The sequence below is a fragment of the Xenopus laevis genome, chromosome 6L (genome assembly GCF_017654675.1).
Source record: "Xenopus laevis strain J_2021 chromosome 6L, Xenopus_laevis_v10.1, whole genome shotgun sequence".
NCBI classification, from domain to species: domain Eukaryota; kingdom Metazoa; phylum Chordata; class Amphibia; order Anura; family Pipidae; genus Xenopus; species Xenopus laevis.
Genome location: NC_054381.1, coordinates 135,971,505 through 136,043,593, shown reverse-complemented (window position 1 = coordinate 136,043,593; position 72,089 = coordinate 135,971,505). Strand labels below are relative to the sequence as shown.

Sequence of the window (72,089 nt, the reverse complement as noted above, 5' to 3'; positions counted from 1 at the left end):
AAGAGACTGGAACATGGATAGGAGAGGCCTGAATAGAAAGATGAGTAATACAAATTAGCAATAACAATCAGGGTCAGACTGGCCCAGCGGGACACAGAGAAAAAACCCGGTGGGCCCGACCCTCATGGGCCCCCAATGGGCCAGACCCCCCTCTCCCAATCAATTTTAAAATAAAAACTTTCTGACTTGCGGTCCGGTGCGCATGCGCAGTGGTGTGCGGCGCACTGAGTAGCGATGTCAGCGCGTGTGCACACGGCGATGCTGCAATAGGAGAGGTGAGTGAGGAGGGGAGGTAGGGGGGCCAGAGGGGAGGCGCCAGAGGGGGCCCTGGACTGCAGTCCCAGTGGGCCCTGGGCCCCCCAGTCCAACCCTGATAACAATAAATGTGAAGCTTTACAGAGCATTTGTTTCTTAGATGAGGCCAGTGACCCCCATTTGAAAGCTGGAAAGAGGCAGAAAAGAAGGCAAATAACTCAAAAATGATAATAAAAGAAATAATGAAGGCCAATTGCAAAGTTGCTTAGAATTAGAACATATTAAAAGTGAACTTAAAGGTGAACACCCCTTTAACCTCCGTAACATATAAGATGGTTAAAGGATTTACAGTATATATTTACATAAATTTGAGTACAATCAAGGCTTAATTTTATAAGGGTTTCAGTAGCTCCAAAGGGATGAGCTTTCTTTGTAGGAACAATATTTTGGTAGTTACCAAGAGTTGGAGAAGGGCTGAGCTTTAGTAAAATAGAACTGACAGAAAAACTACAGCTACCGGGTAATATCTAAGTCAGGGGTCCATATTTTTACCTGTAAGCCATATTCAAGTGTAAAAAAGTTCTGTAGCAACACAAGCATGAGAACAGTTCCTGGCAATGCAAACAAGGGCTGTGATTGGCTATTTAGTAGTCTCTATGTGAACTGACAGCCTACAAGAGGCTCTGTTTGCTGTAAATCTGGTTTCTATGCAACCAAACCCCCATTTTGTAAGGGTTTCCATTTTTATGGTGGTCCAATCAAACAAGAGCGTATGATTAGAAGGTTTGTATTTTGTGTCAGAGCATAAAATCAAGGCGCCATGCTCTTGTAGTATGTGAACATACCCAGTTGGCCATGAGGGGCAGATTTATCAAAATCTGAGTTCCTGGGGAAAAAAAACATGGACTAGGAAAAAAAAAACACAGACAAAACAGGGCGACTTTTTTTTTTGAATGCTAGCTTACTGTATTTAAGAAAAAAAGTGAAAAAATATTCCCGTTTTTTTTTTTGTGGAAAAAAAAGTTGCATGCCATCCACAATCTTATTGTCCCATTCATTTTCAAAATCCTGAATATTTTAATAAACTGGGCAAATAAATAAATAAACAAAGTTGTCAGAGAATATTTCCATTGACTTCTATAAAAAACCTCGCCAGCATTTACTTGCCAATTTTTTTCTGGCAACTTTTCGTGGTTTTATTCTTTAATAAATGGTGACTATTCCAGTATATGCATACACTGCGTTTTTTGCTTAAATTGTTAAAAAACCCAACTCGATTTTTGATAAATCAGCCCCGTTCAGCATCACAAGGGAGCCTGAGCCGAAAAAGTTAGAATATGACTGTATAATGTGAATATGAGGCACATAAGTGTTGTGGAGATATCATGTAAATCGCTCATCTTTATTATACAATGCAGGTGCAGCTGGGCCTATAAACTTTACTGCATATCTGTTGGAAAGAGATATTTAAGAGAGCAGACTTGGCTGCCAGATATTAGTAAAACATTTTTAAGCATTTCGGAGCTCTTCAATTTTTTATCTTTCCTCTCCAGACCTTAGGCTTTGTTATCCTGTGGTGGAAGCCTGCTGATCAAATGGTTAGAGGAATAATAGCAGCATTTTATCTATAGGACTCCTAGCACAGCATCAACACTCTCATACGGAATCCATTGACTCAGTATATGCAAAGGCCTATCATTGGGGGGTGGATGGGGAATCTGTACAGCCTGTTCTATACTTGACATTCTGGTTCCTTCATTAGGTAAACTGTGATCCTTGGTTTATTCAGTCTATAGTTTCAGTGCATATGAGCTGAGCTGCATTCGTTGGGTTCTACTTATAACTGTACTCAGGTGCCAAAACAGTTGGTTTAAAAACAAAAAAAAAAGAAGAGGAAGAAGAAAAAGTGAACGGATTCAACATACTAGGGGCTGTGCAGTTTTCTGAACGGGAATCAATGAATCATCAGCCTTTATCTGGCACTGTTATCGCTGATACTTTATTGATTGTCGTTTGGGGAAAATATTTCGGCTGAGCGATGTTAATGGACTGGAAAAGTGGAAAAAAGGAAAATGCCGGTAGTAATGTGTTCTGTCAGAAATGAGTGCCAGAGAGATGGTTCCTCGTGATCCTGAACTGCGCACAAATGATTATAGAAAACCCTAAAATTTAAAGAAAACACTGCTTAACTAATTCCTAATTCATGAACCTGACACTCAAAAGTGTAAGAGATCAGATCAGGGCAGAACTTAAATCATTGGCATACTCCACTGAAGATCATGATAAATCACATTAAATTATGATAAATCACACTAAATTATGAGAAATGTTAATGTATCATAATCTGCATACAAAACAGTTGATTTATGCATATATCGAAAATCACATTAAAGTGACGCTGGCGCTAAAAAACGACTTTTTAAAATATGAATGTACATTAAGAGTTACCTATAGATCATGTTGATGTTTTTTTGCTGAGAGGTTTGTTTTTGTAAGTAATTGTTACTTGAAGTTCCTAAACCTGACTGTTTTGCCAACCTGACTGTCCCATCTCAGACTGTCAGTTAAAGTTTCTAATGCTAACGGACTCTTGCTGCACAAATATGGCAGCCCCCTCATAGACAAGCATGGGGAGTCAGTAGGGTTGCCCCCCAGCCGGTATTTAACCGGCCTAGCAGGTAAAACACCTGCCAAGGCCGGGGCCGGTATTACAAATTTACCGGCAATGTAGTTGCCGGTGATTTGTAATACCCTTAAGAAAAGCCCTTGGCCTTTGGCGGAAACTTACCTTTTCTTCATCTTCTGGGTATCGCGTGAATTGGCCCGCCCCTTTTTGCAGCACAATCCCTCGGATCCGCCCCTTTTTGCGTCACGACCCAACCCTTTAGTTCCCGCCCCCACCATTGGCCGGTAAGTTTTTTTTAAAAAAGGTGGCACCCCAAGTAGTCAAATGGGTAATGTAAAAGCTTTGAGAAAATACTTAATATGGCAAAATTATAAGTAGCAAACAAAGCCAATACTATGATAGATGTAAACATGGTTTAATTTTTGGTGTCAGTATCTCTTTAAGAGGGGAATTTATTAAAAGACCAGTAACATCAAAAATAATTTTTTAAAAATTCTTTAGTATACCTTGAAAAAAAACACCAAGACAAATTAAACTTTAAAATCACAAAGCCTTTATTAAGAAATAACTTACCAAAACTCCGCTTCCTCTAATAGGAGATCGAGCGGCACACAATGGATCAACTGATCGCTTTCTTAAGAGGAGCGCAAGTGGAGTTTCGGTAAGTTATTTCTTAAAAAAGACTTTGCGATTTTAAAGTTTAATTTGTCCTGGTGTTTTTTTTTTTAATGTTTACCAACTATTTTTTAAAAAAAAAAAAAATTTGATGCTACTAGTCCTTTAAGGGTTGAATTGTAAATTTGAATTCGAATTCAAGTTGGACCCTGGAAACAACTCAACTCAAATCTGACTATTCGCAACCTAAAACCTGTCGAGTTCATGGAGAAGTCAATGGCAGAGGTCCAGCAATCCATTTGAAGATGTTAATAGCCTTCATGACATTCAAGTTTTTTTTTCGGAAAAAAAACTTGACTAGAGTTTAGTAGAGTTTCGATTCGAGTTTTCGGGTCCGGAATATTCGTTAGAGTTATAGACGTTCAAGTTTTATCTTAAATAACCTCCCATTCGAGTTCTAAGTATATTCTAATTTATTAGAGTAAAAAAAACTCACATAAACTCGAAAATTTGACTTTTGATAAATCTGCTCCTGGTCATAAACAAGGGGCAAGCCCTACAACATTGATTCCATATACATCAACTGGCCAAAAATATTGCAGACACCTTTCTCTCCAACAACTCATTCCAAAACCAAGGGTATTAATATGAGTTGGTCCTTTTTGCTACTATAACAGCCTTTACCTCTAATCTTCTTGGTAACTTTTCCACTAGATGTTAGAATATTATTGGTGGCTCTGGCTTCCATTCAGATGGAGGAGTCTGGGCACTTAAGGGCATTTTTGTGAGTTCACTGTGTATCCCTCGGTTTTATTGTATTATGAACATGTATTGAATAAATTAAATGTAGCTTTTTGCATTTCAAAAATATATTGTAAAGGAAATGGTAATCAAAATTTGTTTTTTATATGGAGTCAGTGACCCCAAGTCACGAGTGCAAATATAATATAGAGAACACAGATTGATGGACAATTGACAAAGCATACATGTGAAAATTATCTGGAACAACAAGACTCCCTTAGGGAAAGACAAAAGCCTGGAAAGAATATCATGTTTGTCAAACATCACTCACATGGGCTCTGCATTATATTTCCAGCTGCTTTTATCTTGATCAATACAAACTTTAACTAAATCAAAGGGATCTTAAGTGATTTTGTATGCAAAGGACACACAATGAAAGCCAGCTTTTAAAGGTGCCAAGAAACACAAATAATTTAGACTGTAAGCTCTCAGGGGCAGAGACTTTCTTCTCCCATCTCTTAATGTTAAGGGAGAAGTAACATTAAAAAAAAAAATGAATGGATGGTAATAAACGTGTCTGTTGCTACAGAAGCTCTCATGTAGTTTATAAAAATGAGGACAATCATTCAGGTTCAGTTAGGGACAATAGGGCTCACAAGTGTATAGCAGGTATTAGTAAAGCCATTTATCATATGTAGGGGTTCTCTGTCGTCACCAATCAACTTTTTATAGGCTAATAAATTGGTGGCAACTGTAGAGGGCAAATGATGCTCAATGGTAACTTGTGTTTTTGTTTAGATTATCACCAAAACACATCACTGTATCGTGTCTAAAGGCATTTTTTTTGCCAGTTATATATTTTAAAACCAGTGGCTGGTGTGCATGGCTTTTGATACTGAGGATTCAGTAATGGACGGATGAGTTGGGTACTGTCACATGTCTGAGTGGTCCATGGGGAGGGAGTTCAGGCAGGGCTATCTTTAGCATTCATTTTTATGTTAAAGTGCTTTTATTGCTGCCATGCACTGATTACAGCTCTCATTCCAAATGTCAGTGATTCTCATTGCATGAGGACAGCACCTGACTAAAAAAAAAAAACAGCAGGAAAATTAGTCATCTAATATTTTATAATGGAGGGATGTCACAATGCTCCGTCTAAAATTAACCATCTCAACCAGAATTGATGTTATCACTTTTTTCCAGGGTTTGAAAGTGCACATCTGATTTCTGCAGTTTCTTCTATCATCTATCTATCTATCTATCTATCTATCTATCTATTTATCGATCCTCTATTATCTATCATATATCTATTTATATCTATTTCTTTCTTTCTATCTAGTCTATCTATAATCTATCTATTTAGCTCTATCTATCAATCATCTTTCTATTAATCTATCTATCTACCTATCATCTTTCTATTTATCTATCATCTACCTACTATTTATCTATCTATCATCTATTTATCTCTTTCTATTAATCTATCTACCTATTATCTATCTATCTGCAGTATTTATCTCTTTCTATCAATCTAGCTATACATCTATCTATTTACCTATCATCTACTTATGTATCTAATCTACTATCTAACTATCATCTATCTATTTAGCTCTATCTATCAATCATCTTTCTATTAATCTATCTATCTATCTATCTATCTATCTCTATATCTTGGGTTCCCTTTTTCCATAATCAGTGGGATAGCAGAGTCTGGGACTGAGAGATATGTTTCCTTCTGTACCTCTCTGTGTGGTGAATCAAAGTAGGTCAACCTGTTGAAAGTTTATTTTTCATCCCAACGCAATAAAATATAAAGGGGAAAAATAAATGAATACAACAGTTAAAATTCTCTGTTGGCTTAATTCCTGATTTTGATCTACAGTCCAAGTTGTGTCCTGCGAATGAGAGACTGAAATGGACAGTTGGGGGCAGATTTATCAAGGGTCGAATTTCGAGGTTGAACATACTTCGAAATTCGACCATCGAATTGAATTACTTCGACTTCGAATATCGAAGTTGAAGTTTTTTTGCATCGAATTTGGCCATTTGCGGTCGAAGGAAAATCATTTGATCGAATGATTAAATCCTTTGTATCGAACGATTCGAAGGATTTCAGCGATCGATCAAATGATTTTTCTTTGACTTCAAAAAACTTGTAGTATTGAATTCAAACTTGTAGTATTGAATTCAAAGAGACAGTACTTCGATTATCGAATGGTCGAATATTCAAACTATTTTAAGTCGAAGTCATAGTATCCTATTCGATGGTCGAAGTATCCAAAAAATAACTTTGAATTTCGAATTTTTTTACTACGAAAATTCCCTCGAGTTCATTTCGACCCTTGATAAATCTGTGTGTGTGTTAGAGCCAAATGGAGAACATATGCTCCCTGCTACGATCCTGAAGGTGAATCCAGTATTATTATTTTGTACTTAAGCTACTCATTGATTAAATGAGTAGGATAATCTCCAAACCCTATAATCAGATTTGATGACTTCCCCTGCCCAGCATAAGGTATGTGAGTACTACTGCCAGTGATAAATAGATAAAACTGAACAGCTATTGTTTAAACAGTTTAAATGGTTACCAATTAGGTATGACCTTCCTAACTTCTTTTCCATTCATGCCAGCACTTATGGTTACTTATTGGTTGAATGAATTGTCCAACATTATATTAGGCTTGTGTCAGAGCCACTATCTTGTGACATTGAGGTTATTGAGGACTGCACCACTGATCTGAAGCAGACAGAATATAATCTTATTAGCTGATCTATACGGGGCATTACATCTGTTATTTTATGTTCAATGTCTATTATTCTAATGGAATTAGTAAAAGAGGCAAATGTATCGATATTTCCCTTTTTGCTTTTTCGTCTGTAGATTCAGTTAAAATTCTAATGTATATATTTGCAGTTTTAGTATGCTGAGGTCCTATTTTAGCCTTCCTTATCATCTCCCACAGCCCTCCTATTTTGCCTTAGGTTTGGGCCATCTAAGGGCACTTATAGATTTGCATGTTGATAAAACAGGTTTTGGGATACATTATCTGGAAATCCATTATCTAGAAAGCCCTTAATTACGGGAAGGTCATCTCCCATAGACTCCATTTTATCCATATAATCCAATTTTTTTTAAATTATTTCTTTTTTCTCTGTAATAATAAAACAGTACCATGTACCAAATATATAATTAATCTTTACTGGAGGCAAAACCAGCCTATTGGGTTTACTACTGTTAACATGACTTAAGAAGATCCAAATTATGTAAAGAGCCATTATTCAGGTCCCAAGCACTCTGGATAATAGGTTCCATACCTATATTTAATGTAATACTTTCCAAAGTTTTTCCATACCCTGTATTAAAATGATTTTATTATAGATATTCCCATGTAGTAAGCCCAGTTTAGCAAGAATATAAGTTGCTATTAAATCTATATTAAATAAAATAAATATAATAATATGTAGTGGGTACAAAGGATCACATTCAATAACTATCCATGTATAAAGGACTTGGGGTCCATCTATTCATGTGCGCACAGAACCAAATATTCTGCATTTCTGCAATACTTGGTATAAATAGGAGCTACTATTTACAGTCACATCATGTCACCACTATAGGCACCTTGCACCAATAGCCTATGACTAAGGGATATATTCCCGAAATGCGTTAGGTGTCTAACAGCAGCAACTCCAATAAACCACATTCCAGAAGTGCCGTCTGCCTGTCTGAGTTATACCTTGCACCAATAGCACTTGCGACCCCTAGGAGTGCTGTTTCACAGACAATACCTAAGCAGAGGCAGTCAAATGGGTCAATCCTGTTGAAGGGTATGGAAGTAAATATGCAGAGAGGGATTAGTGACACAATGAGCAGAGGTGCATGAAATGAATCAGCAGTTTAGCATTTCTCAGCAGTTTACACAGCAAATCATTTTACGGAGGTGCCTCCAACAAACACTGTTTATAGGCAGAACTCTTTGCCACGATCAGAAATTTCAGATGAATGGAAAGTTTTAGGGCCACTGGGTCAGTTATGCATAACTACAAGGTTACACAGCACTTTGCAAAACTGAAAATATAAATGAATACAATTAAATACGTGAAGAGCTTACAATCTGTGAGAGATAGAAAAGTTGCACTTTATTTAGAGAATGTATCAGTGTGGATTTGTCAATGCTTACCATGCAGTGTGGTCCTGTGTTGATTATCTTTCCCTGTGGAATGCACACAGAAATAAATATCTATTTGTTCTTCTTGTCGTATAATCAACTTAAGTCTCCATCTCTGTGGTCACAGACCAGAACTCAAAGAACTCCACAGAAGGACAAACACAACAACCACTGGTGCCATTGCTTTCTATGACTGGGACCCTACAGCAGGTATCAAGTTCTGATAGGTATTATGGATTGCTGCCTTGGACAAATTTCTAGGGCTCATTTACCACTGCCCCCTCTGCACTTGAGACTGATGAACTAACCTGTTGCACTTGGGGTAATGCATTGTGCGGTCTACACAAGGTGAAGAAACGAGCTCAGTTGGGCACAAGCCATGTGGAAAATACAGGGCTCTGGAGCACTTTTAACCTTTGGCCAGGGTCAGACTTACTCTACCTTGGACAATCCCAGTAAGCCCTAGTTAGCCAGCCACCTAATATCCCTGATAAAGTCAGGGGCTGGGCCTGAGAACCCTTGAGGTCAGGTGACCAGGTAGGCCCCAGTTACCCCAGTCCAACACTGCTGTTGACGCTAGCTAGGCTTGTATGTCTGAAAGACAGATGAGCTAGGGAATTCCAAATGGACCCTCATGTGACACCCAGGGGCCGATTTATTAAATCACAATTTTTTCAGGCTGGGCTTTTTGACACAAAATTGTTTCCCAGGATTTATCAAGCAACAATCCTGAGACAATTCCGAATCCAAAACACTCCAGCTGAAACCTGTCAACATCATGTAGAAGTCAATAGCAGATGTCCCTTTTACAACTGGAAGATCTTTCTTTTCTGCAACTTTCCTGTGACTTTTCCCATTTGTGCTTTTTCAGTTCGAGTTTAGTCGTGGTTTCTCAAACCTTTAAAACCACTAAAATTAAACTATAGATAAATAGATGAAGTGGAAAGAGGGGGGATTTGGCCGCTCCAGACTCACCTCCTGTGTGTGTAGTTAGTACGGCTCCATTCTGCTCTGTCGGGTGCTCAGCCACCAGCGTTACTACTGTAATCAGACTTGCAAAAATAATTGGAAAGGCGGCACTCCAATTAAAAAGAAGAAGGTGGTTTATTGCAACAGGTCACAGGCTGGCATCACCTGACGCGTTTCGGGAGCAACTCCCTTAATCATAGGCTAAGTATAGATAAATAGAACTCCACAAGTCCGCAACTTTTGAATACAGAGCACCACTGCATTCATGAAAATTGCACACCATTCTGCCTAAGGGCACTAAGCACAGGGTAGGGTACAAAATGTAAAAAACATGGTGGTTTGTGCCCATTTTTTGCAAATTCTCCCTGCCCAGCATATAGTAAATTAGACATTTTGTGCACTGTACCTTATTGCCTATATATTTTGTATATTTTCCATTTATTCTCTTTATCAAGGTTTGCTGCAAATTCTCTACTACCAATAGACAGAAAACACAGATACCATCCTCATCTACATTGTCATTCTCTAGTGGCTGCCAAACAAGTTCCACTGCAATTGGTGTCATCCGCATTATGTTCCATAGCTTAGGTCATGAACCCTTGTTTTTCAATTTTTTTTGGCATATATTCCTTTTTTCCATCATTACAGTTTATTGTTGCTTCAATCATGTTATTTTGTTGCTTTTCAAATTACATATTATATCCTGAAGGCAGTATAAAGGCCCCGAGAATGAGCTCAGCCAAGCTTTACTACTCCTTAGTTAACAACAGGAACCGGCTGTTAAATTATAATCTTGCCCCATAAACAACCTGAGATGAATATCTTCCCAGACAATAATTAGTGGATGCCTGCTCCCTATTCAATGTGAACTTTCAGACTAGTTATATGTTACCTATGCACAGACATAACTGAATGGAAATTACAGGTTATTAACATTCATTTTTTTTCCGACAGTAACAAATCTGTAATGTGGCAACAGTTGCTTCCGAAAGTGCTTGAATGATATTATCTTTACCCTGCTATAAACGTGGAGAAACATACAAATATAAACACATAAGGCTTAATTTAATACTCTTATGCTGTAATTGAACGATAGATGTTTTCCTTATTTTTGGTTGTTTGCAATGGAATACGACGCAGAATGGCAGCTCCCATTCATACATACAGATGCAAATATACAGTCAAGATCAATTCTATGCACACAATGCATTTTTATTTTTAATTCCCTGTCCAAGCCAAACACCAGCAAAAGATATTTAGGGTATAATTTTCCTGGGTGGGAAACTAGAACCTATTAATAAGCTTATCTGCAGTTTTATTGTAAGTGTAGCACCTAACAAAAGGAATATAACCCCATAAACACACACATATCCTTGACATTGCCGCATAGCATTTATTCCTATCCAGCACTATACAGCAGAACTAATCTGTTTAGCATTGTTGTAAAAGCACAATCAGAGCACAATCCAATCTGTACAATGGACTGAGAATGGAAAGCTGCACAGATCCACATTAAGGGTGACAATTACAAGTTTCTTGAGTGATTCCCAGTCTCCCCAGGGGAACAGATCCTGTGCATTAGGATAATGGCATTTAAAATGCCTAGTGTGCCATAACCCTTTATGCTTAGACAGTGTATTACATTTTTAGAGTAGGGTTTAGAAACAATTTATTATACATCAATCATATTTGTCCCTGCCCCATGGGAGCTTACAATCTAAGGTCCCCTGCACATTCGCACACACTATGTTCAGTGTTATCTAATTAAACCTAACAGTGATCATAGTAATACATTTTTTGTGGGTAGGGTGATGTAAATTAACTGTAAATACTATTTATTGCATCTTCACATCCTCTACCACCTATTCAGTGAATTCAATGTTAGCGGATCCTTCTGCAAGAAGGTTTATTTACAGTCACAAGTGCACTATCATTAAAATGGAAACATCATGCAATCTCAAAGGTAACTGCAGGATACTCCATGTTTGTGGCTACGGCCATTAGGCACTGGTAAATTTGGTGCACCTGCATGTAGAATCCTGCATGGAACCAATTTATGAGACCTGAACCCGCAGCCGACGACCTGAACCACAACCCGCATATTTACCCACTTTGATCCGCTACCTGACCCTGACCCGCAACTGCCTTATCTGCAACCCACCAAACACCATTAAACAGGAAGTTCTGTTGCTGCAAAACAGAAGTGACATCATCCAAAGTGGGCAGGGACAGAAAAAAGTTAGTAAAATTTAAAAGTAAAATATAGACAATAAAACCTAAGATGAGAAATTTAGATGAGACCCGCAACCCAACCCGCAACTCACAGACCCACGACCCAGGCCCAGACTGGCAATCTGTGGGTTCTGGCAAATGCCAGAAGGGCTGCTATAAGATGCCATAGAAAGTCACTATTTAGTGGGCTGGTGGGGGCTAATTGGGCCTCTGTGTACCTGAAATGCCAGGGCCTATTTTAATTCTCAGTCCGGACCTGCGGTGACAACCCGCATCTATACCAGCACCCTGAATTCCTACCCTCATCCCGGCAGGTTCCCTGCTTTTTTTTGCAGGTACCCGACCCACTGCAGGACTCTACCTGCATGCATGGAAGATAGCATAATCATGGAATTAACATACAACATGGCTGTAACAGGTTTCCACTTCAGGGTTGCGTCCAACAGACTTGTGCTCAGTGAATAGGATGGCATTTATAAAGCCGCATGCCAGAAATGACACAATCCCACTGCAACTTGTGTCCTATTCATCAAAAGTTGCACCAAGTGGTGCAAGTGACATCAATCACAACTTAGCAGGTGCATGAAATGGTATTGGAATTCTAAAAAAAAGCTGCATTTTGGGAAAAAAACATGGCAAAGTGCATCCAAAAAGAGCACTTCACACCTTGCGTTGCATTTGTATAAAAGGGCCTATGTTATTATAAACATTCATTATTACATCTGCATGTGAAACACTTTTAGGTGGTCATATACAGCAAGACCTGGTGGCTGAACTGGTCTCATAGAAACAAGCGGAATGAAGACCCTTCATAGTAAGGTGATCAGGAAACATGCAGGGTTGGTGCAGGGTAATCGGGGTTAACCAGACAAGGGTCAGGCTGCTCACTACAGATCAAGGAGGATTAAAAGGCAACGGTCAGGGCAAGCAGTGCAGGATAGGACTAAGTAACAGTCAAGGTCAGGAAACAGACATAGGATCAAGGCAATGTAAAGAAGCAAAGGATGGAGAAAGCTCGAAATTGCTCTGGTAGCATGATACAAACTAAAGGGCAAGTTTTACCAGAGAAATGAAAAGACGCTAAAAGCATTTACATACTGGGCAGATTTAGCGAACATAATAAAATATTAGCGCAAACATTATCTTAGCACAAACAAATTGTTCTTTCCATTCTAAGACCCGTCTGCATTTTACATTTTTCTTGTGTTTTAGTTTTTGAGCTTATTAACCTACAGCACCTACAGCATGGAAGTCAGAATGCACAATGAATAGCAGTGAGCCGGAACAGATAAGCAGCGAGATAAATAAATAAATAAATAAATCACAATAACTGTAAAATTGAAGTCCCAGTCAGCCAGAAAGCTATTTCATGTGCAGGGTGGAAGCCGGCAAAATGGGAGCGTTTATCAAAAACCAGAAAAGAAGAAAAAATGCATTAAGGTGAATAGGCCATCTATAAAATGTATATTTTATTTAAGGGTAAATTTTCCCTGTAATTGATATGACATAAGGGTTCATTTACAAATGCAGAGTGCAGTGCATTTTTCAGATGCATTTTGCTCAATATACAGCATGATTGCAGCATAAACTAGGCTACACTCACTGCAAGTTGCATCGCTTGGAGTTGATACAGCAAGGGGCGTTCAAGCAATGGAAACTGCATTATTTCCAGCATGCTCCATTATTAACATCATTAGTATCGTATTTAATGGGTGTAAATCAGTTGCATCCATGGGCACAACCCAGAAGTGGAACGTTGGAATTTCCACCATGTCTAGGATGCCGATAACTCTAGGGTATGCTATCCATATAAACTACTGTGTGCAATTCCCCAGCATGGGATACCAGGTGAAATGGAACTCACATCAAGTAGCTGCAAGGTACAAGGACCATGTTATGGCTACAAGTACCTTTATTAATGACATCAATAAGTGCTCCATTTCACAGCAATTTGAACATTATGACACTTGCACTTACAATTGCAAAATCAGCTTTATAGGCCAAAAAAAAATGTAGCCAGAATTAAAAGCAGGGTGGGATTAAGTCACTTTGGGGCCTTTAGTGAGAAAAGCTGTAATGCTAATAGCGCTGTAATTAATGAATACAATCTTATATATACCTTCCCATGGCACAGCAGTTATCCTAAGGAAAAAAATGGTGAGTGTTCCTATTACAGATATGTGCGTTCATTCTGTTGTTTGCTAATAAACAAATTGATTACCGAAACCCTTGTACTCATAAAAATCATTAAGCATTTCATTACTTCGATTAGCAGTATAGCACAAGGCCATTATGCAGGGGGATTCATCTGCGCACTGGGAATCTTATAATTTACCTTGATAGGTACAACAATGGAGTAGCTTTAATGACCCTCTTTGACTGTATAGCTCAAGAAATTACAAAACCATAGATTTTTCATGATTAAGACAAAAGGAAAATAGTATGTTTGGGTGAAGCCCTGTTCATTGAACTCATATTAGCAAGGGGTATACTGCCCCTATAGATGAAGTCTACTTGAATCCCTGACCCCTTTCCTCAATGCAGGACTGGCCTGCTGCTCCTGTTCTTTACGTTACATTTGTGAAGTATCACACCCCCACACAACAAGCTAAAAGCACTGGAAGGAACATATTAGGCTCTAATTCAGGCTTCTGATCCAATGAGTACTGGCCCATGTTCCTATATTGACATACTAGCTTCCACAACACACTGCTTGTGAGCCAACATCTGTACACCTGCAGTCAGATTTAAAAAAAATGGAGAAATCATGCAAACTTTCATGGGCTAAAAACAGAATTAACATGATAAGGCAAGCTTGGGCACTTCCGTTTTACCAGGGTTTCGTTACCCTGAATACAAAATCCAGCATACAGTGTTCCTTTAGTTTTAACTCTAGTTGCTGGATAGGATGTTCTGGTATCCATGCAAACCCACTCGGAGCAATTGTTTTCATTGGTCCTTGAAGTAATTGCCCAATCATGGCTTGAGAGCCCTACAAAGGGAAAGGATTTTCAGAAAATGACGTAAGCATGACATTAGTCAAAGCAAATTGAAAAGTTGCTAAGAGTTAGCCCTTCTATAACACACTAAAATTGAAATTAAAAGTGAAACGCCCCTTTAAGTCTAAATGTGGCTACACATCTTCTTGGACAGTTTAGTTGATCTTGAGAATTAAAATTCAGTGGAAAATCTGGTTGGAAAATTATCTTCAGTATTTCCTATAGTCAGCTACATTAAACTTATAGTATGGTGTAGAGACTGATAGGCTGTGACACTTTGCAATTGGTTTTCATTTTTTATTATTTGTGTTTTTTGAGTTATTTAGCTTTTTATTCAGCAGCTCTCCAGTTTGCGGTTTCAGGAATCTGGTTGCTAGGGTCCAAATTACCTTAACAACCAGGCATTGATTTGAAAAAGAGACTGGAATATGAATAGGAGAGGCCTGAATAGAACGATGAGTAATAAAAAGTAGCAATAACAAATGTGTAGCATTACAGAGCAATTGTTTTTTAGATGGGGTCAGTGAACACCATTTGAAAGGTGGAAAGAGTCAGAAGCAGGCGGCAAATAATGAAAAAACTATAAAAAATAAAAAATATGAAGCCCAGTTGAAAAGTTGCTTAGAATTAGCCATTTTATAAAATACTAAAAGTGAACTTAAAGGTGAGCTGCCCCTTTAAGTTTGCCCACATCTAATGACCGATAGCACCCAATATTTTTATTATTAGTAGCTTTTTATGCAGCAGCTCTCCAGTTTCCAATTTCAGCTATCTGGTTGCTAGTGTCCAATGTACCCTAGCAACCATACATTGATTTGAATCAGAGACTGGAATATGAATAGGAGAGGGTCTGAATAGAAGGATGAGTAATAAAAAGTAACAATAACAATTAATTTGTAGCCTTACAGAGCATTTGTTTATAGATGGGGTCAGTGACCCCCATTTGAAAGCTGGAAAGAGTCAGAAGAAGAAGAAGGCAACTTATTGAAAAACTATCAAAAAAATAAATAATGAAGGCCAATTGAAAAGTTGCTAGAATTAGCCTTCTATTGCATATTACAAGTTAACATAAAGGTGAACTACACCTTAAAGGTAGAGGCAGCTGCTCTAATGTAATCATTCAGTCCACAGGGTAAGCATCAGATGCAGTAAATAGTAGTAGTAGTAGAAACAGTCATGTAGATCATTGAACATATAGGTTATTTATCTATATCTCCCAGCATGCTCAAGGGGTTTGTAGTTCAGCATCAGCTGTAAGGCACTCTGTTGCTGGTAAGGTAAGCTTTCCAGTCTGGAGGCAATGGAGGTCATTTATCAACACTGGGCAAATTTGCCCATGGGCAGTAACCCATGGCAACCAATCAAATTTCTGCATTCATTGTTCTGCTTGCAGCTGGCTTCAAAAAGCTAATCACTGATTGGTTGCTATAGGTAACTATCCATGGGCAAATTTGCTCAGTGTTGATAAATGAGCCCCACATCTTTCTTGCCTCGATGTGGGCTATGGAATACTATAAAAGCACAAATACAGAACCATATTTAGTGCTTCTCCTGAGTCTTAGAAATCTGACACTGACCCTACTGATTTGAGACTAAAATTGTTCTAGGATAGGTTTACTGGGTCCCTTGGGCAAGAGAAATCAAACTCTAAACATATTCAGTATATGTCTCAGCTGCAGGCTCTGCTGGAGGCACATCCCCCATTTGTGTAATTCTTCCCTTTCCTCGGGTTGGGGTCTCAGCATTTGTGCCCATCATCTCTAGCTCCAGCCATGCTTTGCTATTGGTAACTGGATACATCATTATAGAAAGTCATGGGTAAGGGATAGGGCATAGATTGCAAGCTCTGTGTGTCAGGAGCATCTTTCCTCGTGTGTTTCCTTACAGTCTGTCTATATATATTTTATAAAGTTGTGTTTTATTATTTTATGGTTGCCTGTTCTGCAGATGTCAGTAGCGCTAAATACATACACAGGGGAGTCAGGAAGGCGCTAAGGTCAAGGTGAGTAAATGCAGGAAAGCACCAAAGGGCAGAGGAGGGGAATGGGCGGGGCCCAGGCGGAGCAGCTCCTGTGTATATATAGCGGTAACGAGTTAGCAGCTCCAAGCGATCAGCACCAGGGACAGCAGCAGCACTAGCACCGGCGGCGCAGACTCTCGCTATGGCACAGACTCACCTGCAGGGAGTGGAGATCTCAGCGGCTCAGTTTCTGGAAATCTGGCGTCATTACGATACAGATGGTGATTATATATATAAATATATATACACCTATTTATTCCTTTCCATGAAACTCTATTCTATTCTAACCCTTTCACTGACAGCTGATGCCTTCCCTCTGACACTAGTTAAAGGGACTCCTCTGTCCCCCCTTCCCTCGCCCCAACTTCTTATTCATTGTGTTCTACAACTTGTGTGGTTAGGATACAAACTCCACTCTTTCTTGTGCTTCCAAAAAACTGCACTTCCCTTGGCTTGTGTTCTGTGCTGCCTGTGCTCTCTGCCCACCAGCGGATCTCCTATAGTGTCTGGCTTTTTGTTTGCAGGCAATGGCTTCATTGAAGGCAAAGAACTGCAGGACTTTATACTGGAGCTCCAGCAAGCCAGGAAGAAGGCAGGGCTGGTAGGTGAACAATTTACTCCTATAAAATCCTTCTGCTGCAGGTGAATGTCCTGTACAGGCAGTGCTGCTGCATGAACTCTTTATCAGAACACTGCCTCTGCTTTGCATTACCTACAAATCATTATTTATGGCTGTCCACAATAATTATAAACTAAGCACAGTAGCAAAATAAATGCCATTAACTTAAAGGGGAACTATTGCAAAAATACAACCTTCATCATGCTGAAATAATAAATTAAAAATGTTGAACTGTTTCCAAAACAATCAAGTTGCTCGTCGTTCTCCCCCTCTCGGCATCCATCCCTCTTCATTCTCCTGCAGGAGTCGGGAGTCTGATTTTGAATGACAGATCCGATATATCTTTCAGGGGGCCTCCTTTTGCCTAGAAGATGCGTTAGAGCTCACTCTTTTAAAATCCTGTCTCTCTACATGCAGAATTTGTGTCAAAGTCAGTTTTTTTGCTAGATTTTGATTGTACTGGAAGCAGTTATTTGAGTGAGCTCTTATACATCTGCAAGGAAAGTGAGCTCCCCTATAACATATATTGGATCTAACTGTCAATGAATATCTGACAGTTGCATGAAGACAGAATGAAGAGAAACAGAAGCTGCGAGAGGAATGGTGAAGATAAGCCTGATTATTTCAGAAACAGTACAGAATGTTTTATTGATTATATTTTGAAAGTTTCTTATTTCAGTATGATGAAGCTAATATTAAATTTTCGTTTTCGTGATAGTTCCCCTTTAAGCACAGATAGATTCGACTGCAGCCTAGTTATCACTAGACATCATTAGCAAACTGTAAGTGCAAAGGTGAACTGATACAGTAACCCTGGTGAACAGTGAGCAATTTGCTTGCTTTCATTGTCATTCTGACTTGTGTTTCTTAACTTGTGCACTTTTTCACCTTTGTTGGAGCAAAGCAGGGACTGCAAACAAAGGTCCCCCGTCTTCTGTTCAATGAGGTTGCTGGGAGTTGTAGTGCAAGCTACAGCCATGCATATTTCTCATTTAAACAAGATGTTCCGATTGGGTGAAATATTCTACAAAGAGTCTCTAGCATGTTAAAGTATTCCCGGTTCTAGAATAGGATCTGTTAACCCAGAAACCCATTATCCAGAAAACTCTGAATTACAGAAAGCCTGTCTCCAATAGACATAATCCAATTTTTTTAAAAAAGAATTTCCCTTTTCTCTGTAATAATAAAACATTACCTTGTATTTGATCCAAACTAAGATATGATTCATCCTTATGGGAAGTAAAACCAGCCTATTGGGTTTATGTAATGTTTACATGATTTTCTTGTAGACTTAAGGTAGGAAGATCCAAAATATGGAAAGATCTGTTATCGGGAAAACCACAGGTCCTGAGCATTCTGGATAACGGATCCAATATATAATCATTAAAAAAGAGTAAAAATCTAACACTGTCCCTCAGTCCGTAGAGACCATTTACATCAAGCAATACTGACTGCACAATTGCCTTACATTTGACCTTTAAAGGCAGATCCCATAGTGTGCCTGACTTCCCACTACTGAAATGTAAGCGGATAACCCTAATCTAATCCCCTAGGGTGCTAGTTGGTCAGCCCAGGTCTATAATCAATGACATTATGTAAAATTATCTGTAGCTAGATGTCCCTGCTTTACCAGTTTAAGAGCAAATAGATGTTAAACTCTTTATTTTGGCAATTTTAATGGATTTTAATGGCCCAAACTGTTTTGCCCTTGGGTGTCTCTGAGCTATTTTTGACAAGCACCAATAGCAGTGTAGCCTGTATTTGCTGTACATAAACAAACTATCAGCAAACTGATACTTATACAGTATACCTATCATATATCTAGCATTCTAATTGAATGCCATAGACAGAATATTTATGGTTGTACCACATTTTCATGCCAGAATCAAAGGTGTTACATAAGAGCTACATTTGCAGATTAATCCTATAATCTGATTTTGTAGTTGGATAGGTAGGGCTTGCTCTTGTGACTTTTAATTACACACAGCAGTTAGGGCTAACCATGTGGTGAATAACTGGTTACAGCATGGGCATTTTTGGGCATATTTTCCTCCCAAAATAAGCTGTAAGAGAATAATCAGACTGTCTGGATTTGAAGTTAACATTATAATAATCAGGAGTTAGTGGCAGACTTCCATTAAGTGCCTGCAGGTAGTAATTACACTCTAGTAATATGTTTGCTTTATTCTGTATCATTTTACAGGGACTGGTTTAGGATAAGGCAGAAAAGATTCGGGCCCCAAAAATCATAAGGTCTCCTTGGGAAAAAGTTTTATCAAAATGTACAAGTAGCATTTTATATTGTGTAAGCATGGTTCTGTTCAGTATTTTTTATAGGATGTGCAACATATACAGTATTTCCTTAGCTGTTGTTGAAGTGCGCATTAACAGCAACTGGAAGGCTGCAGGTTGGACATTCTTGATTTATGTAAATTACCCTTGTCTACTGCATAGGCAATTGGTGCTGGCTATCTATAGCCCTACCTCTCAGTCTATCATCTATAAATAATATATGTATGTATCTGTCTCTATAGTAGTGTTTAGTATTTATTCTACCATGACAAACTGCTCTCTGCACTAAACATTTTGAGCGTCAAAGGATTTTCTGTGCAGTACAGTATGAATAGGAGCTTTAGTTTTTTAACATTTATTAGACTGATCAAAGGTAATTGCCATGGGTAACTGTCAGTGGCATAATTGTGGAGGCTCAGGCCCCCTGCAAACAATTTTTAGCAGCCATCCCCTTGCATGAAATAATGGGTGACATATGCCATGTGCAAAACCATGGTGCACCTTCAACTTTGCTTGAGTCTCAGGTGACTCGGGACCAATAAAGCTCCCATGCTCCCCTGTTCTCACAGCTATAGGGTCTGCCCCCTCTATAGTTATACCACTGGTGCAATTAAGCACTATGATAGTCAATCATAGGTTGTTTTTTCTTCTGTGAAAGGATGACCCCTCTTTTCAACCACTGAAAAATATGCTTCTTCCTATGCGAGTTCCCTTTTGGCCAACACAATATATATATATGTCTTGCAATCAAGACAGATTCAGGGGACAAATAAACTGTGATGGAAAAAGCAGACAAGGAGCTAAAGCTAAGGAGCAGCACTGATTGGACCAGATAGAATTTATTACACATAGATGGATGAAATGATCCAGAAATTTGGAGAGCAGACAACATAACTGGTTCAGGAAGGAAAGTCAGCTCCTGGTACTTCCAGTCAGCTGGTTAAGTCCAACACATGGCATAGTCAGTGTTGGACTGGAGGGTCTAAGACCCACCTGGGCTTCTGCAACAGGGGCCCCCACCGCTTTTCCGGGTCCCCTGCCCCAGCCACAACCCTTCTCTAGGCCCCACGCTCAGCTGGAACCTGACACCCCGCCCAGAGCTTACCTGTTCTCTAGTTTGGGGCAAGGGGGAGATCAGGGGGTATCAGAAGGGATTGGGTTGGTGAGGCACACCATGTCTTTACCCACCAGCCCAGTCCGACCCTGGGAGTAGAAGGTTATTGGTTGACCTTTTTTTTAGATCAATGTGATTGGCTGGCCCACTTTCAGATAGCAAAATGTAATTTTGAATCTCCCGCCCAAGAAGTCAACACATGGCTCATTCATATAGTATGTACAGGTGTATTGTAGAAAGTGCAGGTTGGAAGTTAAGATGAATAGTCCCTGTCTTGGGCTTGAAACAGAAAAATCTTCTGTTTTTTACACAGTGGTCCATCATATAGGTTATTGGCGGTTATTTATGGTGGGTTATATTAGCCAATAGATGCACAGATCTGTTCATTCACCAGTCACAAAGTCACGTAGTCCATTTGGCTGATGGTTATATAAACCATTGTGATGTATTTACTAGTGTTATTGACTGGAGACTGCTTTGTTTCTGACAACTGGATACAAAGGCAGGCATTGCCCATTGTAGTCAGAGTTGGCCAATATTACATCTGCTTGAGCCATTTGAGTTTGGGGTAACAAGTAGTCATCAATCCAGAATGTAATTCCACTTAGACTTTCTGTCACTGCATCATCCATCTTCTATTAGCCAGTCAGTGGGAAAGGAGTCCTGTTAGTTGCGCACCAGATACTTTCCAAAGTCACTGTTTATTAGATGATATAAATTTTAGATAAGGTTACCGAGCCATTTAGGTGTTTGTTTTAAACTAAGGGAATTGAGCCAGTGATGCATACAGAATGTTATAGTACATGAAGCCAGCATTATGTTTGGCTAGACAGACGCCCTTGAGTTTTAAATTACTGGAAAAAAAATCACCCCAACTTAATAACACACTCATCAGTATTGCAGGAAACAGCCCTTGAGTTTTAAACTACAACTCCCAGAATCCTTTATGGTAAGAAAAATGTGTAGATTAGAACTGCGCTGGTAGGCCTCGGTTTTAGTAATACTTATGTCCCTTTATTCCAATGTTATTCACTCTGCCTCTTTTCATGTAATGATCCAGTTAAGAGCAACTGGGGCCTTAAAACATAGTAAAAGAAATATCTTGTCATTGATCTTATATATCAACCCCTCCCCCCCTTTTTTAAATATTTACCTTTGTAATGCCATGGTGGTCTTGGATTGGTCAAGACTGGCACCTAGAGATGAGGATGCAATTGGTGCAATATCTCCGCTGTTGGGTCACATGGGTAAAATGTGCATTGTTCCCTTTAGTGAAGATAAGATCCATCCCATCACTTTCTAGGATCTTAAAGAGAATGACATTGACAGTTACAGAAAAGCCCTGTTGCTTGAATTTAGGGCTGTAACTTGGCAAGTTTCTCAGCGCTATTATAACTCAATATCCCTATTAATGGTGTGAGATCTGGCTGCTATCTGAATAGGAGTTATGTATAAATGTGCAACCAGTTATAGTTTCTATTATTCTAATTGTGGTTTGCCTGCCTGATTGCTGATTAGTCATGATGGGTTCTAGGCTCTGTCCATGTTACTAGATGGTACTACGGTTGCCTAGCTGGTAAAACACCTGCCAAGGCCGGGGCCGGTATTGCAAATTTACAGGCAATGTAGGGGCCATTAAATTTGTAATACCCCTTACAAAAGCCTTTGGCCCAATCCGCTCAAAATGTACCTTTTTGCCTCCTTCTGGCCATTGCACACCGTGGCTTCACCCCTTTTTACATCAAGTCCCACCCCTTATATGTCATGGTCCCCATTTTACAACGCCCTTTTGTTCCCGCCCCCACCACCGGCCGGTGGAAATGTTATTAAAAGTTGGCAACCCTAGATGATGCACAGTTGAGGGATCTCATGACTTATTTTTCAAGGAATGCTTGAGGTACTACTCATCCTACAAATCAGCCCTATGCACCACTGTGATGAAAGAGAACCCTGCAATTATCACAGCTTGGACATGGCAGTAGTCCAATGTTCCACTAGTGAGTTGTGGCAATATTGTTATTGTACCAAGCAAACTGGAGGCAGCTCCAAGCCCCTCTAGTGGAAGGGTGGAGCTTGTTTATATAATTGCTCACCCTGCCCCCTCAGATGATGTCAGAGAAGGGGCTGGGCAGTTATACATCAATGCAGTGAGCATGTTGGGTCACACACTACTAGTTGTCCATAGCTGCAGAACATTTACATTTTAGTCCTGCTGGTGGATCGATGTAATTGCCCTCAGGGAAATCATCTCCAGCTTAAAAGTGTTGGTCTGATGGCAGTTGCATCACAGCTCCACATTTGGCCCAAGGCCATGTCTGGACTGGAAATCTGTGTGTTCTGGCAAATGCCAGAAGAGCTGCTGTAAGATGCCATAGAAGTCACTATTTAGTGGGCTGGTGGGGAGCTTATTGGGCTTCTCTGTACTTGCAATGACAGAGCCTATTGTGACTCCAAGTCCAGACCTGCCCAAGGCCTAGAGAAGTTGTGGCAAAGATAATAAAGCTTTCATGTACTGATGCTACATTAATAAAAATGTCATGTTTTACAGGATTTATCAGAGCAAATGAAAGCCTTTGTGGATCAGTATGGACAAAGCAGCGATGGAAAGATTGGAATAGCAGAGGTAAGGCAACCAAAAATCCCAGATGTATATGCTTTATAGCAGCATTTGTAGCTTAGACCAAGCACTGGTACAGGTATAGGATCCGTTATTCAGAAAGCTCCGAATCACTGGGGGGTCATCTCTCATAGACTCCGTTTTAACCAAATAATTCAAATTTTTAAAATGATTTCCTTTTTTTCTCTGTAATAATAAAACAATAGCTTGTACTTGATCCTACGTAAGATATAATTAATCCTTATTGGAAGCAAAACAATGATATTGAATTCATTAAGTGGGTTATATATCGAGTTTTAGAGGTTTGTGAGGTTTTTTATACCTTGACTGAACTTACAACTCGAATGTTTTCTGATTTAAGAAAAAACTCGAATGGAAAAAAACTAGAATCGGGGAATTTTGGGCAAAACACCCAAATACTCAAATTAATGAAGTTTTTGGCAGAAAAAAACTTAAATCGCTCGAATTAATTGAGTTTTTGACCGAAACCCACTGAAAAAAAAACCCGGCCATCATGAAGGCTACAAACATCTTCCAATGGTTCAAGGGACTTCTACATGACCTCGACAGGTTTTAGCTGGTGTATTTTCACAAAACTATTTCCAGGTTTGGGGTATAATAAATCTCAAGTTCTTTTTTGAGTTATCACTGAAAAATATCCAGGAAATCTCAAATTTTTCAGTTAAAAATCATCTTGACCTTTGATAAATAATCCCTTTAATGTTTAAGCAATTTTTAGCATACTTAAGGTATGACTTCTCCCACTCCGCTGGTCAATTTAAAGGAGAAGAGTGGCGGGGAGGGGGTTTTAATACTATAGGATACCGACCCCATGGTCCAGCCCTCCCAGCGACCATGGGGTCTGCTTCCTCTATAGTTACGCCACTGATGAAGATCCAAATTACGGAAAGATCCCCTGTCTGGAAAACCCCAGGTCCCACGCATTCTGGATGATAGGTCTCATACCTGTATACAGTATATCAGCTGGTCAACACTACAACATTAGATAGACCAAGGGCTGACACACTAAAAACCATAAACCAACAACTTTTGTGACACCAACAGAAACTGTATCAATGTAATGTCATGTAACAGATCACAGTATCATAGTTGCAACAATATACTATGACAATGAGCAGGAAATTGTGGTATTGTGATATATTATTGGGTCAGATTAAATTTGATAAGGAAAAGTCTTAATTTGATTTTCAGATTTCCCAATAGACTTCTGCTGAGTTTGGATGAGGTAAATCAAAGGTTTCCTAACATTCATTTCAATGAAAAAAAAACCCATTAGACAGTCATGTTTAATTATATTACGTAGAATACAGCATTGGTATTACTTCGTTTTTATATTCAACTCTAAAATGCAATAAGGATAAAATAGCGGGATCTGCCCGTCAGTCTTCCATCTGGCTCTGAGCTGCAAACCAACAATAAAAGTTCCAGGGGGTTAAAACTCCTTATGGCAGGAAGACCATGAAACAAAATGAAACTAAAGTCATTTTAGACTAACTTATCTTCCATTGTTTTATTGTTCTCACTGTTATCAAGAGAAAGGGAGATGAGTAGTGATGGGCGAATACATTTGCCTGGCACGAATTCGCTGCGAATTTCTGCATTTCGCCGCCGGCGAATAAATTGGCGAAAATTTGCCAGTGAAAATTCGCCAGCGTCAATTTCCGATTTTCACGATTTTTCTGTGAAAACTTTCGAATTGCTAGATTTTTTTGTGTGAAAGTGTTCGAATTGCGCGATTATATCATGGAAACGTTCGAACTTCACAATTTCTTTCATGATTTTTCTGTGAACTTTCTGATTTCACGATTTTTCTAAAATTATTCGGCTTTTCGCGAAGTTTGCGGGAAATTTGGGACGTTATCGGCGAAGCAAAACAGGAGAAATTCGCCCACCACTAGAGGTGAGGGTTCTGTGATTTTTTGCTTTTTGAATGTGACTTTTTGATGTGTGTATTGTGCTAAACTGGTTAATGGTGACGGCCAGATGGGAATTAGGCACCACAGACGTAAATGTATCCACCATGACTAAATCCCAATGTACCCAAGGTAATATATACCTGGAGGTGTGGCTATTATAACTATTAGGGTGATTATTATTTGCAAGGCAGGGTGTAAAAATGAATACATTGATGATGCGTTTGCCAACTCTGTATTCATGAAGGTTAGTTAGGTACTTAGGAGTCCTCCCTCCTGCCTTTCCCTTCCCTTCCCTTAACTTAAACATTAAGACTGTGCAGACTGCAATGGGACCCAGTGCTTATTGCCTGCCCTTTAGCAGGCCTTAATTATAGGGCTGCCTTATGCCTGTCAATGCTGCACTTTGCACCTATCGCTGAGCCAGTTATTATATATTAGACTGCGAGAATATACTAAGGGGGGGTCACCTTCAAGTTAACGTTAAGTATGTTATAGAATTGCTAATTCTAAGCAACTTTTCAATTGGTCTTCATTATTTATTGTCTATAGTTTTTTTCTTTAACGAATTGGCTTTTTCCAGATTTGGAGTGGGGGGGTCTCTGACCCCATCTAAAAAAACAAATGCGCTGTGAGGCTATAAATGTATTATTATTGCTACTTTTTATTACTCATCATTCTATTCAGACCCTTTCCTATTCATATTCCTTTTATTCAAATCAATGCATTGTTGCTAGGGTAATTGGACCCTAGCAACCAGATTGCTGAACTTGCAAACTGGAGAGCTGCTGAATATAAAGCTAAATAACTCAAAAACCACAAACAATAGAACTGTCTCAGAATATTACTCTCTACAGCAGTGATCCCCAACCAGTAGCTCGTGAGCAACATGTTGCTCTCCAACCCCTTGGATGTTGCTCTCAGTGTCCTCAAAGCAGGGGCTTATTTTTGAATTCCTGACTTGGAAGCAAGTTTTAATTGCATAAAAACTAAGTATAGTGCCAAGTAGAGCCTCTGGTAGGCTGCCAGCCCACATAGGGCCTACCAAATAGCCAATCACAGCCCTTATTTGGCACCCTAAGGGAACTTTTAATGCTTGTGTTGCTCCCCAACTCTTTTTACATTTGAATGTGGCTCACGGTTAAAAAAGGTTGGGGATCCCTGCTCTACAGCATACTAAGGGGCAGATTTATCAAGGGTCGAAGTGTAAATTCAACTAGTGTTGAATTAGAATATTAGAATATTGAAATTTATCATGTACTGTCTCTTTAAAAATTCAACTTCGACCATTTGCCATCTAAAACCTGCCGAGTTGCAGTTTTATTCTATGGGGGACCTCCATTTGGAGTCAATTGGTGGAAAAACGAAAGTTTTATTTTAGAAAAAACTTTGAATCGAATTAAATCGAATATGATGTTACTTCCATTCGTACGATTCGAATTCAACTTCGTTTTTTTTTCGTCATTTCGGTTGGTCTTTTTTTATTCGAATTTCGACTTTTTTTTTTTTTGAAATTCGACCCTTGATAAATCTGCTCCTAAAAGTGGTAAGGGTTTCAATGCACAAATAGAATTAGGTCCCGCAGAGCTTACAATCTATCAAACATATATAACTTTGTTTCAACTTCCAGTGTCTATGAAAAAAATGTACAAAAACATATAGGTAATTGAAACATTTTTTATGCTGTGTCATATAGTGAAGCTGTACATATAATAGGTAGTGCTACTCCTGATATATATTGTTATACATCAGATATCTCATAGGTTATTACAGGTTTGCCTGCAATCTGTTTCTATTGTGTGGAGTTTGTACCAATGCTGTCAGATCTGCGAGTTATAGAATCTTGAACTGCTGGATGGTGTCACCTTTATTTATGATCATTCCAAAGCAGAAATGTATTTATTCAAATTGACTCTCTTCTTATAAATGACATAAATGACAGTTTCTGTACAATTATCCCAAATGCTGACCTCCCCAGCCATACTCCCCGTGCACTCTGGGGATTCTTCAATAATACACAAATATTATAACCAGTTCAATTTGGCCTCCCATAGAATTTAAATATAGCGCACCAAAGTAATGAATATTTTATATCAGTTCAGAACCATCTATAATTCATATAATCAATATAGCAAGAATGGCAGCAGGCAACCATCCTACAAAAAGTATATGATTAAGACTAGACCTGGTTTCTGAAATTACACATATTCATCTGTGGATCAAGAACATATTTAGGCTAATATTAAGGTAGAGTTACATAGTTACATAGTTAAATCTGGTTGAAAAAAGACAAAGTCCATCAAGTCCAACCCCTCCAAATGAAAACCCAGCATCCATACACAGACCCTCTTTACTTTCACACAAATTCTATATACCCATACCTATACTAACTATAGAGCTTAGTATCACAATAGCCTTTGATATTATGTCTGTCCAAAAAAACCATCCAAGCCATTCTTATAGTCATTAACTGAATCAGCATCACAACATCACCCGGCAGTGCATTCCACAACCTCACTGTCCTGACTGTGAAGAACCCCCTACGTTGCTTCAAATGAAAGTTATTTTCTTCTAGTCTAAAGGGGTGGCCTCTGGTATGGTGATCATAGTTACATAGTTAAATCGACCCAGACCTAGACAACCCAGTATTTTAAGGGGCTGTCCATGTCAAACCCTTCTGCCTGGTTTTCAATATTCTGAAAATCGATTCCTCAGAATTGAGTCCTACAAACCCCCTGATGTCATCTGCCCATGACATCATAACGGCATTTGTGATGGACGAATTTCTCCCGTTTCGATTTGCCGAAATATTCTCGAATTTCCTGAGAAATTCGCAAAACTTTTCTGACAATTCCAACGCCAGCGACAAATTGCCACGCATTAAATTTGAGTTTTCGATGCAATTTTGCAAATTTATTTGCCGGCGTCGAAATGCAGACATTTGCAGCGAATTTGCGCCTGCCGAATAAATTCGCCTATCATTAAACAGCATCATGATGATGGGAGTTCTGCAGCAGCCGTCAAGGGTGTTCCTGGGCCCCTGGCCACCCTGAGACTCATTTACGTTTTCTGCACTAGAAGAGCCAAAATTCCAATTTAAAAATCCGAAATTACCAGGATTGGCTTTTTTCCATCCCTCATAACTTGCTCCCCTGACCGGTGTCAGACTGGGACACCAGGGGCCCACCCAAAAACCTTAGACCAGGGGCCACTCTCCATACTATTATTCTTCTTCCTCTCCTCACTCAACCTCTAGTCTCCTAGTCTATTTTCTTTACATATTATAATCTATTATTCCATTTATTTAGCTTTGTTCTCATAGAAATAGGGAATGGCCATGAAATAGGCCAAATGTTTATCAGCATGAGGGACCACTGACGCCTGGGCCCACCGGGAGTTTTCCTGGTATCCCTGTGGGCCAGTCTGACACTGCCCCTGACAGACAAAGTATCAAAGGTTGCCTAGGTCTGATAAAGAATTTTTCGGGTCGTTTACAACCACTTCTCACGTTGTAGTCATGCTAAACGGTAAGGAAACTGTATACAAGAGGACCCTTACTTTGCATTTTTCAGGGGAATAGAAAAAAAAAATCAAATCTGGGAAAAAGCTAAATCAATGAAATACATTGTGCATTAGATATTGGTGGACCACAAATATGTTGTGTAAAAAGTGGAGTGAAGCATTAACAGTGATCAATAGATTTCAGCAGAAAAACAAAACAAGAAAACAAAAGAAAGATCTGATTGCTGGTTGGTTGCTATGAGTAGTGATGGGCGAATGTATTCGCCAGGCGCGAATTTGCGGCAAATTTCTGCGATTCGCTGCCGGCGAATGAATCTGCGAAATTGGAAGTCTAGGCACCCATTGACTTTAATGGGCGCCAGAATTGTCGAAAGCGACGGAATTTTCGTCGGCGTCTGAATTGTCACTGGCTTCAAAAATATTTTGACGACGGCGTCAAAATTTGCATTTCGCTAATTTTTCGCCATTTCGCACATTTCACTGGAAATTTGTGAATTTTTCAACAAAGCGAAAAGAGAGAAATTCAACCATCACTAGCTATGAGCACCACTTTTTCCACAGCATGATAAGTAGACCCCTTACAATCAGGGGATGTAAAATTATAGGGGTGGTTGACCTTGTAACTTTTAGTTTGTTTTAGAATTGACTAATTCTAAGCAACTTTTCAATTAGTCTTCGTTATTAATTTTTTTATAGTTTTTGAATTATTTGCCTTCTTCTTTTGACTCTTTCCAACTCTCAAATAGGGGTCACTGACCCCATCTAAAAAACAAATGCTCTGTAAGGCTACAAATGTAATGTTATTGCTACTTTTTATTGCTCATCTTTCTATTCAGGCCCCCTGTTCATATTCCAGTCTCTTATTCAAATCAGCGCATGGTTGCTAGGGTAATTTGGACCCTAGCCACCAGATTGCTAAAAACTGCAAACCAGAGAGCTGTTGAATAAAAAGCTAAATAACTCAAAAGCCACAAATAATAACAAATGAAAACCAATTGCAAATTGCCTCAGAATATCACTCTCTACATCCTACAAGTTAAGTTAATTTAACGGTGAACAACCCCTTTAAAGGTTTCACTTTACAACTATTATAGTTTGTTATAGATCTTTGCAGGGCAACATCCACAAATAATCTGAATATTATATACTTATAAACAATGCTTCTTGAGGTCAGGAGTTCTAGTAAGTGCATATGGATAGTGATGGGCGAATTAATTCGGCAGGCACGAATTCAAGGCAAGTAAATTTGCGAAACTGTTGTGCATCAACACTATTCGGACCCACTTTAACGCTGGTGTTAAAATTGACGCAGGCGTAGATTTTCAAGTTTTACTAAATTCCAAGGAAAATCCCAAATTCGCCCATCACTACCCATGGAGTATAAAGGCCCTCAACCTGCAACCTCTTGGCTTTATAGAAGCAAAGGTTCTGCTGTATTCCCGCTTTATCCTGGCAAGACTGATAGGACCCATAGTATTTATAGCAGGAATATTCTCGTACTAATAGTGCTGATTCATCAGTTATGGTTTAGATTTTTGTAATGTGCAATTTAACTGAAACTGCAAAAATGATTTGTCACAAAAGTGCAGATAATGTATAAATGGGTGTCGTCCATCTCAAGGTCACCAGTGAGAACACCCCGTCCTGGGTGAGCCAAGGCAGTTTCCAGAATTGACCATTTAGCTGTAAAATGGAACATCTTAAGATATGAAGAATGAATATTTATGTCTGCTGTTGGCTCTGAATTAGCTGACATCTCTGTTTATGTGACCTGGGAAGTATCAGTTGTCTTGATTTAGAGAAGGTTAGAGCCATTGTCATGTCAGGATCATTTTATAAATGTGATAATGAGCAGCTCAGGGCCATTTCATTGGGCTCCTCAGAAGCAAACTCCCACTTTCTCAGCTCAGTGTTAATAGAGTTCGGGAACAAGGCATCCCTCATACATTTTTTTTTGTTTGAAAAAGCCCAACTACCAGCAGATTATTTGATCTGTGCACCTTGGCCAAACAGCCTTTGCTCATATCAGTTACAGATCTAGTTACTTGCTGAAGTGAAAGATATATATGCGTGAGGGTGGACGGACAATGAGAGGTGCTTGAATTCAATTGTGGGGCTGATTTATTAATAGTGGGCAAATACATGGGGCATAACTACAGAGGAAGCAGACCCTGCGGCTGCAGGGGGGTTCAGGAGGTATATGGGCCCCATAAGGCCCTAATTCATATACAATTTCAATAAAAATTGGTAAAACAAGTCAACCTCTAGACAATTTGGGCCTGAAGAATAATTTGCTGTGGGGCCCAGTAATATCTAGTTACGCCACTGGGCAAATATAAACTATTTTATTAACTCTTAAGAATTATTATTCTTATTCCAATTGTAAAAAGCTGATTGATTATTGGTTGCTATGCGTTATTGCTCATGGTGCATATGTTCCCACTGAGTCCAAGGAATATTACAAGTAGTGATGGGAGAATAAATTTGGCAGGTCGAAAAATTACCCAGCGTAAAAATTTTGTGGATGTGCGCCCTGAAACGTCGATTGCGTTAAAACCGTCAAGCGTCAAGATTATTCGGACACCCATTGACTTTAACGCCTGTGTCAAAAGTCGCACTATGCGAATTCCGCTGGAAATTCCCAGCGAAATTCAAGCGAAACTGTACAAATTTGCCCATCACTAATTACAAAGCATGGCAAAAGAGATGGAGCAAATATTGCCAGTAGTTTGTGTGGAAATTGAGTGTTTATAGAAAAAGGAGTCAGGAATTTATTCGTAGAAGACCAACGTGCCAATATGCATGTATGTTAGTTTAACAAATCAACAAAATAAATTCCATTGTGACCAGCTGATCAAAACACAAGAGAAAACTATGGAAATCTATGTTCCCTTTAGCACCCATGTACATATCTTTTGTCCCAGTGGCAATGGTCTGTACAGGTTCTAAAAAGAAATAAGAAACAAGTACTGATACCCCTTCTTAATCTGTTTATAAAAGGCTGAAATAAAACATTCTTATGTTTTGGATTAAAACAGATTTTATTTTATTTCTAATCTTTTATGAACAGTTAAAACACAAACGTTTCAGTTGCTGCTCATTTATATTTTGAATACAAATCTTTGTACAGGTATCTTGTATCTACCAATGTCCAAGTTTTCCCCAGATTTTGGGGCTCAGGTGACCAGTAATAGCTCCAAGAAAGAGTGGGAATGGCCTATAGCAGTGATAGGGGAGGTGCATGTTATCAATAGCTTGTTTCTATCTTGCCATATTTTGGAGGATCCCATTTAGGAGGAGGAAATTCTGGTTCTTACTTCATTTTTTCTTTCCTTTATCTTCTGTTCCATAGGGTTCGGCATTCATTTTAAATCTGAGATTATGCTGGTTATCAAAGGTCGAATTTTAAAGTAATTTTTTTAATAAACTTGATTTTATTAACAATTCGAAAGGTATGTTATTTATTAAAAAATTCAAACGTCTAAAATTGGATCGAAAAGTCCTGACCCGAAAACTCGAATCAAACTGGAATATAATTCGAATCAAGTTTTGCTCCGAAAAAAAAAACTCGACTTTTGCACGTCAACTTCTTTTTGATGTGCTTCAATTTTTTTTTGTCGTGCAATGTTTTTTTTTTCTCCCATTGGGCCGTCATTTTCGAAGCAAAACTTGGCAACAATTTGGCTCATCTACTACTATTAACATCCTCAAGTAGTTCAAGGGAGCTCTGCCATTGGCTTCTACATGAACTCGGCAGGTTTTAGGTGGTGCACAGTGATGGGTGAATTTGCGGCGAATTTGCGTGATTCGGCGCAATTCTTGAAACAGCTGGGAAAATTCTCTGCCGGTGTCAAAAACGAGACGGCAGAGCTGCTTCGCAAATTTTTCGTCAATTTTGCTAATTTTTCGCAGAAGCTAAACGCTGCAAATTCACCCATCACTGTTTCCACGGTCGAAGTGTGATAAATCTCACATTTGAATTCAAATTCGACTTGGTGGTTTTAAATTTGAATTTGAGTTTTGACCAAAAACAATTCAAACCTTAGAAAATCAGCCCCTATCTGATTGGGTTTTATTTTTTAGAAGCAGAGGCAATGGATTTTACATATTCTTTATTGTCTGACATAGACCATGGAATGAGATAAAGTTGTAAGTGGGTCAAGATTTCTTTGAGACTTTCTGAAATCATTAAGCAACATTTCTTTTCTGCACCACTCCAAGCTGCTTCCTACATTGTTGGCTGGTCACTCAGATCGCTGACCAAAGTAGTTTCAATGACAGTCCATGATTGGGTGTTCGACTGTATTTATTACTTATGTCTAGGATATAGTCATAGTTAAATGGCATTTATTGAATTCTATCAATAACCACCAGGCAGAATTTAAAAACAATAACATTAAATCTAAACTTCAGACAGTTTTAGATCTTCAAAAAAAACCTTAGCCTCAGGTCCCCAGGGCATGGTAAATTTAACCTCCATAAACTAATAAGGGGCTATAAAACAGCACATACTGACCAGTAATGGTTGGCCACTGAGGGCTGTAAAGGAAGAACTGTGTGAAATCAGCTCCATAAAGCTGCTGTGCACAGAAGAACGCAGCAGACATTTAATGTACCAGATAAAGATTTTAGTGCTACAATTAAATATGGAATCATCAGTTCAGGTGACAAGCCACCAAATTGCAAACCGCACTGATAAATCACAGTTGGCATTTATGAGATATGAACTGATTTATTCTCCAGGAAATTGCGGCAGCTGTGAAACCAGTGCGCTTTGGAATCAGTCCATGTCCATTTAGTCAGGATGGGGAGATAGGAATGTAGCTTGGAAAGGGGACGGCAGCCTCCCAATAAATGCAAGAAATAATGTAAGAAAATTGTTCACATGATTTGTATATTTCCCATTTTACTGTGCTCATTCAATTGTGCTCAGTGTAGGCTGCCGTTTTGGTCTTGGAAAAAGCCGCCATCGGCATTAGGCCTTATACATATTCACAAGTATTGTTGAATGTCTCTTGCTGTGTCAGGTTGTTATTAAACTTCTGTTTGTGTCTTTCCTCAAGCAACGTATATCCCATTTCATCTGTTCTTCACTATATTACAGATTGTGTCCCCTCTGTGAACATTTCCCCGTTTATGTTGGGTTTTCTGTATTATTGGTTCCATCTTACTGTGATTTGCCTTTATGGACAAACTCCATGATATTACATTTCTTCTCCAGTATTTTTCCAAATCTTGTTGCTAACATGCTGGAAAGGGGATATGGGCAGCCTTTTCAAATTTTAGGGAGGATCCTTCTAAAATCCTTCTAATTTGGGCATGAGGGAGGGGCTAAGTGCTTGCCTAGGAAAAACAGTAACAGTATGTTTGATGTTTTCTCTTGTTTGGATTTGTAGAAGGAAAGTGTTGTGTTTTCATTGAGCTCATTGTCATGATGATTCCATTACAGAGTTATTAAGAGGACCACTACTCACAGAGCCACCAATTGCTTGGAAATATATTGTGCAGCCCTGCAAAATCATATTCATCTGTATATTTTTTTACTTATCAGCTTTAAAGATGGGGATGTTAAGAGAGCATGCACTTATAAGATGTATTTGTATGGTAAATGGTTGGCTGATCCAAATGTTCGTGTCCCAGGCCCACAGTCTCACATGTGTAGTTTGCTTTCCAGAGACTGCATCCATGCGGAGCATCAGGCCAAAATGATTTTAATGAGCCTGGATGAGGCATTGAAATTAGTTTCACCTCCAGTCCAGCATTTCACCAGCCTAGCCACTAAATAACCAACAATGTACTTGCCAGTAAATTTGTAATTTCCCATTTGCACCCCATTCCATGCACAATTATTCTCCCATGACCTGTCCAATTAAGACCTTGTTCCAACCCTCTCTGCTCCTACCAAATCCAACCCCTAATCCACTCAGTTCCTCCCTACACCTGTGACACCAATGCCTAACACCTTGAATACTGACAAGTATCCAATCATGGCAACCCTAACATTGATCAGAAAGGATCATTTTGGTTCCATACATTGGAGTACTAGCTGTTATTTCATCCAACAGAAACCCAATTGGCGGCAATTGTCTACCCATGAACCTTTCCAGTTTGAGATTTCAGAAGTTTGGTTGCTATGGTCCAAATTACCCTTGCAACCATGCATTGATTTCAATAAGAGACTGGAATAAGAATAGGAGAGGCCTAAATAGAACAATGAGTTATAAAAAGTAGCAATAACAATAAATGTGTAGCCTTGCAGATCATTCCTTTTTTTAAAAATGGGGTCAGTGACTTCCATTTGAAAGCTGGAAAGAGTCAGTAGAAGAAGGCAAATAATTCAAAAACTATAAAAAAAATAAAAATTAAAAATGAAGGGCAATTAACTATTCTATAACATACTAAAAGTTATCGTTATGGTGAACCACCGTTTAATTCTTATTGGGGTAGCTTGTCTGTTGGGTTAAATTGCTGCTCAGCAGCTCTGGGTTGGTTGCTGGTCAATGGGTCCTGTTTAGAATCTGCCCACACAGGTCTCTGTTATAAAGTCTATTGGTTTAGTAGGTGACTTATGTCTTAAAGAAATAACAGACTTGCATTTTATTTTGTACAGCCAATATCAGGTTAATGGAATGGATTGAATAAGCAATCCAATGTATTATAGTATTCTGCATATCCTTTTATGCTTACTGACTAATCATGTAGCGTGTGTAAGGGGAAAAAAACAACATTAAGGACACGTTAGCGCTGTTCGTTGGAGCTATTAATCCCCTTTTCCCCAGAGATCCACTGACCTTCGGTTTTATTGTGCCACTATAAAAATAAACTAACCAGTCTGCGTTGTTTACTGTGGTTATATTAACACCATTCCTCAAGCCGCCAAGCAGTCATGTTCAAAGAATACCCCTGATAAAACAGACACGAAGCAGCCGGCTTCTTTTTTTTTATATTTAAATTAACCAGTCATTTCATGTTAAAGGAATAAGGACATTTTTAAAGAGGAAATTCACTCACAGTAATTATGACTAAAGCTTATCTTTATTAATGTGTTATTAATAAGTTTAAGCATTTGTGTGCAACTGAATTATTGCCTGCCTTAGCTGAGTCATTTCCCATATTGCAATTGGATTTAATTTTGTGCAATATTTCAGTTATTTAGCTCTATGTATGGAATTTCAGCAGCTGTTTGGTTGCTAGGGTCTTGGTTACCTTAGCAATTAGGCAGTGGATTGAATGAGAGAGTGAAATATATATAGGAGGCGTTGAATAAAAAGATAGGGTATAAAAAGTAACAATGATAAAATTGCAAGCTCAAAGAGCAATAGATTTTTGGCTGCCAGGGTCAGTTCCCCAGTCTGGAAGCTGGAAAGATGTAGAAGAGGAAGGCAGATAACTTAAAATCAATTTTTTTTAAATGATAAAGACCAATTGCTAGGAACAGGACAATCTATGACATATAAAGAGTTAACTTAAAAGCGAACCCAGGGCCGTTTCCACCTGAGGTGGTTCCTTCAATGCCGCAGCATCACTAGTGCGAAGCGTGCAATTGCGCAACTGCGCCAATTTAAAAAGAACGGAAATTCGGCTCGTAAAGGACAAGTAGCATCAAATTATTTTTTATTTAAATTCGTTAGTATACAACTAAAAAAACAAAGACAAATTAAACTTTGAAATCGCTATTTCTTTATTAAAATAAAATTAAATAACTTACCGAAACTCCGCTTGTGCTCCTCTTCAGAAAAGGGCGACGATCCATCGTGCGGCGCTCGATTTCCCCACCCTTGCTATCTCCTATAAGTAAATCAGGAGAAATCGAGCACCACAAGATGGATCGCCAGATCGTCTTTTCTGAAGAGGGGCACAAGCGGAGTTTTGGTAACTTATTTCTTAATAAAGACTTATCGATTTCAACGTTTAATTTGTCTTTGTGTTTTTTTCTTTCGTTGTGTACTAACAAATTAAAAATAAAATTGATGTTACTGGTCCTTTAAAGGTACCAGGAGCAGAATTTAGCCTGAGATGAGTTTTTCAACTCTCCTCATTGACACTGTGCCCCTGGGTGAACCACCCCTTACAGACTAGACTGAAATGAATTCCACAAGCTAAATGACTAAGCTGCAAATGCCTAAGCCGTACAACATGTATAACGGGTATTAGCCATGCAGCTTGTGGAGTTTGTATGTTTACAATTTTCAGGGTGAGCCATAAAACCCTACTGCAAGAGTGTCCAGACTATACTTTAAAGGGTTGGTTTACCTTTAAGTTTCACTTTTAGTATGTTATAGAATGGCCAATTCTAAGCAATTTGGTCTTCATTATTTATATTTTATAGGTTTTTAATTATTTGCCTTGTTCTTCTGACTCTTTCCAGCTTTGAAATGGTGGTCCCTGACCCCATCTTAAAAACAAATGCTCAGTAAAGCTAAACATTCATTGTTATTTTTGTCTTTTTCTTATTCATGTTTCTTATTCAAGTCAATGCATGGTTTCTAGGGAAACTTTGACCCTAGCAACCAAATAGCTGAAATTGCAAACTGGAGAGCTACTGAATAAAAAGCTAAATAAGCTCATAAACCACAAATAATAAAACATGAAAACCAATTGAAAATGGTCTCAGAATGTCACTCTCTACATCTTACTAAAAGTTAATTTAAATGGGGTGAACAACCCCATTAAGAACTGTCTTAATCTACTACTTTAGGTACATAGCCCTAGTGCTGTTAAAGTACCATGGACAGAGCCCTAGTCTAAGTCTAAACCTACTTAGTTATACTTACACTTACTTATACTTATAAGTCTATACTTACAGGCAATGGTCTGCTAGCTTCTTTATATTGCTCCATGGTCAACCTTTTTGTTTCACAATGACGCTGGTGTGAATAAGCTTTAAATTCAGCTTTATTATTTTTCTTAAAAGAAGCAAAGGCAACATTCTTTCTTTCACTATTTCTGTATGTATTTATATGAGGATTGGCTATAAATATATTAACAAGAGAGCAGGTATTTATTCCTTAGTCGAATTTATTACACAGAACTTGGAAGTTTCATTTCACTCTTAGTCACAAAGGTTCTTCACAACTGACAATGTTAAAAGGAACAAGTGGGTGAAGATCTGACCCACAAACAAAGCTCAAAGCGACTTGTGCTTTTGGAAAGAGTTCTTTGTCTAGCAGAGAATGTTCCCTGTGTGTGACTGCAGAGTGAGGCCCTCTGGTTCTGCATGAATTTCATTCCTATTATTTGCAATCTTTTCCAGCTGGCTCAGATCTTACCCACCGAAGAGAACTTCTTGTTGTTCTTTAGGCAGCAGTTGAAGTCAAGCGAGGAGTTCATGCAGGTAATTCATCAAGTCAATCTCTTTGAAAATGCTGTCGTTATCTTTTAAGTGAAGGATCCACTGTGCGGCATTCACTCTATTATCTGTTTCAAAGTCATAATTCCTTCTGAAGTTCAGGACTGTGCAAGTGCAGGAAGTTAGGCAGGGTTGGTATGCAAGTCCATATACATTGGGTTAAGTTAGGCCAGAAATAGTCCCCTGTGCTGTTCATGAAACATAATATGAATTAAGTATAGTGTATTTAATGTCATCCCTTTTTCAAGATATTTGGTGGAAGAATAATTTTATTGAGGGTCCCAAGTGCCCCCTATAGGCAGCACGTGTGAAAGATATTTGCACCCAGGGGAAGGTATAAATGTCATATAATTAAACTGTGCAGTAAATGATACGCATTTTAGCATTCAGGGATGTCCAACATGTGCCCAGTCCACCTGGTGATGTTTATAAATATGCTACTTTGCAATCAGAGCTGGCGAAACACATCAGATTTCCTCTCCTTGCTTAAGGGTAACTGCCAAGTGCCCTTAGGATAAATATATATGCCCTCAAGAACCTGGTCCGGCACATTTCCTCATTACATAATCCTCTACGGAATCTTAAAGAATTATCTGTCACAAAGAGTCCTGCAAGAAGGAGAAACCGTGGCAGAGTGATTAGTCTATTCACGTCCTTTATTCTCGTTATAATGATATAGTGCTTTTTAAGTCACCAAAATGCTTTAATATATTTGCTAATTCCATGAGTTACATGTAAGAAGTGGAATACAGGAATGTGCTGCAGTCATTGCTCCAATGAGGAGAAATAATTACTTTGCATTTACCTGCTGTGTGGCTGAGAGGAGTCAGGCAGGAACATTCTGGACAGAGCTGATATATAGAAGGGTTCATAACATAGTTATGTTGAGTAAGGACAGAACAGTGCGGAGGAAGAAAGAACCTAAGAAAAGAGTCAGGATCAGAACCAGACCTGGACCCGGGCACAGGATAATGTAGGTCAAGTGTGGCTACAGCTAGAAACAGTGTCTGACTGCTCTGGTATCAGGGAAATGAGAAGAGTTTATATTGGAAGTTTGATATAAAAAGGTAGCACCACCTGTAGGTAGGTAGGTAAGTAGGGCAGCTGGGAATCATGAGTCCATAGACTTTGCTGGCATTACACTGTACAGAATCCTACAATTCCACAGGAGTCTTATAAACAACTTCCCATTCTAGCTGTTAAGCAAAGTCAAGTCTCACATGAAAGGTGTCTGGCTCAAGTTCTAAATACCAGATCCTCATATACTATAGCAGTTACTACTTAAGCCAGTTCTCCGAAATCATTTAAAATCAATTTGCGTACATTGCACAATGATATTTATGGGCCTCACATGCAGTTAGTCACATAGACCTGTATAAAAATTGAGAAATGCTCCATATGGGCAAAGTCTACTGTATAAAATGTCAAGTCAGCAGCCATTGTACAGTGTGCGGGCATTGTAAAGTGAAAGCATGGGATAATCACAAAATAAATAAGTATGTTTACTTGAGCGCCTTTGACTTCTTGCATGATGAATCTTTAGGATTCCAAAGCCATGGATCAATTCAGTAATTCAGATTCAAGTTGGTTATCTCGGCATACGGCCTTTTCCTGACGGAGGATTTACTACTCTGCTTTAGAAAAGGCTGTTGTAGTAAGAAGTTCAAAGCAAGATGGTTTAATTATTTAGGTTGAAAGTTTATTCTTAATGCCTTCGTTGCCAAATATTGTAGTGTCAATGCGGTAGGTTCTACATTTCTACATTCCAATGCATTAATGTTGAGCAAAAACGAATTTCATAACAAAAAAGGCTGCGTAATTCCCAATAGTCATGTGACCACTCCTTCCATACAAAGCCAGCACATGTCATACATCATGATTCATTGTGGTGGTTATAAAATAAAGCAATTCAATCTGGCAAAATTAAGGTGGCCCAAAAGGAGGGGATTTGCTGATGCCTCATCCATGCACCAAGAAGGGACATTAGCAAACACATTTGGGCAACCTTAAGTTCATGTTTATAAGAAAACAAGAGCATGTCATGGACATTTTTATTGCACACCCCCAGCTTCAACCCAACTACTTGGCTGGTGGAATCCAAACCCCCAAAATCTTATGCTCCCTGCTTGTTGGCCTTGTTAACCAACATGTATAGACCTTTATGATACAGCAACAATTTCTTCCACTTCAACGTTTTTCACCTTTTCTACTTTCTGTTTACAGTCATGGAGAAGATATGATACTGATCACAGTGGCTTTATAGAGACGGATGAACTGAAGGTAAGAGTACAATAATTGCTGGTGCACACCTTAATACAATTATATTAATAATGACTGTCTGCAGGGTTTACCTGTGGGATCCCCAAGTACAAGTATGGGGTCCATTATCCAGAAAGCTCTGAATTATGGAAAGGCTGCCTCCAATAGATGCCATTTTATTCAAATAATCCACATTTTTAATAATGATTGCCTTTTTCTCTGTAATAATAAAACAGTACCTTGTACTTGATCCAAACTAAGATATAATTAATTCTTATTGGAAGCAAAACCAGTCTATTGGGTTTATTTAATGTTTAAATGATTTTCTAGTAGACTTAAGGTACGAAGATTCAAATTATGGAAAAATCTGGAAAATCCCAGGTCCAGAGCATTCTGGATAACAGGTCCTATACCTGTAATACATAAGTAAAGAGAAGCAGGGCACTCAAATTAGGAAAAAAATATTAAATATTTATTTACATAAATACCCAAAGTGTTTTGACCCCCCTAAAAAGGTGGGGTTCTTTGTCAGGAGGCCTGCCTTTTTCTGTGCTCCTAACAAAGACCCCCCCACCTTTTAGGAGGTTGAAACACATTGGGTATTTTCGTAAATGAACTTAAAAGAACAGTAACACCAAAAAATTAATTGTTTTAAAGGAATGACAATATAATGTACTTTTGCCCTGCACTGGTAAAACTGGTCTATTTGCTTCAGAAAGACTACTATATAAACAAGCTGCTGTGTAGCCATGGGGGCAGCCATTCAAAGCTGAAAAATGAGAAAAGGTTCAGGATACACAGCAGATAACAGATAAGCTCTACTTTATACAACAGGATTCTTCTAAACGTATCTCTTATCTACTGTGTATCCTGTGCTTGAATGGCTGCCCCCATGGCTACACAGCAGCTTGTTAAACTATAGTGGCATATAACTGCCAATGTCAGTTCTAAACATATTTAACACAATGTAGCACTGATAATATTGTCTTTGGTTTACACTTTTCCTGCGCATGCCTTTAACTGAAACACACAGGGATTGATTGGCATGTGCCACTGAAAATAATGACTGACACACACACACACACACACACACACAGAGAAATTGGTATTTGGCATTAAAAAACAGCTTTATTCTCTTGCATTGATGTGTAGAATTCAAACAAAGGTCTATAATGTAATAGCCTTGAATGCTGCACTTGGTTGGCTTGACATTTGCAGTGTATAGTCATATCTGGATTGGGAATTGCTTTTGCCAGGACAGTGTATTACGCTCATACCTGGACAATCAGGAATGTACTTAGTATCAGTCATTTATCAAGTGAATAGTTCAGAGGCCGAATGATTGAAAATCAAGAAACATTACCCTGGAATAATTGGACAACTCTTGTGTTATTATATTTCCCTGTGTTCCTGGTCAAGTATGGTGATAGCATTGCTCACAAATCTGAGAAATTACAAGCATTTTAAATGGAATACTTGCTTTGTATTCTGTAATATCTTGATGAACTGTAAGACAGCGCATATCTTTATAATTCTTATTTCCTTGGGTTAAGGTGGCCAAACACGGCCGATAAAAGCTGCCGACAGACCGTGTCGGCAGCTTATTGGCCTGTGTATGGGGCCCCCCGACGGGCTTCACAATCGAGATCTGGCCGAAAATCCCGTCGGATCGCGGCCGCATCTATTCTTTGATGCGGTCCCGCGATCCGACCGCCCGTTAGGCATCGTTAGGATCCGATTGTTGGGCCCTAGGGCCCACGATCGAATCAGGCCAATATTGCCCACCTCAAAGTGGGCATATCGGAGGGAGATCCGCGGAACGAGCGGATCTCTCCATGTATGGCCACCTTTAGTTGGCTTTGGAAAGCAGCGAGGATCATAAACTTCCATGTAATCTGTCATTAGTTTGAATACTGATGTGTGCTTAGGTCTGTATTGGCCTGGAAACAAAGGGGGTTATTTATCATAGTCCCAATTTATCTCAATATTTTCTGCTACATACTCCAATCAAATCCGCTCTGGTTTTTTAAGCTTATTTATTATTAAATTTTCCCCAACAATTGCGGGGAAAAAAAATCAGGTTTTCACTATTTTTCATCTGATTTTCAAGATTTTGTTGGATTTTTCACCCAAAAACTCAGATTTTTGTTCGAAAACTCAGAAAACTTCAGGGTATTTCAAGAAACCCAGCGCACATCAAAAAATCATTGGGACTTCTCCTATTGACTTATATGCAACCTCTACAGGTCTGAGATGCCGGATTTTCTGATTCAGACTTTTCCTACCTTGGGGTTGAATAAATTCCAAAAAATTTGTGATTTTTTTAAAGTCTGATTTTATAATAAAAAAAAATCACTAAATATTCTTGATTTTTGCATTCAGAGTTTAGTAAATAACCCCCAAAAAATACCTCCCATTCATGACACTTCATTTAGGTAAGGGCATACATGGAGATGCCAAAGGCAGATAGGATTGGTTCAGCCTGTGACATCTGGGCCAGTGTTACATCTCCAAATCACACAGCTTAAAATGTTTCTCTGCTTTCACTCTATCGGCCCCTTTTTACCATTTGTATTGGTTATTGGTTGTTTTTCTATGTAATCTGTATGTTCAATGTATAGACCCATTTATTGTACAACGCTGCAGAATATGTTGGTGCTTTTTGAATAACTTGTTATATATAATTAAATGATATTAACACTGTCTCCATAGAGCTTCCTTAAAGACTTGCTAAAGAAGGCAAACAAACCCTGTGAAGAGTCAAAGTTAGAAGAATACACACATACCATGGTAAGAATTTACTTATTTCGTGCTTGTTTAGCTGTAAATGTTATAGCGCATAGTATTGTTATTGTACAAGAGTGATATTGGTTTAAAGGGGTTGTCCAACTTTAAGTAAACTTTTTGATGTAGCGAGTGATGTTCTGAGACAATTTGCAATTGGTTTTAATTTTTTATTTGTGGTTTTTTGTAGTTTTTTTTTTTGCAATTTCAGCATTTTTTTGCATTCAGTATTGATCCGAATAAGAGACTGCAATGTGAATAGGGTCTGAACAGAAAGATGAGCAATAAAAAGTAGCAGTAACCATAAACATTTGCTTTTAGATGGGGTCAGTGACCCCCTTTCGAAAGCTGTAAAAAGTCAGAAGAAAAAGGCAAATAATTAAAAAAAAACTGTAAAAAATAAAAAAGGCCAGTTAAAAAGTTGCTTAGAATTAGCCATTCTAAAATTTAACTTAAAGTTGTACCACCCTTTAATATCAGTGCGAGAGTGAAATAAATTGGTCATACCCAGTAGTAGCAGACATAGATAAGAAGCGTAGAAGTTTAAATATTTATTTTAGGAACTGGTCAGACCCAGCAGTGACAGACATAGATAAGGACTTTATATATGATATGACTTCATAAGCCATGATATACACATAAAAGCTTTAATAAAAACCATTTCAGTTATTTTAGTTCTGTTGTATTTAATAGGTTATTTCTAACCAGCAGCTCCAGTCTGAATGGCTACAGATGACACATTGGCTTGGATGCTGAATTCATTTTAATAGATGCAACAGAGCTGTGTGTTCATTAACTACCCACACTCTGCATGAAGAATGCGGTTTAATCAGAAACTTGGGTTATATGGTGTTATCAATTTAGGCTGGAACCTGTTGGGAGACGGGGTCTCTGATCCTCCAGTTTCATTTTGCAACCCATGTTTGTTATAGTGTTTATAAGCTGCGGTGATACTTGCTGACGCTATATAAATAAATAAGGGTAACGACCCAGCCGCGGCACTTTAGTTTAAATGATATGTACAGACCTTGAATATGTGCGTGTGAGAGGCGCTGTCTGGGAATTCTCTGCGGAGCAACGATTGAGCTGGTCTGGTCCATAAGGCTGTTGGAATTAACTAGTCTGACTTTAATTAACACCTTTACACTTTAACAGCAAGTTTCTTATGCTGTCTCACAGTGACTCCCTTGTATAAGATCATCTGAATTGCTCCCTAAGACAATCATCTTATTTAACCTTTAATTAGAGGGCCAGAATCGTTTCTGTAAAGCATGACTTTTTTAAAACCGTCTCTGGTTTTGTTTTGACAAGAAGTTTGGGCAGGTCATGATGATGTATGATTAGAGTAACACCAGGTATTTGAATGTCACCTCACTGTCAGGGTGAACCTCTGCAGTCAATATCCCATTCCCCACTTAGCATTGGTTCCTTGAGAAAAGAATATAGAGACAATTTCCTATGGCAGATGCTGATGGCAATAAAGCGAGAAACAATCTCCATCTAACATGATCAGTGTCAGCTTATAGTCACCAAGTTTTTAATTAATAGAATGAGACAAAATGTCAGACGAGGAGGGATATTTGCTTCTTACTGAGAGCACTGTAATGGTAAAAATGTTTATTGTACCATGGGCCTTAATCAAGTTTAGAAATAGCATGCAGCAAAGGGATTATCAATGTAAAAAGAATCTTAGACCTGTGGCAGACGATGCAAATTTTGGATATTTTGTGTCATGCAGATAAATTATCTGATATTGTTCTTGTCTGCTCCAGTAGAGTTAATTAGCAGTTAAATAAAAGCACCAGTACTAGTTGCTTTCTGAAAACTAGGGATGCAGCAGATTCAGGCTTTATCCGGTGCTGCCATAGGCAACAAATCGGAACACATTACACATGAGCTGATCACCATAGGAAGGACTTGTACCCTCCCTCTGCTGATGGATTTAACTGAAAGAGCCCACCAGCAAGCAGGGGGGATTTTTTGTTTTAGTGTTTCCTTTTCTTTTATATATACTGTAAATACTCGTGGGCCACCCCTTAAAGCTGCCAGCCTTAGCATGGGTCCATGGGGGCCTCTATAGAAACATGCCCTGACCAATATCAAGAATCAGTTAGCAGTCAGGCCGAAATCCAAGCTTTTTTGCCAGGATTTGCCAAATCCTAAGTGGCAGATGTATCAAGGGTCGAATTTGAAAAACTTCGAAATTTGAATTCAAAAAGACCAACCGAAATTACATCAATGTTTTTTTTTGGCTGGATAGGTCAGTTTTTCATCCAATAGGTCAATTTTCGATCAAATTCGAATCATACAAATCGAAGTAATAGCGCATTGAAACGTATGAAGTTGGAAGTTTTTCCCAAAAAAAAACCTTACATTTTTCAAAGTCCACCAATTGATTCCAAATAGGTTTTAGGAGGCCCCCCATAGGCTAAAACAGCAATTCGGCAGGTTTTAGATGGCGAGTGGTCAAATTCGAATCGAATTTGGACAATTCCCTAGTGGAAGTGCACAAAAATTATCTTGAAAATCTCGAATTCTCCCTTTGACCTTTGATAAATCTGCCCCTAAGTGTTGTGCGTGGGCCAACAAAGGTTTCTGTAGCTAAAGGTGAATTAGAAAAGTGATATAATGTGGAGCAAGTTTAGGTGTCTGTGAGCTCTGTACAGATTTAATTACAGAAGTAAAGTGATTACATATTCAGGATCCTCTCTAGTAAAGACATGACATTTCTAAAACCTAAAACCCTTTGTGCCCCATAATACCACAGTGCCAGTGCCAGAAACTGATAGATGTCCTCATTAGTGAAATCTTGCCCATGCCCATCTCATCTTTATATATGACAGTGAGAGCGGAGGACTAAAAGCCTTGTGGTACTGGGATGAGATATTACAAATGTGAGCTGACACCTTCATTTCTGTTCATTAACTGAACTTCATCCTTTAGGGGGAAAAAATGATGTATCAGACACGCAGTTGATTTTAATAACAGGGCCCCATTCCTAGAACTGGAAGGAGAATGCTAGGCAGCGTGAATAGTTAATAGGTGCTGCGAGAGATGTCTTTTATATTTATTCAGTATACTCGGAAGACTAAGTCATTATAAGCTGTTATCCTGTTCTGGAAAGCACTCTGCTATTATTAAGTGCCCTAATTCTTAATGAGTAGAAATACATGTAATTTGAAAAAAAAAATCAAGGCTTAGAGGAGGATCCAGCAGGGTATTTGCCTTCACAGGAGCTGTGCCACTTAGAAAAGAAGACTTTTTTGCTTTAAGATTAAATGGATGCCCAGTGCCCCGGGCATGGAGTTATCATTACTGAAATGAGACTGGATTTGCAAGGTGGGCACTGCTTTATATCTGCAGTAGTATAAAATGAAAGTGAACCCCTCAGGATGGACACACTGTGACTGCAAGACCACTATATAACCTAACCTATATGCACTCGCAGGTAAATTATGCAAATATTTAGATAGAGGGTTCCGTGTTTGCAAAGCAGGGTGGCAATGTCTAGCCCTCGCTTGTACAAATAACGTGTCTTATCACTGCCACGGCTAAACCAAGAGGGTATACAGGGGGAAGTCATATGGATAGTGAAATGAAAGTTCCAGAGATAGTTTGCTGCTCTGAAAACCTCTCTAAAGCATGTACACGATAAGGTTTTAAAGGACAAGGAAAGTTAAACTAAAGAAGTAGCTAGAAATGTTGTACATTATGTTTTGGGCTTCTGTACCAGCTTAAGGCAACCACAGCCCTTTAGCAGTAAAGATGGGGGTTATGTAATAAAAGGCACTAAGTTTGCCTTGGAGCAGTAACCCATAGCAACCAATCAGCAGGTAGCATTTACTCGTCACCTGTTTAAAGGCAAACATCTTATTGGTTGCTATGGGTTACTGCTCCTGGGCAAACTTAGTAGCTTTTATTACATATAGGGTGTGTCTTCAAAGATGCCTCAGTAGCTCCCCATCTTCTTTTCTGCTGATTCACTGCACATGCTCTGTGCTGCTGTCACTTACTGAGCTGAGGGAACCACTCACAATATACAGTACACATAGAATAGAAATGTCACAATATAAGGCTGATTAGTAATTAATACACATAATTACTACATGGCAGCACAGAAACCAGTCCATCAGAATTTAATAATCAGTCCTGTAGCATCAGCTTATATTACAGACCAACCTCATTTTCTGCTGGATAATTAGTGACGACCCCTAAGCTTAGCTTCTCAACAGCTGCTCAGAGCCCACTGAGCATGTGAGTGTCACAGACACTTTCCAAGATGGTGACCCCCTGTGACAAGGTTGAAGTCCTGGATTATTGCAGCTATTGACAAGCTGAAACTTTAGGCTGATGCAAGAAGTTCAGAATATAAAACATTGCATTTTTAGCCATATTCATTTGCAGGGTTTAGTTCTCCTTTAAAGGTGGAAGACTGTAGAAGATCTTCAGTGGAATGCAGGTTTTGGAGCAGACGTGACTAGGACAGGGACTTATGGAAGATCAGTGGTGGGGTGGGAGCAGTAGGTTATCGTTATTATGGATCCAGCCAAGGGACTGCTTGAGTGTGCAGCAAAAGGGGAGCAGCTGATGGGATTCACCTGGTGAAAGGGGGATTCAGTTTTCAAGACCTGGCATGACGAAAAGGTGTTCATAACTGTCTTGGTGGCATCTGTGCATAATGTGATTAGAAGATTCGGGTAAGGAATGGAAGCTGCTAAGGACCAAACCTTGAGAAGGGCGAAGATAGATTGTAGCTTGGAGAAGAATGGGCCAGAATAGAACACGGAGGGGCATATTTACTAACACTGGAGACAAAAATTACTGTGATGTTGCCCATTGCAATCAGATTGTTGCTTATGTTTTCAAACTTGTATGTGACTGTTGAAATCTAATTGCTGATTGGTTGCTATGGGCAACATCACTGATGATGTTATCCTCCAATAAATAACACAGCATGATATACTGAATAGGTTCCTGAATGTGTGATGAGAATGAAAAAATAAGAAGCAAGGAAGGACTATGCTCAATTGATGAAAAGAATCAAAGCATAAACATTAAAATTGAAAATTGGTCCAAACCGATTCAAATGTTTATTTTCCAACATGCTTCTTCTTCTAGACAACTTAAACATCTTTTTCAACTAAAGCTTCTGAAACCCTATATTTCCAATTGGGAAAATATTCTTTGATGAATGAGTGTGTAGATAATACTTATATGCGACCGTGCAGGACTTGTCTCCTTTATTACTTCCCAAGTCCTTATGTCTTAAAGGAGAAGTAAACCCCTTGCTCAACGTGAGTGCAATAAACAATAATTATTTCTTGAGCAAAACAGGGCACACAGGTGAAACTGAAACTACTCCATGGTTGGATGTTGCAAGGTAAAAATTTCAAACCAGCTCTATAGATATCTGCCTGATTTTTCAGCTAGATGTTAGTTAGACAAGCAGCCCTGAACTCCCCATACATAGGCCAATGGGTTGTCAGCTCAGTTTCGAGGGGCTGAGTCAGTGGCTTTTATTTGGCCAGCTTGACAGTACATTATATTTAAATGCATAGAAAAGCTTTTCATTTTATATTGTCACTTGTCCTTTACTTTATAGCCACCATTTAAATCATGTTTACAGATAAAATAAAGCTTCCGATGCCTCCTTCCAGGGCAGTTGGGAGCAAATTGTCCCGTATATGGTGCCCAACAAAAATGTGGCTTCAAATCAACTGGCTATCCATCATGCAGTCTAGAAAAATCACATTGGATGAAGACTGCATTGGCGCATTAATATGGTCCTCTCTAGCCCAAGTAGCATAGCAGCCCCATGCTATATGATTAACAGGCCAAGTGAAGTGTGTTCTTTACTTGCCCTTTAGAGAAGTCAGTGCTTCAGAGACAGCAATTTCACATGCAAATATAATAAATATGACACATTTGTTATTATTTATTATAAATAATAGTCTTTGGCAGCAAATGTAATTATTCCATGGATTCTCACACCGTGCAACATTAACTTCATGTCAGGATTCATTATTGGCTAATTATATTTTGATAGTGTGTGTGTTCAGAAAATCATTAGCAGATTTATTGTGAAGGTGTTTCATTTTATAGAAAGGGCATAAGACTCAGCGCCAGGGCAGCATTTCTGCTGCTCAACGACTCTCGTCTCTGACAGATATTACTAGTTATTGTTAATGAAGATGGTAACTAGATGTGGAATAAAATAAAATAAAAGCTTCGGCTGCACTGAATCCAGACTTAGTATAACCTGCTGTATTTTAAAATAGCTTTAAAATAGGGGCAGATTCCGTCATACAAAACAGTGGTAAGGGCGTTTGCTATTCCTCGAAATCGACAGTTGTGAATATCACGGATAGGTCTTCATGTAAGAAAGTTCTGGGCTATTTGGTACCTTGCTATGAACATTGTGTACAGATCACCCAGTTTAACGTTCATTTATTTCACTGGGAAAAAGGTTTGATATTTATCTAATTAAATGAAGTGGCAAGGGGGGACCTAATGATGAGTTGTCTAAGCGAGATGTCTAGATAATGTTTGCTCAGTGAATACCAGTCCGTGACATTAAAACATGCAAGGGAATAGGCAAAGATGCAAAAATAGAAGGAGATCCAGGATGGGGTTAAGAATAAGAGATTCAGAATAGGGCCAAGTACTCTTGGAAACTCAAGTATGACCCATAATAAGGATGGAGACCTGATCTATAATAGCTCCTTATTGGAGATCTGCAATTTGGCAACCTTATAGATGAATTAGGGCTTTTCCCATAGGCATCTGACCTGGAACAGTACAATATTCTTGGAACTCTTCTCTCTACACCCAGGATTTTCTTCAGAAACATGTTTGTTTCAGGCAGGCTTGAAAACGCCATCTGCTCGTGCACCATATTAACCAGGGCAGCTGCAGTTCATCCTCACTCCCTGCTCATCCAATCCTTAGGGCTGTTGGTGCAAATGAACAGAAAAGTAGAAAAAGTGATTATGCAATGTTTGGCACTTTGTTTGCATATGGCTATGCTAATACTGCCAAGTACTGCCCAGTAAACAAAAGAATTATTATCCTATTGGATATACAGTAGCTTAACTTGGGAGACTTGGAGAAAACGCATTGTCACTATTTTCACCTATTTGTTGACCATATTAAAGGAGAACTAATCCCTTAAAATGAATACTTCTAAAAATGCCATATTTTATATAATGAACTTATTGCACCAGCCTAAAGTTTCAGCTTGTCAATAGCAGCAATGATCCAGGACTTCAATCTTGTCACAGGGGGTCACCATCTTGGAAAGTGTCTGTGACACTCACATGCTCAGTGGGCTCTGAGCAGCTGTTGAGAAGCTAAGCTTAGGGGTCGTCACTAATTATCCAGCTACAAAGCTGATTATTAAATTATGATGCTAGTTGCACTGGTTTCTGTGCTGCCATGTAGTAATTATCTGTATTAATTACTAATCAGCCTTATATTGTGACATTTCTGTTCTATGTGTACTGTATATTGTGAGTGGGTCCCTAAGCTCAGTAAGTGACAGCAGCACAGAGCATGGGCAGTGAATCAGCAGAAAAGAAGATGGGGAGCTACTGGGACATCTTTGGAGACACAGATCTTTACTGCTAAAGGACTGTGGTTGCCTTGGGCTGGTACAGAAGCACACAACATAATGTACAACATTTCTAGCTACTTCTTTAATTATGCTTTAGTTCTCCTAATGTACAAAAGCATTTGCAACTTTGGCTGATGCTGAGCACTCATATCCCTAACAGGTGCAAGTAATGTCCCCCTCCTCGCATCCATATCCCCATTATCACAGAAAAAATGAGAGAATTGCTCAAAGCTGTGGGTACTTTATGTAGCCCTGTTTAATTTACACGTACGGCTGGTCTGGAACATCATATCAATTTATAGATAAATAATGTATCCTTTGTTTTTTTTGCAGCTGAGGATGTTTGATACCAATAACGATGGAAAACTGGGCCTTACAGAACTGTCAATGTAAGTCTCATCAATCACAATATTCTACACCATGTCCCTTGGCTATGTCTGTTTCATGTCTGCTGGTTATAACAGGCTTCAAACAGAGGCTATAAACCATGCCTTGCAAACTACAACTCCCAACATTCCCTAGTAGATTGGAGGATGTAAGAAGGTTAAATAAATCACTGTACAAGTATGGAATCCATTATCCAGAAACCCGTTATCCAGAAAATTCCGAATTATGGAAAGGCCATCTCCCATAGACTCTAATTTATTAAAATAATCCAGATTTTTATAAACTATTTCCTTTTTCTCTGTAATAATAAAACAGTACCTTGTGCTTGATCCCAACTAAGATATAATTAATCCTTATTGGAAGCAAAACCAGCCTATTGGGTTTATTTAATGTTTACATGATTTTCTAGTAGACTTAAGGTATGAAGATCCAAATTACTGATAAATCCATTATCCGGAAAACTCCAGGTCTCCTAATCTGGATAACAGATCCCATACCTGTACCACTAACACACTGATGGTGCAGCAAAAGTTCATAACTGGACCTCAGTATCATAGTACAATATTGGATGTTTATACAGGTATGGAACCTGTTATCCAGAATGCTCGGGACCTGGGGTTTTCCGGATAATGGATCTTTCTGTAATTTGGATCTTCATCTTCAAATGAAAGTAAATATGTGTTGAGAGGTTATTAATCATGAAAAACCTGTTAAATGCCTATGAAAAGCAGACCCCCGTAATTAATGGCATTTTTTTTTTACTTTTTACAAGATTTTTTTTTCTTACTTTCAGATAAATATTCCTAATGACGCCTCTGCGCAGTTATAATGGAGCATTTTTTTATGTCTAATAAATCAAATCAAATGGCACAGAAGCGATTTAATAAACTCCGGGACTTTGTAATAATCTAGTAAATAGAGAAACACATTTGCTTGCGCAGAAATGTTCTTCTTGACATTTTCTATTATTGTCAAGATAATTAAAAATGCGGTGTCGCATTCATCCAACGGCTCAGCGCTGTTAATTGGCTAAGTGCCGTGTTTGGAGCCACAAGAGAAGCCTCCATAGTGAAGAGTAAAGCTAAATCTCAAGCAACTAGTCCCATAGTGTGAGGCTATGGCAGCAGTTCAGTCTTTTTAGGAGCAAGAGCAGGCTTTATATTCAGTCCTACTTGAAGGTTTATTCTGATTTATTCTGAATACAATTAGCAGAGCAGCCTAATACCCTGGAGTCCAAGCTGCAAGTGACTTAGCACCACTTTTTAAGCTGGTGTGGACATCACAATGCTCACGTCTGAGCTAAATGTCTACATAAAGGTTGCTCCATCTATTGTTGTTCATGTGGTATGATATACGGCAAGCATGGATAACCCCCTTTCAGCATATAATGGCATTGTATAGTAACCCAGGGAATGGTTAGGCTAGGATTTGTGTCATTGAGTGGAGCCAATGGATTTAGGATTGAATAGAAGAGACTAGTAATGATTGGGGAGAAGTTAATAATTTATTTACACCAATATCACTGGCAGTAACTTCAAGCCTCGTCTTATCACTGTCCTTGTCAGTTTGGTTTTCCCCACCCAGACAATGGTTTGTGTCATCCTTAATCTACTGTGGAGGAATCCTTTGAGGATAAATTGTTGTGCAGTCAGTATCAGACTGACCCTACAGGAAAACTCTTGGTGGATCCAGGTGTCATTGACCTTCCTGCTCACCCAAATATTTGCCTTGTGTGCCTATACCATGGCCATTCACGCCCGACCCGTCATGTTGATGACGTCACAAAAGGGGTGGGGCAAGCAGGCACGCGTCTATAAAAAAGGAAGCCGGAAGTTGGAAGCCGGCAGTGCAAGGTGGCAGGCAGGGAGAGCAAGAAGAAGAGCTCAACCTGGACCTGTCACCCGCAAATGGGGGTGCGAGGTCGGCCTGAACTCACCTGACCCGCAAGGCCTAGTGTATAGGGCCTAGAGGAACAATGACTGAATCATCCCTCCAGTCTGACCCGTTACCTCCCAGCCATGACAAATCTGCGGTAGCTGAGGCAGGGCAGCATTACATTTTGTTAAGGTCAATGGTAGAGGAGAATGATCTTGGACAAAGCACAGAGGGTAGCACCCTAGCTTATGTACAATATAAATATAATATATAATGCTCTAGCTGTTGATGTTGGGAGGCTTGGGTGCTTTGATGATTATAAAAATCACTGGTGCAACTACTAAAATGTCACATTACACAATTACCATTTAAATGTCCCAGTGTGCAATTACTGGGGGTGGGGGAGGGAAAAAAATGCCCTCTCTGATCTAAAATCAATCAGAATAAAGCAGACGAGAAGTGTGTGTAAATGAATCCCCCAGCTCCAATTACTCTTGCCAGCCCTGGGAATTATCAGTTAAGGTATAGCCTCTTGGTGACGGGAATGTTAATGAGTCTGTTACTGTATTTTATAGAAACCCTATCTTCCAACATTTGTATTTTGTAACTTGCATTGAAATCCGTGTAAAACAACACCAACCAACCAACCTCACTGACGCATTGTCTTCCTCCAAAGGTTACTTCCCGTGCAAGAGAATTTCCTTCTAAAATTCCAGGTAAGCAGTGTCCAAATTCATATGCAAGTTTATATAGATTCGTTTTAAAGAAAGTGTTGGTATTAACAAAATGTGTTTTATCCTTCAGGGTGTCAAAATGTGTGGAAAAGAATTCAATAAAGTGTTTGAGTTATATGATAAGGTATGTGTAAATGGTGCATTATCATTTCATCACTGGTGCAACCAACTGGTTTATGCTTTCATTGCTCAAATTAGAGGCTGGATTGTGAAGTATGTGGAGGTGGTCTGAGGGCTTTTCTATAATATGGCCTTGTTACTACTATATAGAAAATATGGCTTTGTTACTATAGGTCCAAACAATCCAAATTTTAAAAAAATATTTCCTTTTTTCTCTGTAATAATAAAAAAGTAGCTTGTACTTAAACCCAACTAAGATATAAATCATCGTTGTTGGAGGCAAAACCAGCCTATTGGGTTTATTTAATGTTTCCTTTTTTTAGCAGACTTAAGGTATGAAGATCCAGATTACAGAAAGATCCATTATCTGGAAAACCCCAGATCCCAAATATTCTGGATAACAATTCTCATACCTGTACTATATAGAAAATATGGCCTTGTTACTACTTTATAGAAAATATGGCTTTGTTACTTTAATTTAATTGAATATCAGGTGTAGTGATGGGCGAATTTGCGACGTTTCGCTTTGCCGAAAAATTCGCGAAATTCGCGAAACGGCAAAAAATTCACAAAACGCCACCGGCGTCTAGTTTTTGACGTGAATTTTCGCGGGCGTTTCGCGAATTTATCACGCAAATTCGCCGCAAATTCGCGCCTGCCGAATAAATTCGCCCATCACTAATCAGGTGCCTAGAATTATTGATGTGCCGCGGGTTTACCCGCGGGTCGGGTGGGTTCGGGCCGACTCCTGTACAAAATCTTTATGTGGCTGGCAGATCCTGGTCGAGCTCTTCTCCTGCTCTCCCTGCCTGCGACCTAGCACTTCCGGCACCAACATTTATAGACTTGCCCTCGCCCCTTTTGTGACATCACTGCGGGTGGGCGTGTGTCTATAAATAGAGGAGCAGCAGTGGGCCAGGCCGGGTGCGGATTGGGAGTGGGCGGGTTAGGGTTGGGTGCAGGTCTAGAAATTCTAGACCCGCACATCACTACCTACAATCCATACTGTGCCAATACAACACACACGGTACCCACAGGTTTAATAATTACAGTATAATTGTCCTTATTTGTGCGCGGAGCCTTCCATCCCTATTGTATTCGCTAACACATATATATATATATATATATATATATATATATATATATATATATATATATATATATATATATATACAGGTATGGGATCCGTTATCCGGAAACCCAGAAAGCTCAGAATTACAAAAAAGGCTGTCTCCCATAGATTCCCTTTTTGTCCAAATAATAATCCATACTTTTAAAAATGATTCTATTTACTCTGTAATAATAAAACAGTAGCCTGTACTTGATTGCAACTAAAATATAATTAATCCTTATTGGAAGCAAAACCAGCCTATTGGGTTTATTTAATATTTACGTGATTTTCGAGTAGTCTTAAGGTATAAAGAAATTATGGAAAGATAAATTTTTCTGGAAAACCCCAGGCCCGAGCATTCTGGATAACAGGTTCCATACCTGTATTGTATAAAATATATATAGTAATAATATAGTAATAATATAGTAACTATTGTCTTCTTAAAGGCACATTGTTGACCCACTGGCCTACAGCAAAGTTTAGGGGAATAAAGATATTACAGACATAGGGGCACATTTACTAAGGGTCGAAGTGAATTTGAAGTGAATTTTCGAATTCAAAAACTTCGAATTCCAAAGTAATTTTTGGGTACTTCGACCATCGAATAGGCCAAATTCGACTTCGATTTGAATTGAAAAAACTTAGAATATTCGACCATTCGAAAATCAAAGTACTGTCTCTTTAAAAAACTTCGACTTCAACACTTCGCCACCTTAAACCTGCCGAATTGCTATGTTAGCCTATGGGGACCTCCTAGAACCTATAGCCAACATTTGGCTAAGTTTTAAGAAGTCAATGTTTTTTTTTGAAAATCGTTCGATCGATTGATTAAATAGTTCGAAACGTTCGATTCGAACAATTTCTGCAATCGATCGAACGTTTTAATTCGATCGAAAACTGCTAAATGTAATAAAAAAAACCTTCGACTATCGAATATATTTCAATTCGATGGTCGAATTTCAAAGTTTTAGCACTTCGAAATTCGACACTTAGTAAATGTGCCCCATAATGTGCTTTGAGCAAGTCTGAGCCCCTGGGAATGTAAAGCAGCAGCCTGGCAGCTCATTGTAATGAAGGGCTTTGATGTGGGGACTCTTTTTTCATTATCCCACAGGACGGCAACGGCCATATGGATGAAAATGAACTGGACGACTTGCTGAAAGATCTCTGCGAGAAGAATAAAAAGGTAATCACCGACTTATTTTTGGAAAGGATAATGTGGTTTTAAAATAGATTCAGGGTTTTAAAATAGATTCAGGGAAAAAAATCTTCCTAATTTGTAAAGAAGGATAAAGGGACTGAGGTTCGTCCATCATGGCTGAAAGGCATTAAATCACCTTATCCTGAGTAATGCTGAAAATCCTGTCCTGATTATTCCCTCATGGTCTGGTGGAGACGCTTTCTGAGAATATATTAAGGGGCCCCAGTATATGTTATAGGCATTATGTATACTGTATATATATATATATATATATATATATATATATATATATATATATATATATTTATATACTTTTTTTTATCTTTATCAATTAGAATGTTCAGTGGATTGTGTAGTGCAGATTCTGTGATGGGAAAGTGGGGTTGTGTCAGTGCTTAAGGAACTGGGTTACACAGTATTATCTGTTCCCAAAATAGGACCTGGACATTAACAGCCTTTCAACGTACAAGAAGAGTATCATGGCCTTGTCGGACGGGGGGAAACTTTACCGGGCGGAATTGGCGCTGGTACTTTGTGCGGATGAAAACTAACAGCTCGGGATCCTCCCTACACTTAAACTGATCTACTGTGCACTATGAACATAATAGGCTCTAACTTAGTTCTTTTTCTATCTAACTGCATATAGAGCAAGTATAGTCAACCAGCTACTCTCCTGCTGCTGAACTACACTTCCCAGAAACCTTTATCCGTACTGGGAGTTAAAGGGACACTATCGTCAGAAATAAAGTGTGTTACTTGTGCCTGGATAAAATGTGCGTCATGTTAGTAAAATAGATTAGTGTAAACAAAGCATTAAGGCGCTTTCCTGATACAAAGCAACAGATTTTATGGCTCAGATTCTAGTTACTTTTATATGACTGTATTCTTGGTGGTCATAAATTCAAGGGCAAAATTACAAACACAAGATTAAGTGCAAATGAACTCTATTCACATAAAGACCAGTAACGGAACTTGGTGGGGGCAGGCCCTGGTGCGGGCCATGCAGCCGGGCCCGCCCCCACCCTCGTCTGCGTGATTTTTCTCTGACGCTGCGGCTGACTCCAGCCGACTCCAGCCGACTCCAGCCGGCTGCAGCGTGCGATCTACCGGGGCCCTGCGGGGGTGCGGGCCCTGGCCCAGTTGCACCCCCTGCTCCCCGGTAGTTATGCCCCTGAAAAAGACGCTTGCCCCATACATGCTCCTAGCAACGACTGGCGAGAAGCAACCATCCGCCTGTCCAGCCTGCTCAGATGAATAGCATATAAATACGGGTATGGGACCTGTTATCCAGAATACTTGGGACCTGGGGTTTTCCAGATAATGGATATTTCTGTAATTTGGATCTTCATACCTTAAGTCTACTAGAAAATCATGTAAACATGAATTAAACCCAATAGGATTGTTTTGCCTCTGATACTGATCCATTATATCTTAGTTGGGATCAAGTACAAGGCACTGTTTTATTTTTACAGAGAAAAAGGAAAGCATTTTTAGAAATTTGGATAAAATGCAGTCTATGGGAGACGGACTTTCTGGATAACGGACTTCCGGATAACGGATCCCATACCTGTACACGCATGGAGGCCAGGCAACCATGAAACTACTGGCAGGCTAGAATCTGCAATAATGCTGGTATTCTAGAGAAAAAAATGTGCATTTGGTTAAAAAGACAAAGACATCTTGCACTTTATCTGAAGCACATTTTTACAATACTGTAAATTTTAAAGCTCAGTGTCATTTATAAACACTAGGCCGATTTGCGCCGGGGCAGTAACCCATGGCAACCAATCAGATTCTTGCTTTCATTTTTCTACCTGCGACTGGCTGAAAAAAAAAACCTAATCACCTATTGGTTGCTGTGGCTTAATGCTTAGGGGCAGGGATATGTTAGGGATCATGGCATCTGTGTAGGTAATATGGAAACTGCCCAGTACAGGTATGGGACCTGTTATCCAGAATGCTCGGGACCTGGGGTTTTCCCGCATAACGGATATTTCCGTAATATGGATCTTCATACCTTAAATCTACTAAGAAAATCATATAAACTTTAAATAAACCCAATAGGCTGGTTTTGCCTCAAATAAGGATTATTATATCTTAGTTGTGATCAACTAAAAGCTACTGTTTTAATTATTACAGAGAAAACAGAAATCATTTTTAGAAATTTGGATAAAACAGAGTTTATGGCAGATGGCCTTCCAGTAAATCGGAGCTTTCTAAATAAAGGGTTTCCGGATAACAGATCCCATACCTGTACTAACAAAAAGTGCATAAAAAGGGATTTTTTTAGGGATGATAGTATCCCCTTCCAGTTCAGCAGCAGAGAGAGAACAATCACTTAGTTTTGCTTTCTATAGAGAATTAGCCAGGGTGTTCTGCAACTCCTCGTTTTATTCTGGTTTGTTTCTATACTGTTTGTAATGTACAGTTTTTTGTAACTACGCTAAAGAACAAATAAGAGGGACTTTGTTTAGAGCCAGAATGTATATTTGAACAAAAACAAATTATGTAAAAAAATTGTTTGTTTTTTTTTGCTTTCCTGAAAATTTCACAGCTAAACCAGAGGGGGAATGATTAACCCTCGCTTTGCCACTCTTCTGATCACTTCTGTTATTGAATTCAGAGAAAATGAAGCAGGATTGCACGGCAGTGCTATATACATTATATATATTTACTGAATCAGCGGGTTTTTACATTCTAAGCTGCACGAAAATAAAATATATTCTTCATTCTAAAGGCATAATAAATATATAGCTATGTATAGTCCTACAAATAGCAATACAGGGTTATTTTAGAATATTGCCAGAGACTCTATTTTGTGATGTAGTTGTTTTCCGGAGCAATGGAATATGGCAGTCTGCATGTTCAGCTTCTCACACTTAAAAGGATAATGCACTTTTCGCACCCACTCAAAAATGCCCTTCTAGTGTAACTGCAACTCCCAGCATCTCTTAATAGCCTTATGATTTTCAAGGCATGCTGGGAGCTGATGTGGAGCAAGAGCTGGAGACCCATTGGTCGGACATGCTTAAAAGAAAGCAATTTTAGTATATAATAGTATTATAAACAGCAGATCAAATTCTTTGAGATCATTTATATGAAAAGTGTGCAAATATATGTGCCAACTGAAGACCAGGCTGAGGCTCAACAACACTATCCACTTGTACATCACGTGCAAATTCTGTGCAAAACAACTAACCCCCCCTCTTTTTTTTAATGATTTGCACTCATTTGAGATCTGTGATGAGTATTCTCTCAAACTGATGTTTTTACACCATGTTCTCTGTGTTCTGCAATAAAATGCAATGCATAAAACATGCGCTTTCTCTTGGCTGCTTCATTTGGCACTGGTTTGACAAGCAGAATCTGGAGACGTTGGTAGGGATTTCCAGTAGAATTTGTCCTGTTTTACTTTTTATTTGGGCCTCATGGGACCCCATATACCTCCTGGGACCCCCTGCAGCCGTAGGGTCTGCTTCCCTGTAGTTACGCCCCTGATTGCAGGCATTGGTCACTGGTAATGTTAATATCATTCCTTGCTCTGCGATGTCTACAAGATTACTGTAACTCCTCCATAATTCAAACAGGGCTGTTTTCATTACATATGTAGTACACTCGTGGGTGGGCTTTGGCTGTGTGTGTTGTAGTGTGTGAACAGGACTTCTGCTGCTTGTTCTGTGCCAATGACCCACATGAACCTGTGCAACTCCTGGTTCCTTGTGTAGTTACGTACAGCAAAAGATCCAGTCTAGGGTTGCCACCTTTCTTTAGGGCTGAGACTGGGCAGGGGGTGGGGCCGTGATGTCAGTGGGTGGGCCATGATTTAGATGGGAGTGGCTGTGCCATTGGGGGCTGGGCTATGTGGCAGTTGGCCGATTGCTGTGTTCAGGGGCGATCCTGCCCATTTTGCTGCCCAAGGTGGCCTTCGTTTTGTCACCCCCCGTCCCCACGACACTCACCTTATCATTGCCAGATGGGGGTCGGGATCCACGTCGCTAGTGCAGAGAGTGCAATTGTGCTCTCTACACTAGATGAGCCAAATTTCTGGGTTGAAAACCGGAAATTCGGCTCTTAAAGTTACCAGGAGCTGCATTTTTGCCGCCCCTGGCAACCAGGGGGTTGCTGCTGTCTGAGGCGAGTGTCTCAACTCGCCCCGTTAGTGGAGCATCCCTGGCCGTGTCAATCAAGGGAATCCTGCCCTGGTTTTCCTTATGTGGAAAACCAGGCAGGAAGTTTTTGTCCCAGGCAGCCCTTCAAAATGCCAAGCTGTCCAGGTCAAAGCAGGACAGGTGGAGACCCCAATCCAGTCACAGAGATGATTGCTTTCAGCAAAATAACTGGTTTATTTACAGTGAACAGTTGCAACGAAGTAAGATACAGGCACTTTGATGTAATGCAGTATAATAATAGTAGAATCCCCTTTCAGAAGTGAAATAGGCAAGATAAGGTTACCATGCTCCTGGGGCAAATCCTCCTATGCAGTAGATCTTTGTGCGCAGGGATACTCAGCCTGGGCTTGGTACACTGACTGGTCCTCAACTCTACTGAAGTCCCTGCACTAGTGGTGGACTCACCACAGGGTCCTAACCCCACTATTTCTCCTCATTGGAGCGAAAGCTGCTCACTATCATCCCTGAGCCTTCCTCTTGCTCCTAGAGCAATTATGACAAAACTTACTTGCACTATATAACTCTTTCTAACTTTGACCAAACTGTAGATCTGGCCCTGTAACCCCTCGCAGAGAGGTGAGGTCCCAGGAAAGACCTTGAGCACATGGGGCAGTGATACCCAACTAGTGGTTTACAGAAACATGTTGCTCTCCAACCCCTTGGATGTTGCTCTCAGTGTCCTTAAAGCAGGTGCTTATTTTAGAATTCCAGGTTTGGAAGCAAATTTTAATTGCATACAAACTAAGTATAGTGCCAAGTAGAGCCTCCTGTAGGCTGCCAGTCCACATAGGGGCTACCAAATAACCAATTGCAGCCCTTATTTGGCACCCCAATGGATTTTTTCATGCTTGTGTTGCTCCCCAACTCTTTTTGCATTTGAATGTGGCTCAAGGGTAAAAACAAGATTGGTGACCCCTGACATGGGGCTATACCCCTTTATACTTTTACATGTTGCCACCTAGCGGGAAAACATTGCCTACAGTAAATTCCAGTAGACCCAGGAAGGGAGACATCGCTGTCTGGTTATACTAAAAGGCCACTTCGGGGTCCAAAAACAAAAGAGGAACTATACCGAAAACTCAGGGTCCCTACACATAGATTAGCCTTAGCATGACAAATATAAAAAAAGGTAGGAACACTGTTCTAATAGACTTCATGAGAAAGTGCTGGTAACGGTATTAAAAGGTGTTGGGGACAAGAGGACAAACTTGGTGACTGGAGGAAAAGCATATTTCATCTTAAAGGACTGGTTCACCTTTAAGTTAACTTTTCATACTGTATGTTATAGAATTGCTAATTCTGAGCATATTTTCAAATGGCATTTATTTTTTATAGTTTTTGAATTATTTGCCTTATTCTTCTGACCCTTTCCAGCTTGCAAATGGGGGTCACTGACCTCCATCTAAAAAACAAATGTTTACTCGTCTTTCTATTCAGGGCCTCTCCTATAAAAATTCCAGTCTCTTATTCCAATCAACGCATGGTTCCTAGGTTAATGTGGACCCAAGCCACCAGACTGCTGATATTGCAAACCAGAGAGCTGCTGAATTAAAAGCTAAATAACTCAAAAAAATCAAACTCAATTGCAAGTTGTCTCGGTATATCACTCTCTACGCCATACTAGAATTAATTTAAAGGTGAAAAACCCCTAAGCAGTGTAAGTGTTTCTAACTTTAAGGAAAGGCAGCCTGGTTAGTCGTTAGGAAAGCCAAAGCTTTACAAAATGATCTAGGATAATTGCTAATTTATCCAAAATTTAACCAAATTGCTACTGCTAATTAGCTTTTTTCTGTGGGGTTGAACTGGCATTTGGCTGGCTGCTTTGGGACAGTTGAGAAGCCTTTGTGGAGACCAACTTGTAGATCAACTTGGAAGGCTAAAGTGGATGCACATTTTTTACATAAAATGTAATACAGATATTGGGACCTGTTATCCAGAATGTTCAGGACCTGGGTTTTTCTGGATAATGGATCTTTCTGTAATTTGGATCTGCATACTTTATGTCTACTAGAAAATCATGTAAACATTAGATAAACCCAGTAGGCTGGTTTTGCTTCCAATACGGATGGATAAATAATATCTTAGTTGGGATCAAGTATTACAGAGAAAAGGGATATCATTTTGGAAAATTTAAATCATTTAGATAAATATGAGAGAAGGGCTTTCCATAATTCTGAGCTCTCTGGATAATGGGTTTCCAGGTACTGGATCCCATAAGTGTACTATGTAAAGATGCACAATCGCAAAACATTATATTGAAACGAAGGTTATGGTGATGGATCTACACATGCATGAGCTAAAGGTTTTGCTGGACGACCACAGGGCTGCCATTAAGAAGATGGGTGCTCTTGTACAGATGTATAGTGCTCTATAAAGAGTTAACTAAAAGGTCAATTTTAAAGCTTTAAAATCAAGGAAATGTGTTTGTCATTTCTCTGTCCTGTCCCTGGTAATATTACTAATGAGATTATTCAGGTAGGATGTTCTAAGCAGACCGCCTGACAACTGCTATTTACATCACAAGCAGGGAACGTACAACTTATTTTATTTCAGGACTCTGATTCCTTCCTAATCTAATACTTAAACAATTGGTTTTCCCTCCAAATCAATAAGTGCTGTATTCATATCAGTGCCTCTATGCTTTATGCATAAGCCTAATTAAAATCAATCCTCTACAGTGTATGAAGGACGTGTGCAAGGGCAAGCCAAAATTAGGTTCTTCCTGGCTTTCTCTTCTTTTTTGTAGCTGAAGAAGATGTGTGTTGTCTCTCTATAGGCCAAGGCAGCAATAGAACAAAATATGATTAACTGGATAGAATGGTGGGAATAGACAAATAGGAGTAGAAAGAAGAATAGATGGTTCCCATGCACTAGGGATCTCCATTGGCCATATTGCAAAATACTGAATATAACATCATAAATGGGGGATCCACATTGCAATAAAGGTGCTCCCAGAACTCTGTGTTGGAGGTAAAGTGCTTCTCATAGGGTTGTCAAATCACACGGATCCACTGGACCACATTGGGCATGCAATCATAAGGATATAGGGTGATAGCATTCTACAGATCTTTATGATATCATGAATATCATGTTAAATTACGTACATCCTTCTAACTAGTGCTTAGTGATGTCTTTTGTATCACATTCAGGGTTGGACTGGGGGGGTCAGGGCCCACACACCCCCCCAAGAGCACCCCTCTGCAGTTGCAAACCCCCCTCCCCTGTCGGCGCATACTGTACCTGTTTCACGCTATCATTTTTATGCGATCAGGTGGGGGGCAGAGCCCTAGTGGTTAAAAAACAATGAGGATTACTTTCCCTTTAAACTATTGATTCAATGCATTTATCCGAGGCCAGAGAAACGACATTGAACTATCTAGCGGGATCTTTGTAAATCTGATTCATTCAGTTTAAAAGCAATGCAATTTCAAGACTTGATATTCTCTGTCCGGTAACAACTAAATAGATTGGGGGAGCGTAGAGAGGGGTCCGCTGTTGATTTCTATATCGCTTCAAAACATACTTATAGAATCAACAGGAAATTCAATATTCTCGCGACTTCTTTAAGCACAATTGTGTTTTATTGTTTAACCTCATCTAGAGAAATGGAATCTACAGATTGTGCTTGTGAGAAAGCTTTAGCGAGTTCAAATAAAGGCAGCGGGATGGCTAAACGTTCTATCCAGCTTGTGTCGTGCCCTGATGCTAAATAGTTTATCCAGTGGATTCACCTTGAGGCAAACACACACGATATTAGGTAGAAAGAGGTGGTTTTCTAGTTACATTGGGCACTGCATTATAAAACGATAGAGTATAACTGTTACTTTTTTTAAGAACCAGACATTTACACAAAAGAGACAAGAGAAAGAACGTTTAGCAGAACAATTGCAACAATTCTGTGTGCAGGCATGGCACCTGTGATACAACCTGGGGTTTTCCAGATAAGGGATCTTTCCGTAATTTGGAACTCTATACCTTAAGTCTACTAGAAAATCATTTAAACATTAAATAAACCCAATAGGATTGTTTTGCCTAGAATGAGGATTAATTATATCTTAGTTGGGATCAAGTACAAGGCGCTAATTAGTCTGCTATAAATCTGCTATAAAAATCATTCAAACATAAAATAAATCCAACAGGATGGTTTGCCACCAACATGGATTCATGCAGCTTAGTCAACATCAAATACAAGTTCATGGTTTTTTTTACAGAGAAAAATGAAATCATTTTTAAATATAAGAATTATTTAATTTAAAAAGACTCTGTTAGAGCTTCTGGATTATGGGTTTCCAGATAACGGATCCAAGTCAGGTCAAGTGGATTTTATTGTCATTTCAGCCATATACAGTAATACAATACATAGCAGAATTTAAATAACGTTTCTCCAGAACCCATGGTGCTACAAGTAAGACTATATTTGGTTTATTAAGTGTGTTCCTGTATATTTCTATTTCTCTCCATGTTTGTATATTTCTTGAGGTGAACAATACACGGTCCTGCTGGGCAAGGTAGACATACATTTGTGTAAAGTATTCCAGAGGTTTTTCCTTGTGAATATGTTCAGTTCAGTCCTTGGGAGTTGAGATGCCTGATGGCTTGTGGAAAAAAGCAGTAATACCGCTCTAATACTGCGGTATCTTTTACCGGATGGTAAAAGGAAAAAGAGATTGTGTGCAGGGTGGGTGCCATCCCTGACAATGCTGGTAGCCTTCTGGAAACAGTGGGTATGGTAAATAACCATGATGGTGGAAAGTGAGACCCCAATGATCTTTTTCACTGTCCTCAAGACCTTCTCCAGGATCTTGTGATCCAATACAGAACAGTTACCGTACCAGGTAGTGATGCAGCTGCATAAAAAGCTTTCAATAGATCCTCTGTAAAATATAGTAAGGATAGATGGAAGAAGATGGGCTTTTTCAGCTTTCGCAGAAAGTAGAGAGGTTGCTGTGCCTTCTTCACTATAAAGCTGGTGTTAAGGATCCATGAGAGATTTTCCGCCAGGTGTACTCCAAGGAATTTGGTACTCTTGACAATTTCCACCGGAGATCCATCAATGTACAGTGGAGAGTGATCACCACATGGTCTCCTGAAGTCAACAACTATTTCCTTTGTTTTGTTCATCTTCATAGACAGATTGTTAACTTTGAACCAGTCCGTTAGCCATTTCACCTCTTGTCTATATGATGATGAGACCCACCACGGTTGTATAATCAGCGAACTTGATGATGTGATTTGACCCTTGCCTTGTCATGCAGTCACGAGTCAGCAGTGTGAACAGCAGTGGACTGAGAACACAGCCTTGAGGAGCCCCCGTACTCAGTGTGATGGTGCTGGAGATGTTTCTTCCCATTCGGACTACCTGAGGTCTCTTGGTCAGGAAGTCCAAGATCCAGTTGCAGATAGAGGTGTTCAGGGCCAACATGCGTAGCTTAACACTCAGGTGCTGAGGAATTATTGAATTGAATGCTGAGCTAAAGTCTATGAACAGCATTCATACATACGTGTCTTTATTGTCTAGGTGAGTAAGTGCCAGGTGCAGAGCAATGGCGATGGCATCGTCTGTTGAGCGATAGGAACTGTAGGCGAACTGCAGTGGGTCCAGAGATGGTGAGAGCAGGCCTTTGATGTGTCTCATGACCAGCCACTCGAAGCGCTTCATTATGGTGGATGTTAGTGCGATAGGATGATAGTCATTGCGGCAGGACACATAGTGGAACATTCACTAAGATTCATAGTTGCGCCAGGCGTAACTTCGCCACACTTCGCCAGGCGTAGTTTCGCCAGCGCTCTGCAAATTCACTAAAATCCGAAGTTGCGCTCAGGGGTAGTGTAAGGTTGCGAAGTTGCGCTAGCGTTGATTCGCTAAGCGAAGCGAAGTTACGCTAGCGATAGTTAAATTGCATACGGCGCCAAATTCTAATTTCAATGGAGGAATATGTAGCAGCACTACAAATGCCTGGGAAACCTTCAAAACATCAAATAACATTTTTATTTTGCCCTACACATGTGCCCACTGTATAGTTAAGTTGCCATGAGGGGGGAAGGAGGGGAGCCCCAAAAAAAAATTTCGATCTTTTTCAGCCTATCACCCATAATATAGAAAAAACGCCAGCGTTTTTTGGGACTTAGAAATAATTTTAACTTTTTTTGAAGAAATCCCTATCTACTCTATTGCGCTTCGCCTGGTCTGAGGTGGCGAAGGAAGTCTATCGTAAAAGGTAGCGTTCAGAACAATGCGCGTGTTAGTGAATTTGCGTAGTTACGTCCATTGCGCAAATTCGCCAGGCGTAAGGGTGTGAAGTTACACTAGCGAAGTTACGGCAGCGTCCGTTAGTGAATTTGCGAAGTACTGAAAATGCCCAACGCTAGCGAAGTGACGCTAGCGTTAGGCGCTTCGGCACATAGTGAATTTTCTCCATAGTGTTTCTTTGGTACAGGAACAATGATAGATTTCTTGAAGCACTTCGGAACAACAGCAGTGCTCAGGGAGATGTTGAAGATGTTGGTAAAAACATCCGCCAGCTGGTCTGCACATTCTCTGAGCACTCTACCACAGATATTGTCTGGTCCCGTGGCCTTACGTGGGTTGACTCTGCAGAGAGTGTTCCTCACATCAGTCTCGGTCAGACACAGCACCTATTCATTGTGTGGAGGGATGGTCTTCAACACCTTCATGTTGTTCATTGCATCGAAACGGGGCGTAAAACTTATTCAGCACATCTGGAGTCATCATCACCACAGGCTGGTGTTGTCATCCTGTAGTTGGTAATAGCCTGGACTCCTTGCCAGATGTGCCTGGTGTCCCCGCTGTCTTGAAATCGGCTATGTATTCTTTAAATATATGCTTGTTTGGCTGCCTTGATAGCCTGGGACAGTTTTGTCCTTGCCGTTCTTAGGGCTGCCTTATCACCTAGTCTGAAGGCAAGGTTCTGAGACAACAGTTCACGTACCTCAGCAGACATCCATGGCTTCTGGTTGGGGCGTATAGTGATGGTCTTAGTGACGTCGTTGATGCATTTGGTGATGTAGCACATCACAGCTGATATGTACTCTTCTAAGTTTGTGCTATCTTCAGCAGTTGCAGCCTCCCTAAACATGTTCCAGTCGGTGTACTCAAAACAATCCTGAAAAGCAGGGATAGCACCTGCCGACCAGGTTCTCACCTTCCTTAGAACTGGTTTGGAACGTCTGATGATTGGTCTGTAGGCAAGTATTAGCATAAGAGAAATGTGATCTGAGTAACTCAGGTGGGGACGGTTATGCACCGGGAATGTTTGTGTAAACAGGATCCGGTGTGTTTTCCACTCTCGTAGCAAAGTCTACATGTTGGTAGCATTTTCGGAGAGCCGACTTGAGATTTACATGGTTAAAAACTCCGGCAACAATAAACAATCCATCCGGGTGTATGTATTGCAGATGACTTATAGCTCTGTACAGCCCCTTTAGCATTAGCCCTTGGGGGGAGGGGAATATATACCCCAATGATGAAAACAGTGGTAAATTCCCATGGCAGATAGAAAGGTCTGCATCTGACAATCATGAGCTCTACCAGCGATGAGCAGTGGGTGGAGAATAGTGCACAGTTCTTGCACCATTCCACATTTATGTAAACACACAACCCACCCCCCGCGTCTTACCACACAGAGCCGCATTCCTATCCGCACGAAATGAGGCAAGCCCTTCTAACTGAATGCCGTTGTCCGGTATTCTGTCACTAAGCCATGTTTCTGTGAACACCAGGAGCAGTCTCTGAACTCCTGCAGAGTGGCTCTCTGAAGGCACTACACCTAGAGAGCAGACGGAGAGAAATACAGATGGGAGAGCTGGCCGTTTGGGGTTCATCCTTAGCCTAGTACGCCTGCTCTCTTGATGTCTTTTTCCTCAGCACACAGCAGGCGATGCCGAGGACTGGAGGCCTGGTTCCCACAGTAGGCCGAGGTTGCGTTGCGTCTTCTGCAGATCATCACGCAGTTTAGTTGCCAGCAGATCCCTGCACCGCAGTCCGCAGCAATACTTCACATCGGTAGACGTGCACACTGCCGCTCCGGGGTCCATCTCGCATGACATAGGAAACACAGCAGTCACAGAGGTCTAGCACCTGGGGTCTGGAGAGGTCGCTGCTGGTACTGCTGCGTCGCCATCTTGGATCCTAGTCACACAGCAGACACAGGGGTCTAGCACCTAGGGTCCTGGAGAGGCCGCTGCTGCTATCGATCCTCATCGATCTTGCAGCCTCGTCTCCTGTGCAGAAGGTTGGAAGAAGAAGTGCAGCGGTATAGGGGAGGGAGGGGAGAGAGCAGTAGAGGAGAGGGAGAGTAGAGATTGGTGTAGGGGAAAGAGGGGAGAGAGCAGTGGAGGTGAGAAAGTTGTGTAGGGGAGGGAGGGGAGAGCGGTGGAGGGGAGGGAGGGGAGAAAGCTGTGGAGGGCGGGGAGAGAGCGGTGGAGGGGAGAAAGTGGTGAAGGGGAGGGGTAAGAGAAGTGTAGGGCAGGGGGTGATGGAGAGAGCAGTGTAGGGGAGGAAGGGGAGAGAGCGGTGGAGGGGAGGGAGAAGAAAGAGAGCAGTGTAGTGGAGTCAGGGGAGAGGAGAGAGCGGCAGAGGGGAGCAAGCATGAATTAGGGGTAGGCAGAAAACCCTTTAACAGGTACTTGCCCAGCGCCCCCCATATTTGCACCTTAGGCAGGTGCCTCTTCTGCCTACCCCTAGTTCTGGGCCCGTTAGCCGTAAACCTGTATACTACATTCCCCACCCGATTGCTAGACATAGGGACAGATACTCAAACTCATGGCATTACATGGCACTGATAACTGTAGCACGCTGTAACTTTGGGAGCTTTATATGATAGAACAGGAGAATATTATTCTATTCGCACAATGCATTCAGGTTTGTGTGTTTAGCACAATATATTTAAACCCATTTAACCCAATTATCCCATTTTAACACAGAAAATTGTATTGCATCCCATCTAATTAAAGCATTCACCGTTGTGAACAATGGTGCTTTGGTATGCTAATGAAAAGGTTAAATACATTAAATGAGTTAAAATGACTTTAGATAACACAGTCAGTTGTATTTGTTTTGTCCTAATCTTTCCACCCAAAGAAATACAATTAACCTTGTGAAAAAGAACAGAATATATTTACAGAAGTACAATTTGCATTATAACTGGGCACTGGGCCATCTCTGTTTCCTTGTGTCATTTTACAGGTAAACTTGTTTTATGTGAAAACAAACAAAGGTCCCTTTGTGTCTTAATGGATCATGAATAATGATGAATACATTTACATTTTTAGCTGGTTACTAGCACAAATGGGAATTTTGCACAAGGATGCAAGACTATAAATATATGGAAACATCACTGAACAAACAGTTAATAAAACACTTAATAAACAGGTTAAACAGTATTGTTTGGTAATGTCATTAAAACTGTAGAGTTTGGAGCAGGTTAGCTTCACTAACACCCCATGGGGTGTGAGGGCCCCTGGGACGGCAGCCCCAGTGGTCCCTGCACCCACCAATTGACCCTGAATGCAGACCAGTTAGTAGAAAACCCCCAGCTGCACATAATATAACTAGCAAGTGTCTTAATGTGGCCATACACAGGCTGAAAAAAGCTGCTGACAGACTGTATTGGCAGTTTAATGGCCTGTGTATGGAGCCACATGGTCAGATTCGGGGAGATTAGTCGCCCAGCGACAAACCTCCTCTTCTTCGGGCGACTAATCTCCCTGAACTGCCTTCCCCTGGCTAGAATATAAATTGCCTGCAGGATGGCATTCAGAGAGATTCGTTTTCCGAAATCGCCTGAAGTTGCCTCGACTTTGGAAAACAAAGTGCTCCAGCGGGAAGGCAGTTTGGGGAGATTAGTCGCCATCTGACTGTGTGTCTCTGCCCTAAAGTACATTTCCTACTTGCTTTCTTAGTTACATAGTTACATAGTTAACAGTTGTATAGAATCATTTCCACATCATACCGTCAATTGTAGAAAGGAATGCCACTGCATTAAAGACCAAAAAAAGAAAAGATTGGGAGGGAACACCACCTCATAAAGTAAAAACCACAGTTTATCCAAACATTAAAAACAAGTGGCTGCTTGTGACGGACACCTTATGCGTTTCGGGGGATACCCCTTAATCATAGGCTCACTGTATTAAAGGGCATTATGGGGACCCAAATTTGGGTCTTGACCAATATTTAAAAAACAAACCATTTAATTTCTATGACTCATCTCGAATCATTAACATTGTCACCCTGCAGACATGTCTATGGCACCACCTCCACTATCACTATCTCCACTTAAAGGAGGAGTAGCCATAATACAATGCATAGGAAAAGTCTTAAAGGGATACTGTCATGGGAAAAAGTTTTTTTTCAAAACGCATCAGTTAAAAGTGCTGCTCCAGCAGAATTCTTCACTGAAATCCATTTCTCAAAAGAGCAAACAGATTTTTTTATATTTAATTCTGAAATCTGACATGGGGCTAGACATATTGTCAGTTTCCCAGCTGCCCCCAGTCACGTGTCTTGTGCTCTGATAAACATCAGTAACGCTTTACTGCAAGTTGGAGTGATATCACCCCCCCATCCACCCCCCCAGCAGCCTAACAACAGAACAATGGGAAACCAGATAGCTGCTCCCTAACACAAGATAACAGCTGCCTGGTAGAACAACACTCAAATAGTAAAATCCAGGTCCCACTGCAACACATTCAGTTACACTGAGAAGGAGAAACAACAGCCTATCAGAAAGCAGTTCCATCTTAAAGTGCTGGCTCTTTCTGAAAGCACATGACCAGGCAAAATGACCTAAGATGGAGCCTACACCACAATATTACAACTATAAAAAATACATTTGCTGGTTCAGGAATGAAATTTTATATTGTAGGGTGAATTATTTGCAGTGTAATTTATAAATAAAAACAACATCATAAAAATCATGACACAATCACATGGCACACCAAGTGGTTTTCCTGTCACTCTCTGTGCTACCAGTCACCAGCCAGGGTCAAACTGGTAAGTCCGGGGCCCACCAAGAGCGTGACTTCCAGGGACCACCTTGAAAACTAAAGTGCCGTAGTACCGGCGCCAAACCTCACTTCGCTCATAGACCCCGCCCCCACACGACAGGGAGTACTTCCTTCTTTCCCTGATCTGGTCAGGCCGGGGGCAAAGGAGATTGGATGGTCAGGGTGGGAAGGCAGGTCTGGGCCCATGAAGACCAGGGCCCACTGGGGTTTTCCCCGGTTTGCCGCTGGCCCAGTCCAACAATATCCCCAGCAGTGACATTACGTTGCCATTCAAGTGAACGCCAGGCAACATGGCCAGTTAAGATGTTTCACCAGCCTCATATAGAAATGCCACTACCCCCTAGGTTACGGATTAGTAGAAAAATAAAAAGACTCTACAAATCTTATCATCCACTATACAGTAAAACAAGTCTTCTCACAGCCCTAGCGGGAACCAAGAGAGCGGAACTTATTATGCAAAAAGGAAAGGGAGATGTCTAAAGAGAACAGCGAAGATTACATCATGGAGATAACCTTGTGATCACCTTACATGATGCAGTCAGGTGCTCAGAAGAGAAAAGAATGCCACTGCATCCTGGACATAATGAAAACATAAAACTGCTGATTCACTTTATTACCTGCTGGATGAGAAAACTTAGGAGGCAAGATACAATCTAAATCGTCCCAGTTTGTCTCAGGCAGCTGCAGTGCACGAACGGGGCTGTCACTTACAATAAATAACAACATAAAACAACTGCATTTT

General features: G+C 39.8%; 1 protein-coding gene across 1 annotated transcript; it reads left to right on the top strand.

Moving 5' to 3' along the window:
* Positions 1–16,724: 16,724 nt before the first annotated feature.
* calb1.L (calbindin 1 L homeolog) lies at positions 16,725–59,472 on the top strand. The gene is given in 11 exon segments (NM_001090639.1): positions 16,725–16,844; positions 17,148–17,224; positions 23,197–23,271; positions 37,975–38,055; positions 40,294–40,350; positions 43,042–43,119; positions 51,059–51,114; positions 53,664–53,703; positions 53,792–53,845; positions 56,067–56,138; positions 56,591–59,472. Coding segments are annotated over 11 exon segments (783 nt in total). The 5' UTR covers positions 16,725–16,765; the 3' UTR covers positions 56,705–59,472.
* The last annotated feature ends 12,617 nt before the right edge of the window (positions 59,473–72,089 follow it).